The sequence below is a fragment of the Osmerus mordax genome, chromosome 19 (assembly GCF_038355195.1).
Source record: "Osmerus mordax isolate fOsmMor3 chromosome 19, fOsmMor3.pri, whole genome shotgun sequence".
NCBI lineage: Eukaryota > Metazoa > Chordata > Actinopteri > Osmeriformes > Osmeridae > Osmerus > Osmerus mordax.
In genome coordinates this window covers 7,798,278-7,870,366 of record NC_090068.1, presented here as the reverse complement: position 1 = coordinate 7,870,366, position 72,089 = coordinate 7,798,278, and the positions used below count along the sequence as shown (strand labels likewise).

General features: G+C 50.2%; 1 long non-coding RNA gene across 1 annotated transcript in view; it reads left to right on the top strand.

The window, feature by feature from the left end:
* The window catches only part of LOC136963038 (uncharacterized), a 1,837-nt gene extending 1,246 nt beyond the window's left edge, over positions 1-591 (top strand). Inside the window, exon 2 of the long non-coding RNA XR_010878962.1 lies at positions 330-591. This is a non-coding gene — a long non-coding RNA (uncharacterized lncRNA). The remainder of the gene's footprint in view (positions 1-329) is intronic.
* Positions 592-72,089: the final 71,498 nt, after the last annotated feature.

Sequence of the window (72,089 nt, the reverse complement as noted above, 5' to 3'; positions counted from 1 at the left end):
CGACCAGTAAACAAGCCAGCGTGGTAACAAGGATGAGTCCATGCAGGGTTCCTCCCCTGACACGCACGCTAAGACCTCAGCCACCGTGAGGCCTCATTAGAAACACCATTCTGGCATTAGGTTTTTAGACACACACACACAAACACACACTGACAATGTCACCTTTGCCACAGGGACTGAAGACTGACACAGGCATAATTGGGCCAAACAAACCGGTGGTGCACTGGGAATGCCAAGGCTCTGATAGACAGTGTGTGTGTGTGTGTGGTGTGCGTTTGTGTGTGGCTGGCTGGATAAGAAGCTGTGACCCTGTTAATACTGGCCCACAGGGAGAAGAGTAGCTGATGTCACATTGGATCAGTGGATGAGGAGGCTCTGGGAGGAGGGACGAGAGCGTAAACCCCCTGAGACCAGGAGAGTGGGCCTTTCATCACCTCCACCAATCAACAGCCTCCCATCAATCACACATATGTCAATGTAACGCCGGCAGTACAAAGTTCCCATCGGCATCACAGGGCATTTTGAAAGAACCATCATAAAATAGGCTCTGTTTTTGTATGTGGAAATTTATATAATAAAGGATATATTTAACTTATGAACTCTTTTTCACAAAGTTAAAATGTATAAAAAATGTTATAATGACACGTTTTAAATACGAGATTGTAACAGACTGCTACTACTGTTGAAAGCAGAGTGTTCCATCGTCCAAGTAAACTACCTCTAGAAAATAAGGAGAATCCTTTTTTCACCTCCATCCAATCGAATCATTAGGCTTCAAACACATACCACTGTAGGTCCAAAAATCCAGAAAAAAAATTAAGTCCTGTTGTCTGTGCAACCCAGCTCATACTCATGGCTTCTAACGTGAAAACAGCTGCGATTATAGGCTACTTACTTTACGACACCAAAACCAGTTAGCCAAGAGGGCTTGAGAGGGAACTAAAAAAGACTAAAGAATGATGAAACTGTTCCAAGCCTCTGCTCCTGCACGTATCTCAGAGGAGCACAAACATGGCGGCGGGCGGGGGGGTTGGTTGGGTAGAGACCAAGAGTTCTAACTTTGATCTCTGGAGTGCTGCCCATTCAAATGTTTGTGTTTGAGAGGTAGGCCTTTAATTTGGCCCGATGGGTTCCAGGCTCTCTGGGTTTAGCATGGCATGTCGGATATGGAGTGTTTACACACTCTCCCTCCAGCTCGCCTGGTGCTGAAATAAGTGCATTAAGATGGATGGATTTACTTAGTCTCTAACCTCGGGACTTAGGGAACAAACTCTGAACGACCTCTTTGTGAGGTGAGGGGGGGCGGGGGGGGGGGGGGGGGGTGGGGGGGAGAGAGAGAGGGGACCAGGCCAGAAGCTCTGTTTGTCTCCACTAACTGCCCCACCAGATCCAATCTCCTCGACACCACTGAGGCCTGCACCTCTGGGGTCGGGAGATAACACACCTCAATGGAGCTCATTCATTACTGGCTGGTTCCACTGCACAAAGCCCGCCCTATTGGGCTCAGGGATCAGTCCGTGCCATTCGTGATACGCTTGAATTTGTGTTGAAATATTAAAACAACAGCGGAGGACTAATGCCTCAGGACTGACACTGGAGCTTAACGGCTCAGACCCATTCTCGTTAAAACGGAAATTTGGTAACGTTATTGTTGTTAGTACAAGGGAACGACACACTGGTATGTCTTGCTTTCTCTCTTTCCCAGTCTCACACACACACACACACACACACACACACACACACGGGCCATGCCTGCCCATGCATCACTCGGCAGGTTGTGTAAGAGAGGGATGGGGCGGGCCATTATTTGTGGTGGCGTGGTAGTAAATCACCCAGTGCTGCCCTTGATTTGTTAACCTTTGTGTGGCCATGTCAGCAGATGAGACATCGCTGGAGCGCTTCCCTTTCATGGCCGTGAAATACAGCCCCCCCCCCCCCCCCCCCCTCACCCCTCCTTCCCCAGAGGAGGAGGGGGGGGGAGGGGTATCCAGTCTGCACAGGATACTTCCAAGCATCTACAGGGACAGTTAACGCCCCTGGCTGAAGACTTGACGCTCACATAGAGTAACTTCCAACGGGGAGAGGCTAAGATCTGTTTTTCGATTTTCTTCTCGAGCCCCGCCCTCAAGGGAACACAGGCTATAACAGACATATTTGTGTGGAAGCTATGAGAACGGCTACAGGACAGTGTGCGTTTACAAGACAAACTGTAACTAACAAGTCTCCTTCATTATTATGTCTGGAGGAGGCAGTGGCCTCTGTTTGACCTTGTCTCCCCTCCAAGAGGGAACAGGCTGTCATTGGCTGCTGCTATTCTGCCGAATCCACAAAAGGCCAATCAGAGGCAGGTCATCTTTCCACTGTGTAGCAGGTCAAGTTCCACGGGCTCCTCTGGTCTCACCGGACACACAAACCCACACAGACAGTAGAGGTCAAACCAAGGGCGCAGTGAAGCCTTGTGGCTGTAAACCAATGCCAGTAGTGTTGAGAAAGGCTAACCTTTCTGATCCCAGACACTGTGTGGGTCAGAGGATGAACTGAGGCTCCATCCTCGCATAGCATCAATACGTCAGCCGGTTAGGAGTAATGCTCCCACTTCGGAGAGAGAGAGAGAAAGAGCGAGATAGAGAGAGATACACTGTGCATGTGGCGGGGACTTTGCAATAACGGAGCCCCAACTCAGTCAGAGAAAAGGGAGAGGAAGACAGCAAAAATGAGAGCGAGAGCAAGATAGAGAGGGAAAGCTATCAGCTTCCTCCCACACAGAGGTAATACACTTCCAGGCCATTGGGCTGGCTGAAGGACTCTCCACACCAATCCAGGCAGCTCTCCAGCCGTGTTATCAGTCCCAAAGTTCCCTTCTGCTTCTCTCTTTAACTCACTCGCTTCTCACCCCCCCCCCCCCCCCCCCCCCCCCCCCCACCTCGAACACAATGCCATCAGCGCCCGCAAAAACGACACATCGCTCTCTCCCTCGACAAGCGAGGCACTCGAGGCCGGCTCGGCCCGCTGAGGGTCTCACTGTGACGCCGCTGTCAGCGTCGGGAATCAGCTGCAGCAACGCGCCGGCCAGATCGACGTCTGAGGGGAGGGCCATCAGACGGAACGGGGGACCGCGTCTGGACCACGGGCCCGCTTTCCACATCCACGAGCTGATCTAAGGATCCAGTTATCTCTCCTTCCCATTCTGCACCCCGCAGCTCGTTGACTAGCCCGTTATTACTCTTCGCCCCAAATGATGTGAGATTCTATAAAATCTCAATAAAACGACTTGGCAACAATTTGCCAGTCATGTATTTCACGGCCTCTGCTACGCCATGATATTATTTGCATTATTGTTATTATAGAGAACTCAACTGCAACATAAAAGGAGTTTTTGTAGTACTAATGAGGATCTTGCCTATTTTAATGATGCACTGCATTCGTAATGGCATTCCATCCTTTCTGCTTTTCTAGTAATCTGCAATACCCTGTCTCTTCTGCTCAATACTTTGTCTGGTGCACGGCTACAGGCACAGCAATGACTCATAACCTTTATTTACAGATGTGAAAGATTACAAGACCGCTCACCATAAACGGTTCCACATCGCTTTTCAAACGTCATTTAAGCATTACCTTAACATCATTACCGTGGCTCTGCTCAAACAAATGAGCTGTAATACGTTTAGGCTGTCATCTCTAGTGACTTAGAGCCGTTTAGGCCCTGGCTCCGGGACCGCCAAATATCATAAAGGATGGCAGCGGAACAGCGGCGAGGAGAGATTACCCAGGCGAGACTGGGACTTTAATCATTTGATAGATCTATGTGAGTAGGCTTTTCTAGTTACATGGTGCTCTGGTCCTGTTATCAGAGTCTAGGCACCCCTGCTCTTAGACACTTTTCTCCTTCCGTGGACAGCACACACACACCCCTTCAACAACACACACACACACACACACACCTAACAAAGTCTGCAGAGTTAAAGTAAGGATTTAAGACAGCAGAGTCGTGCGCTAGCAGCCACTAGACTGCGTCGAGGCCTCCACAGACAGCATTACGCTCGCCTTCTCGGTCCAATTTCTCCGGGGAAGTAAACGAATGAGGCTAGCAGGCAGGCTGACACCTGCAGGTGGCTTGACAGGTCCCGTAATTAGAGCTAACGTTTAATGATTCTTGTTTAATGAAGGCTGCGCCTAGGCAAATTGAACTCAGACCGAGTGGAGAGAAGAGGGGCAAGGAGCGCACGAGAGAGCGAGAGACTGTGTGAAACTGGTCCAGCCGCCAATTACAAACAACGGGTGTCATTGGCCCTGAGGGTTAGGCGTTAGGGTGAGGCACCAGGAAGGAAATAAATCCACTGTTAAAAAAACACAATAAGACTAGCAACTCAGGATCTGTACGGCTTTTCTTTTTTTTTCCTGTGTGCGAATGGGCCTCAGGCGATAAGTAATCAGTGAGTTGGCTGTAAAGAGAGTACAGTAAGTGGGTCTGGCAGGGTAGTAATTGTAGAGTAGGTGAGGCGGCTGAGAGGCTGAGCGGGGGGCCCCCACTGAGAGACATCAAGTCATCAGATTGAGCGGGGACCACAGGCTGCGCTATGGGGCCCCGCCTGATTTCGACACCCTCAGACAGGCTGCCGTCCCCCAGTCACACATCAGAAAGGTGAATCATGAGGGCCCGACACCTGAAGGTTTCCTCAACCTCGGTGTCCCACGCCTTATCTTCTGTCTGAGGAAAGCTCCGGAAATCACATGATTCGTCCTCAGGATTTCTGACGGAAGATTAGACAAACGGCTGAAACGCCGAGTGCAGTATTACCGAAAACCCATATTTCACAGCTCGTTACTTACTGTGCGGTGACTCGGTGCGTTCACCCAAAACATTTTCTTTGTTCTACTTCTGTGCATATATCTTTCTCTTTCTGCTCTGAAGAACAAGTCACCTTTACCTCAGGTTTATTCCTGCTGCCTGGTATGGCTAACTTGTTAAAAGACAATAGCTACATCGAGACCGGCAGCCTGCCTGTTAGGTTGTTGTTGCTGCTGCTGCCTTTCTTTTGACCTTTGGTGTTCTCGCAGTGATGTCCAGGGCCTCCTAGCCTATGTCCGAAACGTTAAGCCCTATAAGCATTCCATGTGTACCAACAAGAAAGCGTAAACCACCAAACAAACAAGAGAACTCTTGCACCTGCCCTCCGGCAAATATTGACGTTCGTCTCCACACAGTCTAGCCCTCTCCTGGTCCTGCCGGGCCCCTCTCTTGTCCTAAGGCTTGGTTGCATCCTAGCATGGGTTAATCCCCTCCAACAAAACCTCAAGCCTGCTCCTTTTATCTGTCCACTCCCCTCTATAAAAATACCAGCGGCCTTGGTTTTCCCGCACCTGGATTCTTTTACTCGTCTTTTGCGATGGCAATAGGAATTAGCATATGGCAGGAGAGGAGGAGGGGACAGGGGTGTTAAAAGGGAAGAAAAGAGGGGATATTTAAATGGAAATGGGGGCCAAGAGAGAGTGCACAGCCATCCACCCCGGGAGAAAGAAAGCGTATTTGTGAACCGTTTCCCCCAGTCAGGCCTTTCACGGGAGGGGGGTGGGGGTGGGTGGGGGGCAGAGGGCGGTCTCGTGTTGATTTAGCCTGGACAAAGAGGGCCTTAATCCTTTCAAGGAAACCAAATCTGCCCACAGAGAGGTTCCTTCAAAAGGAAGCCTCCCTGTCAAGCATGGCCATTGAGCCCTCGATGGACGCCACAAATCAAGCCCTGGAGGGAATCAAAGGCCAGAATGTGGGAAATGTGTTTGGGGTGCCCCGCGCTAAGGAGGGGGCAGGAAGAAAAGAGCGGGGGGGGGGGGGGGGGGGGGGGGGGGCGGACACAAGGACCTATCTACACCAATCGGGCGTCCTCTCTCCAAGTTCTGTGGAGGGGGTCACCACCTCTGTCTCCAGCCGCCCCCCCCCTTCCCCTGCCCTCCCTCCCACCCCACAAGCAGGGTAAACTCCCTCCATTACAGAGGAATGGCCATTCACTCCAGAGCCCCTCCATTATCTGGGCTCCCCTGGGGACAGAGAAAATGGGGCTGCTTTTAACAGCAAATTAGTGACGTGATAATGAGGTCACATGTGGTGTTGGCACACTAAGGTCATAAACAGATGCCTTTCCTGCTCTGACTTCATCTCCCAGTGCATTGGCACACCCTCCTGCTCAGCTCCTATACAAACCCTCCTGCTCAGCTCCTATACACACAGACAACACACTGGCACCTCGTCACACACACACAGCCAGTTGATAGGTAGTTGTTTTTGTCGTTATATAGCGAGTCATGCTTCAAAGAGATTTCATTGTTTTAATCTTTGCGAGTATTTCCACTAAAAGGTGTAAAATGTCTTGGCGTATAAAACCTGCCAGCAGTTGATCTGAGACAGAGGTCTATATGGGTTTTCTCATTCATCACACTGTATCCAATTCAATCCCATTTAATAGACCACCGGGAATGAATTTTCAGTCACGCACAGACGTGAGCCAACACAGATTGATATTTCACACCTGCGCAGCATTGCAAATGAAGAATGCTTTGATGCAATACATTAATCTCTAGATCTGACGAAACATGTGTGTAGGCGAACATATCTCTCACAGCAGATACACACAGGCATGCAGATCCCAAATCAAGTTGCCAGACATGAAAACATTGCAAAAATAACATTTTGATGACAGCAATTGAAACAGCCCAACATACTGATTTCTTCAATTACAGCTTTAAAAAACTATTTTAAAAGAGCCATACCTTTAACTGCGGCGGTTCTGAAGAATTTCTCTGAGCTGGCATCGGACGCCTGTAAAAAAGGAAGGGGATATTAAATTAATTAGCAAATCTGCTTAAACAGCCGAGCTAGAGTGAAAGCCAAATGCTCAAAAGGGCATTATAAACCGACTGTAGCAACACATTTGCACTTCCTAAAGCAGCCACTTGATGGCAATGTTGGTCCACGCCAGGACACTACATTCCATCTCCTCGCCTTCTCGACAGAACCCACATTAACATTGCTGTGTTATTGTGCAAACGTGCAGTGCTAGCATTTACACAGTATTAGGTAATGAAAGCTATTAGGTGACAATGTGGTGCCAAATGGGGCATTGGCTAAATCGATGCTGATGAAAAGGTGAAAGAACAATTTGTTACAACGTAACAATGGTGCGTGTCCGTTGATCGCGGAAGAGGGATTATACAGCGGGATAGACAACCTGCAGTCTCACGTTATAAACTCCATTTTCAACAGTCTCAGAAAGGTCCATGTACCATTCCACATTCATTTATTGACGTTTTGTTTTAAATATATCTTCCTTATTCGCAGAAAAATTTGCCTATAGTCTAGTCCAAACCCGGGTAGGCCTCAATTAGGCTGAAAACTAAGAGGACGCCCTAGATATGTCAGAAATGGTCACACCTGTCTGCAGGTGGACAGGGGTGTCAAGCCCAACAATAATTGAGGGTATTAGAATTGCGGTTCTCACATGAAATTGTCATCAAATTTCCCAAAGTGAAATGCACCGTAATAGTGATAATCAACATAGAATATGGAACACAATATTTTTTGCTTATGTCTGAACACAACATTGGCTTTCGGAGCAGGTAGCTTACTTCCAAGTCGCCAGAGACATCGGCATCCGAACAATTCAAATCAACGTTTAATGCGGCTGCAAGGTTGAAAATGAGGTAGGTATTCGTGGTTTGGCTGAAAACTAAAAACAAGGGCTTCCAACTGCAGAATATAACTTTTATTTTCTTAATTCGCAAACCTTAGTGTGATTTTGCAACAGACAGTTTCCATGGGGTATAAGAGTCAAACATAAAAACACACTATGCTGTTCCACTGCAAGACATCCAGTACCTTAAAAACCCACTAATGTCGAATACTGTAGTTTTACTTAATTCATACAATAGGGGTATTATTAATGTGCATTTTTACTATGCAACAGCGTATAACCCACTGTCTGCTATGTAAACAACTGCAGGCACAAATCAGTGTTAAAAAAACATGATATAAATGTTCCATCAAATAAATCTACAACATTCCAAATGTTAATTTATAACACACATCGAATATGCATGCATTTTTCCACAATAATGTTATGGTAAGGAAATAGGAAATAGAAACGCGACGCGCATACCTCTGATGTGGCTGAGATGGAGGAAAATAACAAGTCAAGATATCACTTTCGCGGTCTAATAAATATGGCCCCGTTTCACATTCTGCTTGTCAAAAATGTAATCCACAAACAGGCGGCGAATTCAACTCCGTTTAAATTGATGACAGCCATGCGATAAGAAAAGCCTTTCCAAGAAAATTCCAACGAGAGACAAGAAGCGCTCACAAAGCTACCGTCACCGTGCCCTTCGGACAAAGAGAGCCATGTGTTTTGCCAGTGAAGGCATAATCAACACCAAAGTCGCAAATCCCTCTAAGCACGTTTCGTCTCCCGTTCAGAATGGGATATACATATCTTAAAAGATGATCCTATTCATTAAATCCGTGGTCAAGAATAAGCAGGATCCGAAGGACTGTGTCAGGGCGCGCAAGAAGGCTGTTACATTCGAAGGGTCGCCAGATCGATCCAACAAAGCGCACACAAATTTCCTCTGCAGCGCGAGGGAGACAAAAGCAAACGTAGAATCACACGAATTCGAAAGGAGATCCCACTTTATTTACGTTTTTCACTGAAGAACTCGCGTCTTGCGGTAGCTGTTGGTTCCGTCGCTGAAAGGGAGACTCTCATCCGCTCTGAGCATCAGACAAACTCCCATTCATCCAAGATGCCTGAGCGGTACTCGGCTGACGGTCGGGCCCTCCCACTTCCTGATTCTAACCTGACTTGGTTCAACCTCGACCTCCTCTCCTCAAGAACACAAACGCACGTGTGTTTCTGCTTCCAAGGGTCCGAATATGGTTCCAACGACCGCGCGTTCCACAGAACAACCGTGCTTGAGTGTGTTTGCGTTAACGTGAATGGAGCTCTGAGAAAACTGCTTGCACTAGCAGGACTGGAGAACTACAGAGGAAAGAGAGAGAGAGAGAGAGATCGAGCGAGAGGCAAAGGGAGGGAGGGAGGGACAGGGGGAGGGACAGAGACTAGAAGGATATTCTTTCTTTCACTCTCCACTGAGTGAGATGATGTCAGCCACTAATGAATTCCCTTGTAGGGTGCTGCTACCATGAGGTGAAGGAAACAAAACAGCCTTTATGAGTGGCAGGCAGCCCTCAGAGCTCCCAGCCCCAGTCCTTCTGTTGGATCAACTCCCACTTCACTGTCCTGGAGGGAGGTCACACTGTACTATTGAGTCAGCCTCCGGGACAGTAATCCACACTGATGCCCATGCAGTCCAGGGCGCACACACACACTGCAAGCTGCGAATCCCAGTCTACGCTGTCTCTCACTGGCATATGGCACCATGGCCAAGTTCAGAGGGATTTGGGCCATGTTGGAACCGCACTATAAGTGAGTTATAAGAGGATCATGGGGCAGTTTTAGGGAGAACGTGGCCTGTTCCTTTTGAAGTGAGGCCCACTGGCAGGTTTGTGCCGTAGAGAGTCATTGAGCATCTCTCTTCTGATCCATGTCACTAATTCTGGGGCTGCTGGATACCAAACTAAAACAATTCCAAGATCCTCAGCTAATGTTGGACTTTTCTGGTAAAGCGGCTTAATGGTGCGGACCTTGCACACCATAGCTCGGCTAATCAGCATTAACCCCTGTCCGGGAGGTCACCGAATCAACAATGGAGTCACATAGGGAGGATCCCTCCCTCCCTCCCTCCCTCTGGCTGCCTGGCCAGTCCAGCCCCCATAGAGCAGAAAACAGACTTAGCTCATAGCTGGTTGCTAATCCCTCCCTCCCTCCCTCTCCTATACCATGGAGGGAGAGAGAATGGCTGACAGAGCTGGAGACGGCCGTGAAAGAAGAGAGTCCACTGAACATCCATATCTCCCAGCTAACCGCTCCTGTGCAGTCCCCACCTTGAGAACACCCACGCTACACCGAATGCGATTCAAACCGCTTACAGCTGTCGCCGTTCCAGGAAAGATTAAACCTGTCATTTTACTGTTTGAACAGTGTTTACTACTCCGACCCTCTTTATAGCTCTCACGATGCTCGGCAGTTGAAACAGGTTGTCGAGCAAACGATCTACGGGGGTTCTCTCCTCGCGGCTTGACTGATGCTAATCTGTTTATCGGGAGACAGGATCTCTCGATGAGTATCAGCAAGGAAACAGACACACCGGAGTGACACGGCCTCGAGGGGGATAGTCCCAGACCAGCAGCCAGGCCTACAGAACCAGCCTGTTCTCCAGTTCCCAACCCCAGCCTCTAGGACCCAAGGGAGGCTCATTCTTAGGACACAATGGGCCCGAGAGGACGACAGAGCTCTCTCCATTACCTCCGTGTTCAGAAGGGGCCGGGGGCCCCGCCTTGACCGTCACCGGGCAACTGTTGAATAAATGATGAAGCCATGTTGACAAGTATCTGCTTTGAACATGTGGAACATAGACGTGCTTGATGAGCACTGAAAATAAAAGGGATAGGGAGGAGGGATATGAGCTTGTGCTGAAACACGATCGACGGCAACTCCAAATGTCATCAGCCTCTGACTGATGTCTCGTAACGTTTCTTATAATGGGAATGAGAATTGGGTGTGAAAATCATGTCAGTTTAATTGGGCTGCACTTCAAACAGTCGAGTCGCCCCAAAGCTATTCCACAACGACTGTGGTAACAAGAACACAATTATTCAACAGTACACTCCTTAAAATAATGGTTCAATTTGAACATACAGACTTGACGCAAATTCTGTCTGTGAGTTAAACGGGTTACAGGTGTAATCATTGTTGTGAATGCAATACTATATAATTATATCAAGTAGCATAATTAACCCCCTGGATTCACAATTGTATGTGTTGTGGTTGAGTTTTGTTGCCCAAAAAATCGGTGGCGATTGAACGTCAGGTGTTTCCATTGGCCTCAGAGGTATGACATGGTTGGTTGCTAGATGTGTTTTTATACTGCTACCATGGACGGAAATGGCTACACAGCTCCTCGCATGGTTCCATGGAACGGCAGCTCCCAGTACTAAACGATGATTATCAGGTTTGAGAGCAGCCTCAAGTCTGTGATTACGGCTCGCCACCACACAATCAGCGTCCGTATCTCTCTCACTACATATTATTTTTAATTCAAATGAAATGCTGACAGTCATGAAGAAAGAGAGAGAGAGAGAGAGAAAGAGTCTCCGCTGTTGTAGCCAAGAAAATAATATAAAGTGGCACTTTGGTATGGAAAAGCACTTGATGCCTGAGTATGAGAGTTCCTAGATCAAACATCACGTCTGGAGATACGTTATGTATGCCAGTAATTGCTGTCTGTGCCTGTAACGTCTGTCTATAGACCATCAACCCACCTCGCTGACGTTTTGTCATCTTTTATTCCGTTTTTTTGGCCTTGATCCTTCACTTCAAAGTCACCAGAGCGTGTTTTTCTTTTCCTCCGGTTTAATTTTACAGGAACTCTTTCCTAGATTGCAATCACAGGAGACCGGCTCCCTTTCATGAGTCTTCCTGCCATTACGGCAAATCTCCTCTCATTTTTAAATAGTACTGATAAGTGTAACATGAGTGCTGGCGATGTAATATGTTAAAAGCTCTTATTAAATTTGCCCGTTGTGTCTGGGCGCTTTATCCCCCCCAGCCCCTCCCCCAGCCCCAGTTCAGAATTCTGAAGCATCCGCCAAGAATGCCTGGGTGATTCTGTCCACGTTCTCCTTCATGCCTGCCTCGGTGCTGCCTCTCCCTCTACAGACACAGGATGGAGGAGCGCGGGGGAGCTTCCTAGCCTGCCTCGCAGGGACAAAACACCCCACACATAGAACAAGCACCACACGGTCTGTGCCTGTTCCACCCCAGTAATAACCAAATGTAGTCGCTATGCAAAAAGGGAGAAGCTACCCCATGTGCCACCGGGGGGAAGGAGGATGATGAAATCAAACACACCCTACACTCAAATTCCTTCTTTTCAAGATGAGGCGAGGATCCCTTTTACAGTCATTACATTCAACCTTATCTCTCCGAGCCGGAACTGGGCTGCCAGTGACAACTGCCTCTAATCTCCCTCTACCCCCCCCCCCCCCCCACCCCCCTCCCCACGACAAGCAGCCCTGACAGGCCCTTTCTTCCCAATGCCTCAGACACGTAGCCAGACATATATTAATCTGTCACTCAGTGCTGGTATTAATGGGGGGATGACACATGCGCACACACACACACACACACCCGTACAGAATCAGAAAGAGAAAAAAACGACAGGTCTGTGAGTGTTCCCAGTTAGAAGGAGCAGACGAGAAGTCTAAGCGGGGGCCCTGGGGAGAGGTGGAAAACACCATTCACTTGCCTGTGTGTATTACACACAGTCATATACCTGGCAAAGAGACCCAGCGGCTCAGATAAAACATTTGCCCACCACGCTCCGCCTGTCACGCTCGGCGCCCTGCGAACATGAATGCCGGGGAGACAGGCACCTGACTTCCTCCTCACGCGTCTTTCACGCGCACGCCGGAGCGAGGATTTATCACACGAGAGGGATTCGCCGTTTGGGAACGAGATAGGCAGACGCGGGGACGGGAGCGAGCTTCTGTCAGATACGCGCAGGACGGCTGCAGCGCTGGAGCAGGTCTCCTCCCTCCACTGGTGGCTGTTGGACTTCCTGGGGCTTCGAGATGGTCCCCTGCTAGGCATCATGGGAGCCTGAGGGTCTCTCTGCCTCCCTCTGGCTCGAAGCCTGCAGAGCCACTGTTATCTGGTCATCAGGATCCTATCTCTCCCGAATTAACAAACCAGACAGGGCTGTTGGACAACTAGTCAAATGGGCTGACTAAAGTTTGACATTATCTCCATCTGGAAGTCCATAATCAGGGAGTTGACATAGGGTTGGCCAAGTAGTCGTTTGACAGCATGAGTAAACCCATTCTGCTGGCCATTAGTCCAATGTCCCTTCCAGGGACTCCCTTTCCAAAACAAAACGGACAAGAAAATTGGTTTAACCTTCCCTCCTCAAATGCTTCGGTTACGTCCTTAATGCATTTTTTCCCCTCAACCCCCCCCCCCCTCTCCCCCCGAGTCACAGTAGAAATGGGAGCCCCTTTTGTCTAAATTATAGACATGCCAGAGAGAGCGGGACGCCATGCCAGGGGTAATTTCAGGCCAGTCAATCACTTCTCATCCAGGAGACCAACAGAGAGAAGCACTCTACTGCAGTGAACGCACACACACACACCCGTACATACGCACAGCCACACAGTCCCTCTCCCGTGCTGTTAATGTCGTCTCAGTGTGGGGGGGGGCGGGAGAAAAGTCTGTCTGCCTACTGTCATGGCCGACTTGGAACAATACCGTTTATCCGATCTGCATTGTAATCAAGCAATGCTACTTCCAAACGACTGCCGATGCTTGTGATCAAATGGCTTCGTATGACAGACGTCCAAACACTGGGGCTGAGGGTAACTTTGGGGGATGGTGGGTTCTTGGAGGAAGTTCTATCGGAAAACGGCAATAGCTTTCAGCTGCCTTCACCACGACAAGGCACAGGACGGGTCCCCATACTCCAAATATTCCCCCCCCCCCCCCCCCCCCCCCCCCAAAAAAAAAGATCTCTCTCTGAAGTCTCGCAGCGGAAGCCACCCACCAGACGAACCGCAAAAACAGAAACACAGTAAAATGTCAAAGCCCAGCTTTAATTTCTGCCCCCTAATCTGCACACAAGTCTCCATATTCACAGAGGCACAGCAGACATCAGTAACCAGAGAACTACAGAGCAAGCACCCCCCCCCCCCCCCCCCCCCACGAGGCTCGACTTAATTCCAACCAAGAGCCACTACGTTGGCCAGGATTATAATTTTCCCTTTGTTACTTTCCTGTGTGCACCGCACAGGGAGCAAGAGGAGAGAGCCAGAGAAAAAAGGCTGAAACAGAAAAAGGGACAGAGAGAGAGAGAGAGAGAGAGAGAGAGAGAGAGAGAGAGAGAGAGAGAGAGAGAGAGAGAGAGGGAAAGAGTGACACAGAAAAAGAAAAGACACAAAGAAAAAAAAAAGAGAACCAGACAGGGAAGCAGAGGGAGGGAACAGAGAGGAATGGGAAAATGAAAGGGGGGAGGGGGGGAGTGCATAGCTGTGTCTGTGAAGGGGGACTCACGGCAGGAAAGCACTGAGGAAATCACCAGGAAGGGCCGTATTAAAATCTGTCTGACCTGCGATAGACTCCTGCAGGCCTCGAGCGATCTGCCCGGCTGGAGAAATATGGTCTGGGGGATTGGGCCTCCGAAACGCTCCGTCAAGACCATTCTGTCAGGCATGCAGCGAGACAACCTGAACCTCCCTCATTCCCACTCGTCCCCCCCTACCCCACCCTCCCCTCCTCTCCTCTCTCCCTCCTCCCTCCCTCCCTCCACTCAGCCCCGACCACTCCGGGCTCTTTCTCTGCTGAACTGCGCCAGAGTGGGGGCCTGATGATATGCTCTCTGGGGGGACATAAGATGGCCCCAGACTTCAAAAGCCAGCAGACTGACAGACAGCAGGGAGGTCTCTCTCCCTTCCTCCCTTCCTCCCTCCCTCCCTCCCTCCATGTCTCTCTCTCTCTCTCTCTCTCTCTCTCTCTCTCTCTCTCTCTCTCTCAACACGACGGCCCGGGCCCCCGCAGGCCCTAGAGGGGTTTCTAATTGCATTTCACAGGGACTGAACTAAATAAGGGCCTTGTTCTGCCTACAGTAGCCACACTGCAGGGGGGAGGAGGGCAGGGGGTGAAGAGGGGAGGGGAGAGGAGGGGTGAGACCAGGGAGGAGGAGGAGGAGTGGTTTGAGCCACCTCCTGTCCGTGTGACAGAAAGCTTTTGACATGTCAAAATCCACAGAGACAGGGCTAGGATATCCACCCCCACCCCACCCTCAAATTCCCCTTGGTAACGGTAGAACACGGGAGACGGAACCAGCGAAGGAGGGGTGTGTTAAAGACATAAGGAAGACATTTCATCCGCATTGAGAGAAAAAAAAAACAACCTCAGTTCCCCTGTGGAGGAAAGTCCCACTCAGCCTGGCTGTGTGACCTACATGTGGGGCCGGGACTGGGACTGGGGCGGGAAAAGGCCCCGCCCCTCCGCCCCTCCACCCCGTCTGACTTTGGACAAGCAGGGAGCTTCTTTTTTGAAGCCCCGTGCATTTAAATATTTCATGGCCCTCATCTCCAGACCCTCTCATCGGGTATGTGAACTTTCATTAATAGCCCAGCAGAGTGGTTTAGCGTGACGCTAATGCCCCGTCAGTTTCACAGATCTGAAGCCGCTCTTTCGCCATCTCCTGTACCCAGCCTGCCGGCTCTGCATATCTAGGAGGATGATCTCACTAAACGCTGGTAGCAATTAAAACAATTACAGATAAGCTAAGTGTGTCAAAGCCCTGGCGGAGACAACAGCGTGTTTACAATGATTAGCACACAGCGTTATCAGTGGGGATGGTAATCAGCCATGCCTAACACACCCCAAGATCACAGGGCTCTTTATCTGTAGCTATCTAGGGGAGGAGAGGGCGAGGATACGCTCTCAGGGACAGGGACTGGCTTGTCATACGTGGAGCTGTCACCCCGCCTGCAAAAAAAAAAAAAAGGCGTCCAAATCTCTTCGTTTTCCCGTTCGGTTGAATTGGTGGCGTCCTTTCGCGGCAGAGCTGCTGCCGGGGGGGGGGGGGGGGGGGGGGGGGGGGGGGTTCTCTGATGGGATCAAAGCTCCAAAACATCAAAACAAGAGGCCTTATTTCCATGAATCATCATCGTCAGTACGATCAAAAATGGGCTCCTTTAAGCCACTCTCCAGACCCTTGTTCCACAGCCCCAGCCGATCAACCCCCTCGCCCCCCTTCCCCCCTTTCCTCCTGTCTGTCGCCGCTGTCTATTTTGATAGAGGAGCGTGCCGGTACATTTCCACAGGGGCCTGGTGCTGGCATGGCCCCTTTGCCCCCCGGCCCTATCTGTGTCCCGGGCCTGAGACCGTGACAGAAGGGCTGGTTGTCTGACCCTAATAGAGAGGCCTTTTAGTGGGCCTACGTCTGCCCGCCGGACACATTCCAGCTTTCTCTTCCACAAACTCACACTCGCGGCCTGGGCCTAAATGTCCACATTGTGAAGCAGCCCTGCCGGCAGGATGAGAGAGTCACATTCACCATGAGCGAGTGAGAGAGAGAACCCAGGGCACTTACACAGTGTTTTCTATGAGTGAACGGTGTGTGCAAACGTGTGTGCAGACGCCATTCAGTCGGCGGAAGTTTGTTTACTTGTCATTTGTGTAATTGTGTTGAACGAGAGAACTTAATGGCGTGTTTTGCGAGGAGAAGTACGAGGGTAAGTGGACATGGGGAGAAGACTGAGACGTGTGTGGGGGACAAGTGGACGTCTGTGTGAGACGTGTGCCCCGCTTGAGGGGGGGGGGGGGGGGGCGGCCCACGCCGGCTGTGAGAGGTGTGTTAAAGTGTGTGTGTATGCGTGTGTGTGTGTGTGGGGGGGGGGGGGGGGCAGTCAGGTCCCAGTGGGTCTGGGTATAGGGCTGGCGTCGCAGGGAGCCAACCGTCACATCATTTAGCGCTAAGCCCAATCATCAGTGCCTGTCTCAGCCGGGCTTAGCATGCGCAGTGTTTACCAACAGAGGCTTCGACAAGAGGATCTGGGGCTGCTCGCCGCCCATCACAGGCCCAGCCTGTAAGAGGATTTCACACTGGAAACAGGGACAGCCCGCATGGCTCACTCGGAGAGGGACTAGACAGCTGCAGCGGCTCTCGCACAAATGCAAACACACACGCAAACACACACACACACAGCGAAGGATCCAACACACGTTATGGAAACTCCGAAACACACACTCGCTAAAGCCCACAAAACACAAACACACACCTACACACACAAACTCCAAAAAGGATCAAACTCACACACAGACACACAGAAAAAAAAAGCTCACAGGCTTTCTCCCCCAAAGCCCCGCATCAGAGAAACGATCAAATCCTTCCTGGAAACCCAATAAAAAGAGCCAATTGTCCTGCCAGGCAGATTTGCCGGTGGCTAAGACACATGCAGACTGGTCGGCCCTAGGGCCAGCGGGACCAACAATATCGCCGTCATCATATCATGTGGGATGTTGTTGTGCAAACACGAAGCAGGAGTGTAAGGCTCGGCTGAGGCTGCTGGCTGCTCCTAGGGGCTAACGTAACGTTCAGGCCCAACTGAGAAGCAGCTGGAGCCAGGAGAGGATCATGCGTGGGTCAGAGGACTGCATGGCGTTTCATAGTTTCTACCACAGCTAGCGAAGATGGGAACACAAAAACAACAACATATCTAACCTCTTAATAATTCAAGATGGGAGTTGCAATGGCTCTTTCGCAGTTCCCCGAGTCTCTATTGCTAGGATGTGTAGACCCAGTTTACTGGCTGGCACAGCTCCAAACACAAAACACAGACTCTAAAGCACACACACATACCCACACACAAACACACACGCAAAAAAAACCACACAGACACACACACCAAGGTGGAGGATCCTCGATCCCGGGAGCTCCGGGTCCGTGGAGAGAGGTACGGAGGTACACGGAGAGTCTCAGCGAACACAGATTAAGACGCGTCCCAGAGCAGCTTAGAAACAAGGAGAAAGGAGTCTCTGGGGTGTTGCGTTTCCCTGCCTCCCTGCCACGGAGGTAAACAGTTTGTTGTGTGAAAAGCTTTTCATTCCCCACCCCTCTATAAAAGACCTGTGCACAAAGCCACCATCCACAGGGGTGGCAGGGAAATCCAAACAAGCGCTGAGCCGCGGCTAACGGGAGTTAGCGGCGTTAGCGCCGGTTTAATTGAGGGTGTTCACAGACGCATCGGCTGGCATGAGAGGAGGCGACTCATGTCTTTGTGTTCCTCTCTGGCGCGGAGTGATTAGTCTGCTCCGATGACCACATTGTGGCTGTGTGGCGGTGGAGGGCGGTTGGCTGCCCTTCAGGAAGTCTTTTGTGGCGCTGACCAATGGAGGCCGATGCTGCCAACTCCCCCCCCCCCTAATGATATTAGAATAAGGCCTTTCAGTGGTGCTGGGCCGAGTTCTAGCCGCGGCCTGGCTGAGCAGGAGACCGAGAGGGGTAAAACTGACATGACTGTATTTGCTTTCGACAACTAACACAGAGGTTCCACAGAGGCTTAGGGGCACAGCAGCACCTGACACGTTTAATGAGTTCACTCGTGGAAACGTACCATAAACACACAACACGCGCGCACACGCACACACAAAAACACACACAGACTGCTGTTGGGGGTCTTCATGAGGCCCCTTGAGGCGACAGAGGTGTCAAGACAACATATTGGTCTCTCTCCACTTTGCTGTGGTGTGGCTTTGTTCCTCATGCCGACGAGCATCGCATCTGATTTGCGCTGCATATCGCCGATGCATTTTTCAAGAGTTACTTTGAAAACACTGTGTTCCTCGGCATTAAAAAGCAATTTGGCACTCCCAGGATTAAAAGCTCATGTTATATTGAAGGCTACACTTGGCACAAGCATGAAAAATTGAGCAGCCCCTTATATTAACCAGACTGAGATCTGCACACAGCATTTAAAAGACAACATGGATTCTTTTAGCATTACTAATTAATCTGCAGATAAGCTGCAGGGATGCTTCACTCAGGAGTGTACACCTTTACACGCCGAAAAAAGTCTATATTACAAACATTACCTCCAGCTAGAAACGGCTTAAGCCTTTGTGCTGCTACCCAGCTCCGAATGCGATAAGAAACCTTACAATCGCAACGGTCATTCTTTGTAATGTTTACCTGAACGAGTTCTACTATTTTATCAGCCAAACAAACTCTTCAATACACGATTTCAAGGTTGCGACTCCTCCAGTACATTGCAAGACACACCGCCCACTTGCATGAAAAATAAAACCAAAGGGTTCTTCAGCTAACTCCAACATCATGCCCCTCTCCATGCCTCCCTGTACCCCTCCCCGAGTCCTGTCAGTCTTGAGTGTCAGCCCTGCAGGGTGGAGATGAGGGGGGGGTTGCACTACAGTGGAGGGATATCGGTGCCAGGGCACTCTCTCCCTCTGTCTGCTGAAATGTGAACTCATTCTGGGGTGAAGCCATCCGCGAGGGCCTGGTTAAATATGTATAAAGGTTCTGCCTGGACCAGTCCCACTGGGCCGCTGAAAGTGGCAGACTAGAAAACCTGTTTGGGTTGGCTGTGATACCACAACGAGCCCCTTGATGCCTTACCCATCCCCCCCGCCCGGCCTTCAACCTACCTCGCCGGGCCCCCCTGCCCCCCCCCCCCCCCCCCCCCCCCATTTCTGCACCGAACTACGATAGACCACAGACACTGGAGAAGGATCTAGAGAGATCAAATCCCATTTTATTTGGGGGCTTGTACAAGGTGGGGATAGTGGACCATATCCTCATTTAAGCATAACGATGGCCTCTAATGATGGCCGTAATGACACTTTTCGAAAATGGTCATTATTGCTCATTTTTTTAAACTGCCATTACCAGCAGCGTATCGTCGCCCGGACGACCATTAGAACGATAAGCTTTGGGTCAGCGTGCGAGAACTTGACCTACATGCCTCGGTTAGTATCTTAGAATTCACCGGCACGTCTCTCAGCGCTCTTGGACACATACTGAGCATCTGTCTATCCCCCCCCCCCCCCCCGGAAAAAGGACATCAATGGTTGAGTGGCACTGTTCTAGCCATCAATATTTAACATAGCAAACTGGCATTTAACCCGTGGTCCATAGAGCACCAAATCTTCTTCAGAAGCATCGCTGGCAGACACCTCGACCTCTGCCAGGGCACACAGACGCCATCTTGTGAAGTGTCTCTGTTCTAGCCTGCGTTGCTATGTGGAACTTGTGCCTCCATCACATGGTCCAGATCGCCCCGGTACTCCAGCGCAGGCATGATAACGCAATCAAGCGGCTTTGAGGCCCAATGATCCTCCAGAGGCTGCCCTAATGAGGGGAAATGAAACCCTGAGCCTCGGCCTCGGCTCTGGTCTCTGATGACACCATCGTCTCCGAGAGAGAGGGAGAGAGAGAGAGAGAGAGAGAGAGAGAGAGGGAGAGAGATAGAGGGAGGCAGAGGAGGGAAATACCACACTAACAAAGTCCATCCATCATACGCCATAGGGGGCTGGTAGCCAAGGGATGTGGAACAGCATTTTGCCCCATGAGACCTTCCCAAACACTGGTGTGGGGGGTGTGTGTGTGTGTAAGGGGGAGGGGGGGGGTTAGGTTGTTCTGGATGTCTCTACGTGTGCTGAGTGAGGAGGTTCATGCATACAGTGCATCAATACAGACATGAAAGAAACACATTACCCGTCTTAACAATCTTTCCCTTCTTCCTTCCTTCCTCTCTCCCCCTCCCTTCCTCCCTCCCTCCCACCTCTCTTTCTCAGTGTGGGAGGCTGGTCATGTGTTACTCAGGGAGAGATGAAGGTGACTGTGTCTGCCTGCCCGCAGTCCCGGCACCACGGTGACGGATAATAATGAGCTGGATCAGTGCATCCATCATCTATTACCATACCGCACTCCACAGAAGCTCTCTACCCTTCCCCTTCACAACGCCCCAGTCTCACGCACCCCGTCCTCCACCTACCACGACGGCTTCTCAGAGGCGACGCTCGCTTCATCACAGGACGTAAACCCGCGAACCCCCCCCCCCCCCTTTTTTTTTTCTACCGCCGCCTCGCCTCTGCGTCAGGGCCCGTTCTGGAAATAGATCTGTACATTAGCGAGGGCCTCGCGCCGAGCCGGACCCAGACACAGAGCCACGGCGGCTTTGAGCAGCGTGATGTCATCGTGTGTGATGTGCCTCATTAATATTAGCCTTCTGGGTGGCTGGTGGGAGAGATGGCGACGTGTCCGCCATGCTGAGCAGGACTCTGGGGAGGGGGGGCTTTATGGAAATCGGCGCTGCGCTCTCCCCCTCTCTCGCGGCTCTCTGAAGGAGGAATTAAACCACTCTTGATCCAGGTTAGGTACAATATGTTTCCTCGAGAGCCCGCTGGATGGCTGAACCCTGAGAGCAACCATAACAACAACAACAACACACTGACAGGCAGGAGGGCGAGAGAAGCAAACTGCTCCTGCTTCATTGCATCAGTAGGTTAGTGGCTTAGGTGTGGAGGACACAGCGTGTGCAAAAACACACCATACCTGCCAGTAGGGATGTGCGCGTGTGTGACCTGAACACTCCAGGAGAACCACACCTGCAGCAGCTGTAAGGCCTCTCTCTCAGCACTGATTGCTGGCATTGTTGCTGATTCTCCAACACAACAGACCTCCCACTGTCAAACGCTCCGACAAACACTCACCTACACACCGTCTGAACGACACTCGTCGAGATCCTTCCTCTCCTATTTGAATACCTGCCCTGCCCATTCACTACAATGGTCCTCTTATGCCACAGTCAGCTCCGACCACTCCAGTCTCTCCAGCACAACGCAGCTTCAAGCCAGCATAGTTTTTTATGGCTGCCGATCGATGCCAGGGCCCTGTGTCAATCCTAACAAGTGTTTACTTGTGTTTTTTTTCCCTGACACCTGACAAATGAGGATCAGGGGAGGCTAGGTTTGGGGGAGGAAGGGTGAGGGGAGCACGGGCTGCCTCCCACACTAAAGGTCAACTCTAGACACCTGGCAGGGAGCCAGTGTGTGTGTGTGTGTGTGGGCTCCTGTGTTTGGACAGGGGGAAGCTGTGGGAGTCCTCGGTAAAGAGGCGCTGAGAGAGACTGTTGGGATCTAACCAGGTCAAGTCTTTATTCGCTCGTTATGGCTGTTCTTACGCAGCCCAGGACAAGGTGAGCTCTCACACGACCCCTTATTACTACGCAAGAGAGCTTGCCACCAACGCTAGCCGCTAACATATAGAGACATCCTGGAATATTCTCCCCCTGCCAGGCTTTCCAGAAAGGTGAGGGTTCATGCAATGGGCCCATCCGTGCCCCATCGAAACGCACTCCACATCTTCTGCAGTCAGAGCATGTTTAACAGATTACAGTTTACCTCAGATACTTCCCAAAAAACTTTTTTTTTATGAAACTGTGATTTACAGAGATAAAAAATAAAAAAGGCAGGGTGGACAAGCGGCCTGGTCTGCACCTGCCTTTCCATCGTCTGGAAGCCATTACGTTTCCATTTAGAAAGATGACAAATTGATCAGGCTGCAAGAAGCTGAACCCCGCACTTCATTTAAAAGCTTAACACTCCAATCGTTGGCTCTGTCACCTGTGAGTCATGTATGGACACGCAGATGTACTCCAGCACACACGCTCACGGCAAAATATTTGTCTCCAGGTATAAGGTAGCCTGCTGGGCTCATTAAGCCCTAAAACAGGGGAAAGTCAAAAACATGGCAACTCTGCCTGGCAGAGACAAGCACAACAGCACAGAGGAAGTCAGCCTTTTACGCCTTTTGGAACTGAGGTTTGAGAAGCAGGAGGTGTGTGTGTGTGTGTGTGGTGTGTGTGAGGGGGGGTGTTCTTACGCTATTAGGACTTGAAATAACGACGGCGAATTGCCAAGCAGAAATGATTTGATTTGTGCTTTCAGGTCTAATAAGGAGCCTGGAAGTGTACCAAATGACTGCAGAGAGAGAGAGAGGGGGAGAGAGAGAGTAGGTGTGATGGAGCTCTTAATTGCTGTAACTGCACCTAGAGACTTGATGATTTGTGACATCTTATCCCGCGCACTGCGCTTACACTAATAACTGTTAATTAACTGTAGCAAAGATTCTGGGTAAAGAAAGACACACAGACACACACACAAACACACACACACACAAACACACACACACACACAAACACCAGCATCTTGTGTGCTTCCTAGATTAAAGGCAAGAGTTCCCCTGGGGACATGTGTAACTGAGTGAAGATGCTATGGAGGTCAGGAGCCATGTTGCTCGCTAATGTTTATGGGCATACTCGAGCCACATCGCTATCAAATGAGAAAAACGAAGAGGGAAAAAAAAAAACACAACTAAAACTGTTATGGAGCGATTGTTTTCAGTTTGATCTGACTGTAAATCTGTTATCCCTAATTGGTCCACCAAGACAACAACAAAAGTCAACGTTCCATTCGGAGGCAAATTCTAATTTTCCAAGCAGATGTTCACGGATGTCGTCTGTGCCATTTAGGGCCCTCCACATCTGCAATCGGGGCTCTTTAGCACAATGACAGGAAAACGCATGTGCTCAATGCTGTCCTAATTAAACACAAAGTCTTCAGCGGAGGTTGATCGATGTCCCCCCCCCCATGCCCCCACCCCCCTTTTTGTGCAACTTTGCATGCCGAGAAGAAAGCTCAATTCTCCATGGACAACATCCCGGACGCGTACTGTACAGTAGCCTGTAATGAGAGAGTGCGCTGGGGCAGGCCAGATCCATAGTGATGAATGGTGCGATCAATCACTGAGATGCCCGATGAATCTGTGCGCTCAACAGGTCAGGAATACAGGGAGACCTTCACAAGTTGACATGCTCACGATACGAGGCCAATGATGCCTTTGACTCTCCCGCCCGATCGTTAGGTTGAGTCACGTCTGCGCTGGGCTTTCCCGTCGAACCGTAGCGTATAAATAACGAGCGCAACGTCCGAATGTATTCAAACGGTCCTTGAGAGCGCCGATGAAAGTGCGTTCACGTATTTATCCGAAGGGACCTTCAGCAGGATTCTCTGGGATAAGGAAGTACAGCGTGTGCCCGAGGGACGACTTCCTGTTCGCCTCCCTACGTCTCCAGCTGTCATGTTTCATGCCTCCATCACCGCTCTGGCCTGATGGGCCTCTAACATCACCACACACATCAACAACAACAACATCATCAACATCAACAACAACAACATGTCCCAACTGCTGTGACGGTGTTTACCACCGGACTCGGCCCGCCCCCCAGCCCCACACGCTCTCCTCCATTGGCCCAGGAGAACATAAACACAAGTGTCATCAGACGTCCCTCCTCCCTTCTCCTCCTCCTGATGTCACTGGGCCTTGGAGGGGTTTGGACAGTTAGAGACCTAGGGGCACCTTGTGCACACACACACGCGCACGTGTCTCCTGTAATATCCTGTCATTTGTCCGTGACATGCCTCCGACGTGCCCCAACGGCGGGCGAGATGTCCCATTTTTTAATACCGGGGGCAAGCGAGGTTGCACATTCTGACGCTACACATCCACATGTCTCGATTGAGTCCTCTCCAGTCCATTAAGCTTCAGGATACAGCGGGGCCCACGGAGCACGCTCGCCTCGCCGCATGACAGGAAATAAGAGCAAATAGAGCGTCGAGTCGCGCGGGTGAGTGTCTCATTGTCATTCCACGGGGGCTTGAGTGTGCGCCCGTCGCTGCAAGAAGCACCTACGAAGGACAGGGAAGATCGTACCCCTGTCTGCTGACGATAAGGAGGGTGGTTTTGGTTAAGTGGAGGCCTTCCTTTATCCACACAACACTTCAGGGCCCCAAAGCCCAGTTATCAATGTTCTATTTTGCCAGAAAAAACCCCCCCAAACAAAATCAACCATTTCCTCCCGTTTTCACATTGATAACGACGCCCGCTCGGGCCGACGAACAACAAAAGATTTTGCCGGAAAAGGGAAAAAAGCAAGATCTTGCGCTCGGTGGCACTTACGAAGAGTAAAAAAGAGAAGAGTTAAAAAAGGAGACAGCTTGTGACAGGTTTCTGTTTATCGAAACCTTAATCCCTTTACAGCTGGGTTTTTGACAGGATCGCTACTGGAGTGTGATCTGGTGTGTTTGTACACAGTGTCGAACAACTAGCTGGCGCGCGACGCTTTCATTCCTGAGTTTGCACTGACGTTTTGACAGATGATCGGCGCTGGCACGCAGCCTATCTGCCAGCCTCGTTACGCGCGGAGAAGGGAGATTATTCGTTACAAAGCCAATTAAGGAACGCTTAATGAAGACATGCTACATCTATCTGCCTCCTTCTCCTCCTCTGAAGGACTGGCGCGCGAGAGGGGTGTGTCGATTTAGCCGGGAGGGGTTCATCAAAGGCACCTCGGCTAAAAACAAGATATTGAATGAAGAAGAAGATGTCAAAACAAAACTTGGTGTTTGATGGTTGCTGTGCTGTAAGTGCCGTCTAGACCTCTCCGTTGTGTAACCACCATGCATACTGTAGGCCAGGATGATGCAAGACGGCATTCGAAAGTCCTACTTTAGCGACAGTGACATGATGTTGGGGTAAATGACAGCACTGCTTCAGGCAATGGTACTGAGCCTTTGGAGAACTGCATACTTTGGCCGAATGTTTGCAAGCTCGACAGGCAAAGAAAAACTCAACATTTTCTAAAGCAGTTCCTTTAAATATGTGCAATAGCTTCACGCAACATGCATTGTGAGAATTCAGATTGGGTGATATCAAAGCACAGTGCATATGCTGTGCTGGTCTTGACTGTAACTTGTTTGTTACTACAAGTACATGTTTTATATTGTTTTTGAAGTTGACATTGTTTATATCTTAACTTTTTGTGTTTATTATTTGTCATATTACTTCTTTATTTATTAATTAAAGATCTCTATTTGCTCGTCTCTCTGCTGCTCTGGTCTGGGGAGCATAGCGTTAGCCGATCTTTGTGGATGGATCACACAGCCCTTCTTCCCCGGCCCAACCTCTGCTCCTCCCCACAGAGAGAGTCCGCATGACACGTGACCTCCCAGTACGGAGGCCCACCCCCCCTACAGCACACTGCTGACCTCAGAGAGGTCAGGGCACCACAGCTGAAAGAGCTAGAGTGGTCCGGCAAGTTTTACAGGACATCTCCAGTCTGTCCTTTGTGGTGGCAGAAGAGTATTAGCCATGATCAATATGAGACTCCACAGTACGACCGGCCAGTATTTCCTTCAGAGTGCGCTGGTTTTGGGCTGGGATGCGTTGGGTTAAAGACAAGCATGCACTGAGGTAACAGCTACGATTACAGCTGAAGCTACAAGATGACGTAGCACAACGGTTCAAATCCTCACCCCATAGTCTTTTACTAAATTACTAATCTCAGTGAAAACCAAAAAAAAATTACAAACAAGGCTAAAAAGACCCGCATTCCCCACTAACATGCCAAGCCCGCTTAAGCCTGGCAAAACAAGGGCAACATTTTCTAATCTTCAAAAGCCTTCTTTATAAGTGGGTAATGAGAGGGACCACAATGGAAAAACAAACCATTTATCCTCCCCCCCCCCCCACCCCAGCAATCCCCACCCCAACAAGTGAGTGGAAACATATGGTCTCTATGGGGCTGGATCGTACCATCTGGGAAGGGCGGGGGGAGGTGGGTTTGGGGTGTTGAATCAAAGACAAATGCACCGTGGGCCGAAGTCTCCTCGCATGTCCTGACGGAACCCTGCTTAATGGAAACGTTGGGAACATGTTCCCCTCCGTGTCCACGGTTCTCTCCCTACCTTCCCTTGGTGTAATTGCTAATCAAAAGGGAACCGTCAGCAGGGCTCAGGGCACGATCTGGAGCTCTAATGGTTGGCAGCTGGGACAGCCTGACTACACAGAAACAGCTGAAACAGCCCCGCCGCAAATTCTTGCGAAGAAAACTCTCTCCCCGATATTGGGTGGAGGTCACGGATGGTTAGCTTAGCTCAGAAGTGGAATGGTCTCCGAGGACTTCACTGCCCCTCAGGGTCACCCACTATGGGATGACGCCACAGAGATGCAAAATAACCCTGAAAAGGTTTCATTTTGGGACTATGTTTAACATTGAGCTGACAGAGCCTAACATTAAGGTAAGACTAAACAGCCTGTGCTCCTGTTGTTGATACACTGCACGGTGATTCAATCTACTGATTAGCATCGTCGGAACTAAGCTTTGTTTATTAGCCTTTGGCTTGTCTACTTTACTCTCCAACGGACTACAAAGAAGCATTCTTATCATAAGTCGCAGGCTGAGGTTGAGAAGCACAGCACCTGAGGGCTATGTATTCGGCTTCGGGATTTAGAGTCTTACACTAAGCCACCCTCTCCCTCCCTCCCTCGCCTCCCTCCCTCTCTTCCTCTCTCTCTCTCTCTTTCTCTCTCTCTCTCTCCCCCCTCTCCGGATCACTTTCTCCTGGAACGAGCATACAAACAGCAGGTAAATGGCTTTGGAAGCCAATAAAAGTTTACAAGATCAGCTGCGGTGTTTATTAACTTACAAACAATATCCTGCTTGAAATAATTCAGGAGCAGGGTTTATGGTCTATGACTTTGGGGTGGAGAGAGGCAGATGAACACACACAAAGGACACATTTCCTCCGCGCCCCCGAGGTGCAATCATGTATTTTAATGTGGGCTGCAGATAAGGCGGGACGCAGAGCACACTCTTCCCCTGGGAGGCACGGAGGGGAGGGGCCAGGTCATCCCTCCTATCCAATCACATTACTCCAGGGGGGGGGGGGGGGGGGGGGGGGCTGCAGCCTCGCTAATGTATTCCTGAGTGGTCCCGGGGGACGGGGGAGTTGTAGTCATAACGAGCCCTCTCAGGCCCTCCCCCTCCGCCCGGGCTGTGTCCTGCAGGCTGGAGGCCCAGCCTCCCCCCCAGAGAGGCTGGGCCCCACAGGCACACGCTGCAGAGTCATGATGCCATTGTCAGCTGGGCACCTTGGTGGGCTGTTCGCTGGGAGGGCGGGCAGGAAGATTAGGCTGGCACAGCAGCAAGACCCCGATAAGGCTTAATCCGGGGAAGGGTTGGAAGGGGTGGGGGGGGGGGGGGGGGGGTTAGGGGGGTGGAGGTCAGGAAAACACAGCCCTCTACTCATCATTCTTTCCTGGGGTGTGGTGTGGTGTCTCGTCCCCTTGTCTCTCCCTCCCACCCTCTCCCTACTCTGGCCTTGCTCCTGCCTACCACACACTGGGGAGTGGCTGCTGGGCTGTGGTTAAAAGCCGGCTTCAGGAAGTTAGCCCGTCGGCAGGCCAACCAGGGCTACACTAGAGCAAGCAGTAACTGGCTGCAGAGAGCCTGTGAAACACCCAAGAAACAACTTGATTTTCTTAATTAAGCCAGTTTAGAGAGAGAGAGAGAGAGAGAGAGATAGACAAAGATAGATAGAGAGAGAAAGAAAGACAGAGACAAAGAGAGAGCAAAAGGAGTGAGAGAAATCCATTTTCTTTAAAAGTCTCTGGAACAGATGGAACAAAATTAATTGCACCATTAGGCCCCCCCTGATAGACAATACCAGAGTGGTTTTCCTTCAACGCTGCACGCGTGTTACAAAGTACTCTCCGTAAAAAGCCAATTACTGCAACATTTGCCGTAAAATAAAGGTTGATTTAATGGGCAATAAACACAGGTTTGACACTGGTCGTGGCACGGGTCTCTGAAGGCGGCAGTGCTATTTGCTGTTTCCCAGCAGGGTTCCTCTCTTGTACCTGGAGGAGACATCTGTCTCCATCTCCCTCTCGGCAGGACCAGCTCGTGTTCAGAGGTCCACACCACAGGCGGCTCTGACCCTCTTTACTGGCCCAATCCCCCGCGGTCCGGAACGGCAGAAGTTGCACGAAGGTAGAACTTTAACCAGGGAAACGGTATTCAACAACAGTCCCACTTCCTGTGGCACTGAGAGAGTAATCCAGTTTGGTGGCCGAGACAGGAAATCGAGATTTCGCAGAAGGAAACCCAGATAGGAGAGGGAGCTGGGAGGAACTAGGGGAGAGATGGGATCTGCCATGTTTGTATGTGATGCTAACACGTTCACATGAACGATGTGTACAATTCTCTCCCGTCAATTTCCTGTCAACATGTGAAAGACCACTGATAAAGAATTCAACCACTTGACTAACAATAAAGGCTTTAAATCCTTCATCATTTCCCATCCAATGTTTTTGCTTGTTTGCCTTGGGCTTGTAATTAATGTGCTTTCATCTAGAGACTAATTGGTGGTAATGTATCTCACCAGAGATCTGTGTGTGTGTGCGTATACGTGTGTGTGTCTGTGTGTACAGGGTGTGTCTCTGTGCGTGTGTGTGTGTGTGTATGCATGTGTGGATGTCGTAGGGTGTGTGTGTGTGTAGGGTGTGTGTGTGTGTGTGGGGGGGGGGCACCATGGAACAACACTCTGGTCTCCCACAGGCGGACATGTCATCCTGCACGTACCCCTAAGAGGAGGGAGTCACGACAACCATCACCCCTCCACGGACAAAGGGAGTTCAAAGAGCGACAGCCCAACAATGACCCCAAGACCAGACAGCTTGTCCCCACAGCAGGCTGCAGCAACAACCATCCACCATCTTCTCTGACCGTTCGAGGGTATGGAAGATCTTACATGCACTGCAGTGCAGTGGTGTTAGGGGCTGGTTGAGGTGGGGGTGGAGGATGAGGCCATGGGGGATCCAGGAGGGGTTCACTTTCATTTATGTGCCGCCCCCCCTACACACACACACACACACACACACACACACACACACACAGACACTGGAGGTCCCCGGAGAGGACTCTGCATGTCCACGCAGGAAACTTTGATCGCTACAGAATTATGATGATCGATGGAACCCTTTGATTGGAGCTTAGCGCCTGGCGCCCCCATCGCCGGAGAGGACAAACCTACCCCCCTCACCCCCACCTCCCCCCTTCCCCAACTCCCCCCCTACCCCAAACCCTCAATCCTCCAGTCCCCGAAGGCCCTACCCATCAGCCCCGGGTGCCCCCAGACGAGGTTTCCAGAGTGTGATCACAGACAGCCAGGGTCAGGCCTGGGAGATTAAGGGGTGTGGGCCCCCCCGTTGGGCACAAGGGAAGCGGGGCTCCCCAGGCCATTAGCACTGGTCCCTGGGACAAGATGGTGCTTGGGGCCACCCTCTGGGCCTGAGCTCAGCTGGAGCTCTCTACACAGCCCCAGCACTGCGGTGGCCCCCCATTAGACGAGATCAGGTCCCTGTCGGCATCTCACAACACATCGGAGGAACGGAGTACACACATACAAGAGCGCACACACACACACAAACACACACACACGAGCTATAATCGGTTTCTATTGGAGGCAAGGAGCCACACACTAACTCCTGTGTTGTTTAGAGTTGTTGTTGTTTGGTCTACAGTTTCACTTCACTTTGAGAGCAGTGTTTGCAATCAGTGGCCGGCAGCCAAAGCTGAATAAATAGTATTGAATTTTTGCTCTGTGCGTGCGTCATAACTCCCATTTCGAGTTTCCATGAAAAAAGGATGCATACATTCTAAGCTTGAGCTTATTCTGGACTGAGCGGTCCTAATTCTCCCACACAGAATGCCTTGCAATGCGATTGCGATTTCACAGGTAATACCCTTATTACAAACACCAACACTGGTGAGATTACAGATGATGGCTCTCCATTGTGGTGGAGTACAGAGAGTTAGCTCAGAAAAGATTGTTTCCTAAACGGCCTGTGCAAGCCAAGCTGGGGGAAACCATGGGCTAAACAACAAGCCTGCTGCCAAGAATGGACCTGTTATTCAGTGCAAGACATCATTTTTTTCCAAGGCAGAAAATAGCCCCTTCCCTCCTCTCTCTCTCTCTCTCTCTCTCTCCCGCTCCATCCTTCCCATGGCCCGCCGCTCTCTTTTAATGAGTTGCTGGAAATGACAGCTTTAATTGCTGCCTGTGGCCGCAGAGAAGGGCCTGTTAACGGTAGGGAAAGAACAGAGGGGCCATTTGCATCAATCAGCTCTAAATCACTTTTTATGATAATGCAGTGGAGCTAGAGGACAAGTTCCCTGGACACCTCCTGCATGGGGAGGAGGAGGAGGAGGAGGATGGGGGTGTTCATGATGCATGAGGCCACCATGGTCGTCTCCTCCACACACACACGTTGCAGGGAACACACAGACGGCCAGTGGGGCCGGACACACAGGAACCCCCCCCCCCCACACACACACGGCATCAGTCATGCAGCCCCACAAGAGGGCCCGAGCCAAGGACCAATGAAAGACACCACTGTGTGTTTGGCTCTGCGTGGGAGCCCTCATGTTAGGCACCCGCCGTGAACCAGATCCAGCGTGCATATTCTACTTCAAACTGCATAACATCATGTAACTAAATATTAGAGATTTCATTCCTTCAAACCACTCTCGCATGATTACATGAAATAACATGGTACACGACCACACAAACTAGCACATAATGACAGCTATTCTGTCAAAAGTGGTCTCAAGTGAAAGGAAGAGGAGATTGAGAGTGTTCTTGTATTATTCCAATATTCTTTTCTCAGAAGCACTGCGTTGGTTTGAAGTCAAGCAGAAACGACTATGAAAACAATCTGTTTCACACTAAGAAGTCTGTAATGACAGCACTGAGACGGCGACATTTTCAAAGTCAATAGAGTGTTGCCGGATTCAATGCGGTTAGGTTTGCAAACTAGTACACGGAAAGCTCTTTGTGCTGTACATTTAAAAACAAGTGTTTGGAAGATTGTGCACATTTTTGGGAAAGAAGTACATGGACATCCACATTAGTGTAATATATATATATACAATCATTTTTGAAATCCTATATATTACACAGCTTGAATTGATACAAAAACAGGGACATATCCATAATTCAGTTATTAAGCGATTCACAAAGTAAAATTATTATTTTCTTCTACATATACATTTGCATTTGCCGTCTGATTGTGTTTGTTAAATGGAATATTTAGTTGCGTACAGTTATTAATTCTTTAATATCATCGACCAAATTGCATCAGTAGTGGACCCAGCAGGCGAAGACCATCGGGCAAAGAGATATGCTGTTAGCTGATCCTGCTTAGATGACTTCAGAGTACACTGGTGGTAATGAATACTAATAATATACTCTAATAACATTATTCTTTCCTTGACCATACACCACAGACAACCAATGTAATAGTCTTACTTTATTATTGCATAGTCTGATTGATTGTATATTTGTTCTCTTAACGAGTACATCACTAGCACTGTAACGTATGTGCATATTTACTGATTCGTGATGTAAGTTTTTGTCTCTTTAAAAGGGAAAATGAATCATCTCAGAAACTTGGTGCAGTCAAAAGCTAAAGTTTCTGCACCTAGAAGTTATAACGAGTTACAGGAAGGCAGAAAAACTTCCACAAAGCTGAAGGAACTTCAAACTAGACAGGAGAGAGAGGACTTACCTAAAACACGCCAAAAGTTCCAAACTAAAGTGCTTGCCTCTTTTCTGGGAAAAAAGGCATGTAAATGCCAAAGATCCAAAGTACTATAAGAAAGTAAAAAAGCAAACAGACTTTTTTTTTTTCTTCCTCTTTTCAGATGACCTCAAATGATCCTAAATAACAGACTGGAAAGGTCATCGAAGCCCGGCAGTTTGAAATGGCAGTACAAAACATCCCAATTTGACACAAAAGACCCTCTGACAAGCACACAATCCTCGCCAACAAACACAGGCGTGACAATGCTCCTTCGGGCTATTTTGAACGCCTATTTTTCCTCTTGTCTTTCTGAACCCCTTTCCCTCACTCTCTGTCTCTATGTTGCCACCCAGCCCCCTCTCCCTCTCTCCTCCCCCCCCCTCCACAGATGGCTCCCTGTGAGTGGAGGCGAGGAGAGGCGAGGGGAGGTTACTGCTGTTTCCGAGTAATCCCCAGCCACACAGACGGAAAAGCTTGTTATAGCGCTTGCTGATCATCACAAAAAGTCAGCCCAGAGCCAGGGAAAGGTCACCAGGAATTAGGCTGCGCTCAAACTCCAAAGACTTGCCTAATTCCCCCGCTAAGCCCCTTTGAAACCCAACCTGTTCTGGCTGTGCCATGAGCTCAGTCTTGACTGGTACTAAACCCCCTAGCAAAATCTATCTGGAACTCATTTACACTGAGGTACACACACACACACACACACACACACTGACACAGACACAGACACACACTGCCTCGAACAGAACCAGCACAAGCTTTTCCCAATGACTAGACTAGAACAATCGACCAAAGAATCAATGATTTTCAATGGCTGTAAAAGGACTTGGAGCGGCCCAGACGTTGCACAAGAGCTTTAAGGCTGAGCTGCTCTGGATGTGAGGAAGCTTTGAAGCTGTGTCATGGTAATAGACCTGGGTTTGGGGTTCATGCCACAGCTGCTGTTGTTGTCAATTATCCACTTTGAAAAGTAGACCTTGGAGAGAGAAAAAAAAAAAAACTGCTTGAAGGTTAAAGAATTGAGTCAAAGAGGACTTGTGAGATTTAAACAAGAGTTGGTTTTCAAGCCCCCAACTTTAAATACCCTTTAAACTATTTGGCTGTCTATAGACACAGGAGCGTCAGTTAGGAACTGCATTCCACAGGAACTGAGAGGCCTAGACTGTAAGGGGAAAAAACCCAAACTTGAACACCGGTTGCCATGGTTGCCAAAACTTGTAACGATGGCAGCAGTGGTATCTTCTACTCACTAATACTGAACATGAAAACATATCAAGATGTCTTTGTTTTCATATACTTTTGTCTTCCAGTCAAATGGCAACATTAGCACACGTAACCTGGTGTGTATTAGGTGTGTATTCGAATATTGGGTGCATATTAGGTGATTATTAGGTGAGTATATGGTGTGTATTGGGTCGCATATTCAGCGTCTGTTACGATAGTTAGGTGTGTATCATGTATGTAATACGCGAGTAGTCATGCTGTTACACTGTGCTGTTCAGCAAGACACCTAGGGGCTACAACTCACAACAGCCTCACAGTATGCTCTGCATATCATTACCCCCCCCCCCCCCCCCTCTCCTCCCCGGGAAGCAAGCTGCATACTCAAACACCTCGCACGCCTTGTCAGCGTGCACTTAACAAACAAACAGGCGTGTGTGTGCGTGTGTTGATCACTTAATTATGCGGCAGAAGAAGAAGTTGTTCTCATTTGCATCCGCTGCGAGTTCCAACAGAGGAACGTCTGGGCGTTGTGATCATGTGACGTGGCGATGTGGGGGCGTCTGCATGCCCCCGGGCGTCTGTCTGGGTAACGATGAAAACACTTGTTCTCCTGTCCCTCTTGTGGGCTGCAGCCCGCTCTCCCTGCGCCCCGCCACTCTCGATATGAATCACTGAGCTGGAGGGGGGGGTCCGCGGCCCCGGAGACTGAAGGTCTCCCGAGGGCGATGCTGAGACGGGCCCTGTGGAAACACGGCGACTTCGCTCGCATCTCGAAGGCAGGGGCAGTCAGAAGGACGTTTGACTGCGTGCGCTGCTGTCGAAAGCGCTGCCGCGAGCAGGGAGGAATTATGCGTTCACGTGCAGGCGCACACACTATTTTTAATGACGTCAAAAGAGAAACACCCTGAAATGGTAGTGTCTGCTTTGTCACCTACTGTGCAAAGTGTGGTCACAGCTCAATAGGTGAACTTAACTGGAGGTGTCGCTAAACCCGAGGCCCCATCACCACCCTCACGCCGCCCCCTTTTTACACCCACACACACACACACCCACACACACTCTCTTATCTGCTCTGCAAACGACAGTTAAAAACAGTATGCACAGCCGTGAGCTCTGGCCCACTTTGCCACGGCGCAAACGAAGTGACAGGCGTTGCTTAGCTCAGCCGGCGGCTAGCTACTCTCTTCACTATCTCCCCCGGTGCCACGGCACTCCGAGCCTGACACACAGTAGGAGAAGAGGGCGGGGGAGGGGGGGAAGATGTGGCCGAGAAAACGGACGGTTGGAAGAAAGACGGGAGGACAATGGCGGCGGCGTCCGAGACACGAGGGCGACGGGAGGGAAGGAAGAGAAGAGAAACATGTCTGCCATGTCTGCTGAAACAAGGTCAGGGAAACAAACAAAGGCGAAGAGAGACACGAAGGAAGCCTGGCGTGTTTTCACCTTGAGAGGCAGATGTAGCCCCGCCGCGCGTTCCTGCCCGTGTGCCTAGACCGGCCCTGTGCTTAGGCCGAGGGGAGACACGGAGTGCTCGGCCTCTGCGCGACATTACACAGAATGATTCAGGGCAGGTCACAGTGATCCAGACACTAGGTCCTAACAGAGGGTAGAGAGATGTGTTGTAAAGGCACCTGTCACCTGCCCCTTCCTGTCACAAAGCTAATAGCTCCATCAGGGTCCATCCATCCAGAAGACAAGCCCAGGTACGGGGCCAGGCTATTAGCTGACAAGGCTTGGCCCGGCGAAATGTTCTGGATGTGGAAGCCATTATGGCAGTGGAAAATGCCAGGGAAGTGTCAATAGCAGACATCAGGGAGCCTGGAGGTCTGATGGCAATAGCGTATCTCAACGGGCTGAGCTGGCCAAACACAGGGTTAGCTTGCGCTGTTTGTTTTGCCGAGAGAAAAGTTTGCAAACACCTATGCAGATAAGTGTCAGCGAAAGTGTGATTTCAATGTTTTTGCATGTGTTTGTGTCGTATTTACATAATGGGAGCGCTTGCTTGTGTGTGTCAGGAGAGAGAGTGTGTGTGCGTGCGTACACACAGAGGCAAGGAGGTGAGTGGGGAGCGGGGAGAGGATGGGGGGGAAGGCCTGGGCCAGGGCTTTTCTAGAATCCTCCTCATTAACAGCTCATGATGGCTGGCAACGCTGCCGCACCCCCCTGGCCTGCTCTCATTAGCAGCTGGCAGCCAGGGGGGGGTGAGTGGACATTGGCACAAACTCATCTATACCCCGGTTTAAGGAGGTGGGGTAGTTGAGAGAGATGGGGGAGGGGAGAAAGGGGGGTGGGGGGGCCGGAGAGAGAGAGAGAGAGAGAAGGGAGATGGAGCGAGAGATGGGGGGGGGGGGGATAAGAGAAGAAGAAAAAAAAAGCGGGAAAAATTCTCATCTCGGTAGATTTAATTAAAGCTGGAGAGAACAGATGGGGAAGATGGAAGGAAGTCCAACAGGAGACAGCTCATCTGTCTGGGTCTCAGCACACTTCTCTCTCTCTCTCTCTCTCTCTCTCTTTCTCTCTTTCTTTCCATCTCTCCTCCCTCGCTCATTGTCAACTCTCCTTCTTTTTCTAATGAATCCTTGGCTTCTAGAATGTCCCAATTCGAGGCTTCCACTCTGGCCGTGTGACAGACGCCGGAAAACAATTTAACCAGTCAGCTAGCGTTGCTGCTAGGACGGAGAGGGCCCCGTTTGTGCATAATAAAACACCGGGGATGACCAAAACGAGGCCAGATCAGACTAGACCTGACCTAGACAGACCACACCAGGCCTGAACACACCAGGCTGGGCTCTGGTGATCCGTGGAGTGCCGGTCTGTGCTGTGGTGTTGCACTGGAGAATGTAATCCCAATGTTAAAGAAAGGACAACTATTTGTTTAAAACATTGCTGTGCCGCTGGTCTGACCAAGGTCACACTCAGTCACGTTTCAGATCAGAAAAAAACGAGATCTGTCCATCTCTTTTCTGCCTCTGCTCCCTGAAGAACTCGCTTTTCATTCAAATGTAATCATCACCGAAAGGTAATATGACCTTCATGGTATAGCATTTTAAAAGCAGCCAAAGCAAACCATTCAGTTCCTGTATTCTCTACGGTCATCCCTGGGTACACAAGTACATATTCAAGATTTCAAACTATTGTGTCCAGCGACTTCAACTTGAAATGGACAACTTTTGAATTGAATAATTTGTAAATCCTGCCTTGCAGGGCAAGGCAAATTGAACAGGGTCATACATTTAAATACATACAGGATATTTACACAGGAGATTATGTTTTTAAGCAGATATTCAGAAGAGATATCTTGGCAACTACACTTATTAGGACACAAGGCAACCGAGAGAACAGAATCACATATAAAAGTGTTTATGCAACAATGCAAATACTTTTCCACTTTCCGCTCCTTTTAAATTGTTAATTTTTTATGCTTAGCTCAATTCCCTACTACATTAATCTCATTATCCTTTGAACCTTTTCACAAGCAATGCCAAATGCAATTTGTATTCTGAAGCCGGGCAAAATGCTCAAAACTGATTATCCCAATATGAACCGTGGCAATTCGAGATATTGTTGGGTCTGAAAGGGCCATCTCGCTGCTGAAAGGGCTTCCCATATGCCTTATGAGTTTCATGACACAATGTTGCGTCTGCTTTGCAAGGGATAAATTAAGCGTGTGAAAGTCTAAGCAAAGCCCTCATTTTCCAGTTAATCAAATCTCCCCCTAATCAAATTAGCGCACATAATTCCTCTGGATGCGTGGCACAAAAAAGGCATTATCCCCTTCTCTGGAGCTGAAAGGAAGGGAGTCAACGTGGTGCCTCTCGCCTCTGCATGAGCACCCCTGAATGGCAGAGGAGGTCCAGGGTGAGGCAGGGGGGTGAGTGGAAGGGGAGGTGGTGGGGGTGTGTGAGGGGGGAGGCTGCGTACACAGCTCTTCCCAGAGGCCTGACCGAGAGAGGCATGGCCGGGGTAAACTTTGGCAGCGTTTAAGTTCCCAGCTCATTAAAAAGCCTGGCTCAGTGACCACCTCCAGGGAGCGGCGGAGCGTTCGCTAATGAGGTACTTGTTTAATTTTTCTTTCAAAGGGACGGACATCTGTGACAACCCCCACATCCCCTCACCCCTGCCTCCCCTGGCCATCCCTCCACCCCCCCCTCTCCCCCCCTTAGTCTTCCACCTCCATGCCTCTTCTTACAAACCCCACACAAAGCCCATCCATCAACAGGCCCCCGGGCTCCGTCAGGATTGATGAAGTGCCGTTCCATTGAGCAAAAGCAGATAATACATGTGGAGGGGCGCAGAACAATCGCCATCAGCTCTGATCTCTGGAGCCGAGTCAAAGCCCGTCATCGGCGTTCAATAGCGCTCAATCTGAATGGATAAATGTTCACAGTCGACCCCACCGCACTAATTGATTTCCCCTCATGAGATAATCCACTCTCCTCAAAGACCTTCCCCATGACCCCCTATCACCCGCCCCCCCCCATCCCCATACAGACCATGTATGTATAGGGCCCTGGGATGACAACACGAAGGAATAGTCATAGGTTCCATGCACATCCGTGAGCAGAGGCAGTAGTGGCTACAAACAGTGTTGGCTGGGGTCTTCCAAGCAGCCGTCCTCTGGGTTTGAGTTGTAGCTTTCTCAGCCGCACTGACCTTTATCCCAGGCCCCCCACACACACACACACACACACACACACAGCCCCACACCCCAGGCCCCAGAACACCTTGGGAGACATTAAAAGGCATCTCTCTCCAACCGTCAAGTCTGTAATTGGAATTCAAAGCGGCCAGTGCCGCGTCTCTCTTCGTTGGTCACTTCCACTTACTTCATAATGCGCCTCGATTCTTTCATTATGAGAGCTGTCTGACTCATATTTGCACCTTGATGCCCCTCCTAATGTCTCCGGACATGTGTGGAATACCAACACGCTCTCCCCCTCATGGCCTCATTCCTCTCTTGCTCTCTGTCCTTATCCCTCTCTCTGTCCCTCTCTCTCCCTATCTCCCCCCCCCCCCCCCTCCCCCCTTAACCTCCCTCCCTCCCTCCGCTTATCAGGAAGAGAGGACTTAGCATGAGGCGAGGGAGGGATGAAGGGAGGGAGGACAGGGTGGAGAGCTGTCAGGAGATACGGCATGGGAGAGGAGATACGGCGGAGGGGGGGGGGGGGGGGGGGGGGAGTGTGGGGGGGTTCACCGAAAACATTTTGGTTCATTTGTACAATGTAAACAGGCTGTAACAATGTGTCCCAGGGTCAAGGGTCAAACCCATGGATTATGCATCAGCTGGCGCGTGGTTATTGTCCCACTCCGCCTGTCACACAAGGGAGGGGGGGATGGGGGGGGGATGAGGAGGGGGGCGGGCGGGTGGGTGGGTGATGAGGTAGGGCTGCGTGGGCGGGGGTGGGAGAGGCCACCGGGGGGATCTGAACTAAAACAGCAGGCTATTATTAGAATGCCACTAGAGAGCACCATCTGTGTGGTTTAAACGGCGGTGTTGTTAGAAAGCAGAGGAACGCGGCTTCCAAGTTCATTCTGCTCAGACAACACTGATGAAGCGCATATTACACGGCCCTAGCTGTACCCCACCAGTGTTCTGTATTACAATAAAAGTATATTGGATTTTCTCCGATCCATCATCTAAACCTAAATAAAATATTAATGGTTATTGAGACAGCAGCTTTATTGACGAGACAGATAAAACCGACAATATAAATAAAGGTGCCCAAACTATTTAATGATGTCGGGCGAACATCCGTCATGTACAGACGTGAGTTTAAATACTAATATCAACCCTTTCCGTTTGTACATTTCAGTTATGTTTGTAAGAGACAGCAAGACACCGTGTCAGGTAGGCTGGGTTTAGCAGTGTGGGGAAGACCCAAGCGGTTTCCATATTGGCAAAGAAAAACACGAGAAAGGAATTTAAAAGATGAACAATGGTATTTCAATCTAGGGATGATCAAGAATGTGACATGAGTTCATCTTAGAGCTATAATGGATTCCTTGTTTTTTCTTCATCTGTGCTGTCATTGGAGCCAAAGGGCTAATCTCTTAATGTGGGTCAGACTAGATGGCACGGGGGCCAGAACAGTGGGAGGGTTCCAAAAGTCTGCTGGACTTGCTCGTCTTGACCCCTGACCTCGGCTGATTCATCATGAGGTCTGCCCCCCCCGGGTGGGATGGAGGGGTGGGAGAGTGATAAGGAGGCTCTGTGTGTGTGTGTGTGTGTGTGTGTGTTTGAGAGAGAGAGAGAGAGGTGAGGGCCATTCTAGGCGTGTGGGCAGAGTGTTATCTTTCTCTATCTGACAGTTGACTTTGTTTGGCTCTCAAGTGGACCAGCCCCAGGGCCTTGCCCTCGAGCTGAAAGAACATGCTCGTAGGACTACAGGATAAGACAACAGGATAAGAACCGAAAACTCGAGGCGGCTACTGAACGTGTGCCCAAACTTTAAACAAGACAACCCCCCCCCCCCCCCCCTGATACTCCGAAGCTTACCTGTGAGATGTCAAGGATGTGTCGTGGTCGAGTTGGGATAACAACAGAGCTACTGGCGCAAGGTTAGGTGCTTCCCAGCCCCTGGTCTTATTAGCTACATCCCCTTGCTTTCCGGAGGTGCTCCTTCACAGGCTAGCCTTCAGGCGGAGCAGCTTGGAGGCCTACCTCCACCGCCTCCACCCCTCCCCCTGATGGGCTGGGATCTAACCAGGGGGTTTCAGGGGGGAAGCAGGGTGAACTTGCTCCTGGCAACATCTGAAAACTCCCAGTTAGTCATTAGCTAGAGCTTAAGAGGTGGCCTTGAGGACTGAATGCTTAGCGCCTGTTCGTCCACACCCACCCGTGTGTGTGTGTGTGGTTAAATTCTGCCAGATTGTGGGTTGGGTTCGGTCCCCCCCCCCCCCCCCCCCCCCCCCCCCCCCCCCCTCCTATCCCCATGGCCCCAACTAGACCCGCTGTCCTGTAGGCATAGAAACCTAAATCATGCATGGCGCTGCCGGAGGCGAGCGTGTGGCGGACGGGCGCAGCACGCCGCCACGCAGGCCCCAGGAAGCGCCGCCTGTCTGCAGACTTTATTGGACGAGACAAGGCATCACAGCCTCCCTGCAAACACCTCGGAAAACAGATGCCGCGCGCATGAAAACAAAACAAACGCCTGGACCAAGCGAGCCCGAGACAGGCAGGCGTACCGAAGCGGAAGCCTGGCTAAGCTGCTAGCGTCGGAAGCCTTGAGGTAGCCTCCTCGTCGGTAGCCTCTGAAGCCCTGCTCACGGGAACCTCCGCGTCGACACGGGCTCGCGTCTTGTCTTGAGTGACAGGCTGAACAATCAAATCGAGACCATCCCAGCCATCCCCGAGGTCTAATCATGTCATTGGCAAAGTACAGTAATAACCGTAAGGATGAAGACAGTAGCGACCTTTCAGCACAGGCAATGGCTGACACGTCCTCACGAAACAACCAGTCCCTTTCAAAAATGTATTACGAATGTGGTTTACTCTGTTCCTCGACTCTAATCAGGGATATCGAAATGCTTCAAGCCTCTTTTTAAGAAAGGAGAGATCTAACACAAAAACCTCCAAGTTGAGTTCTTATCAGGGACAAAAGGCACGGCCTTGGTTTAAGAAGGGATTGAAGCGACATCGGTTCTCACAAGTCCGTTCCTCTGCAATTTGCAACATATTTGTTACTTTAAACCCATCTGGGATGAGAAATATTAACTATTGAGTCTCCCACGTGTTTGAGTGGGTGAGAGGCAGATTAGTCCAAACCGGTGAGAAACAGGCTAATCTGAGAGATTAGGGTTAGGATTTATGGACGCGTTAGAACAAAACCCACATTGTAAACAAAGCAGAGCAGTAACTGTGGCAGATCCCTAATCCCTTTTTGGCTTACAATGACATTAATGTCATGCATCCACAGCTTAGAGGCAGCACTATAAACAAATATGTCTTTCCTGGGATTCAAATCAATGCAACTGCCACTTTCCAAACCTAGCAGGATTTTACTGAACTGCGCCCAGATTTTCTTTAGCACCAGTTCCCACAATGTTCACAACAAATATCCTACGATATCAATCCAAACTCCATAAATACTTCATGATTGCTTTCAGCTGTTCGATACATGTACAGTGCAGCACGCAATCGGAATGTGTTTATGTGACGCTTCAAGTTCCAAAGTACTGATCTTGCATGGACGCCTGGGTTGTTCTGTCTACGTGTGTGTGTACCACGATTCTGTGTTTAATAACAGTCTCTTCTTCTTCCAGTCTCCTGGGTTACACCGCTGATCCCATAGTAACACATTCACAGAGGGGATCTGGGTGGGCTTTAGGACCACAGCGGGCGGCTGGCAGGCTGAGAGGATGCTAACCTAACAGACAGGGGAGCAGTCTACCATCTGCAGCAGATGTATTATTTAGCTGTGGTGATGCTGACTCGCGCGGCCTTTCTGCAGCTGCTAATGCCAGCAGGACCACTTGTCTTCTGCCTCTGAACCTTTCTGGATCCAGCTGAATATTTAATGGAGCACATGTTCCATTGACTGTAACAGCAGTCATTTGTGTAGAGGTTCAGTGATCAGGGTGTGCATGATGTAGCAGTAGGTCTACCAACAGAAGTGCCCTCAAATTCAGTTGGGTTTGGATTTGAATGTCAAATTCAGTCATTGTTTGCAGAAGCCATGAACTCCAGAGATAAAACCAGATTACTGGCAACGGAAACGGGACTAGGGTGTAAAACAATAGCAATTTGCAAGTCTCTGACAAGAAGTCACACTGGTGACACACTTCCTCATCCGTGAGAGGTGTCTCACCTGAGGAGAAAGGTGGCACCGGGTGACAGGAGGGGGGCGGAGGGAGGGTGCCGGTGGGGGGGGGTGGGGGGAATCGGCAAGTAGACGTGATCGCTTTCCAAAGCTCTCCTGGCAGATGTGCCTGTGTGCGTGTCTTTGATTAACTTCATTAATATACATGGCTGGCTCTGATACCCGGGCAGTGGCATATGGTAAAAAGCAGGAACAGGAAAGGAGTGATTTGCTGTTTGCTCTGGAAAACAAACAAGCCAACAGGTCCTAGCAGATGGTGCCACGCAGCGTGCCGGTGGGAGGCCTCGCGCTGCGACGACGCCGGAGACGGGAAGCTTTCCCGCGGATGAAGAGGAGTTTGACTAGCGCCCTCGGCCTAGCGCACGGTAAACAAATAAAACGTCCTCCTGCCTTTTTCCTGTGTGTTGAGCCTTTCATCCCAGGCTGATCCTCCCTCGCCTGTTTAAGACGCCCCCCCCCACCCAAAAAATATGCTTGTTTGTGGCAAGTCGAAGTGCTATGGGCAGATTCTCTTCAGAAAAGTGCTTGAAGAAGTGTTGGTTGATAATGGCTTGTTTGTGAGTAGCTCTCATTTCGCTCCCTCTGCTCTGCTTACTCCTCATCCCTCATCCACCTTCTCATGTGCTTCACCGAGGTATGTAGGTATCTGCTAGCTAGACAGCACTGCTAATTTAACCGGTGCGTAACTGCATCTCAATCAGTTCCCTCACAATGCATCGTTTGATTTACATCATGTGATTAAAATGTTTCAATTATGCATCTCTGAGTGGATGTGAAGGACAAGGTGATTTATAGAACGCGGGCTGTGTAATTGAGGCAATTCGAATGCAACAATTAATTACCATAACATTAACTGCAACCGCAAACAGAGACGAGCTCTAATTAGAAGCTGAACACACGCAAAGCCCATGTCAAGAAGACAAAGACGCAATGCACCGCGCGACGCATTCGAATTCGACTTAGTTTCACCCATTGTTCACCCCCCCCCCCCCCGTAGGTAGAAGATATGTATAGGTATGCTAAAGAGATCAGGGGTAGAAAGTTATGGAGGGAAGAAAGTGCTTAGTTGGCGGCTTGTTCCCTAGCATTACTCCCCTGGTCAACAGAGCCCGAGGGTTAGACTCGAGGCTCGCTCCGCCCCGCTCGCTCGCCCGACCGCCTCCGCTGCCGGAACATTCCAACGGAACAGTGGCTCCACTGATTGGCGCCGGTGAATTATGTGGAGGGTGTGGAGGCGAGAGCCAGCTGGACTGTGACTTGACGCGGCTGACCGCGGGGCTGTAATCTTAACACATTCAGACGGGGTCCCTCGCCTGACGTGCTGGCGTGCAGGTTAGGAGGAGGGGGGAGGGAGGGAGGGAGGCAAGACTGGCTGTCGTGTTGCGGCACCCACCTTTCAGCGGGATGGGGGACGGGCGGATGGGGGACGAATGAGAGACGATTGTCTTTGAGGACGGGCATTGACAAGTCACCTACATGCCTGGTATCTCATCCGGTTTCTACTGTCATAGAACGGGAAGAGAGGCGTCTATTCCACACACACACACACTAAGCAAACACGTGACCCATAGACAACATGTCAATGGATGCTAAGTGTTTTGCTGGAATCCCAGACACACATCATTGTCTTTGAAGGAGCGGATTCCTCACTGAACTGCTCCTACTGACGTGTCTTAGATGTCTTGCACTTGTAAGGATTTTGGGGATGTTTCTTTCTCTGAGGGTTCAGGTTGGTTATACATGCTCGTCTGTGGGCCTTGTGAAGCCATGTGATATTGCTTGTGATACGGTTTTTCGGTTATTTGATTTGGTTGTCTCAACACTGCTTGTATTCCATCACTTCAAAGCACCAAAACACTGAGAACATTAGTAAAAGGTCAGTTAATGAGTCTGGACGATCTTGGTTTGGAGGATGACAGTCAGACACAATAAAGAGAGCGAGAGAGAGGGAAGAAATAAAATGAAGGTTCTTTTGAAGATGAAGAATCCTCCAAGGACCAGTGGGCTGAACTGATTTCTCATTCTGTTGAAGTTTAGCTGATAATGTCCAAATGTGTACTGTACCATTCCTTCCAGCCACAATAGTCAAAGGAAAGAGAGACCAATTTGTTCCTCCTCAACATTCACCAAATATTCAGCCAGCCCCGGCAGAATTCAGTTTTTATTCATGAGGTTTCTTAATCATATGCATGCTAAACTGCCTTACAAAATCCCACTGTTTTCCCACTGTGTTTATAGTGGATCTTATTAAAACCCAGTGTCAATGGATCATTACAGATGCGCAGGCAGACTAAGGACATGGACAAGCTAATGTTTTGCAAACACATGAAACTGCCCCCCTCTTAGTGATTTTTGACTCTTAGAAGAAGCAGTGTTTTGACTTTCATAAGAGCTGAACTCTTTGAATCCTACACAGGGCTGTACATGACTTCCACTGCAAAGTATGCAAGCGGTATGGTAAAGACTAGACCAGAAACAACAAAACTGTTTGTAGTACCTTCCATGGCGTCCACACCAGGCACCCAAGCCTGTGATTACACTACATTTGCTCATGTCTGGAACCCTGACGGTGGTAATTTCATCATTTGCACTTAAGATTGACTATCATCACCTTGCGCTACACAGCAATTAACATACATGGCTTGCTAATGTTAATGATTAAGACAGTCGCAGGCACTGATTAAAATATTTCCCCTTGATTAGTGAACGGTAAACAACTTGGCGAAGGCCAGGGCTGATGAGCGTGTCACCGCAATCAGCCACTGACAGAACAAGAATGGGAGAGGGAGGGGGGGGAGGGAGGGAGGCAGAGAGAGAGAGAGAGAGAGAGAGGGGGAGGCAGAGAGAGGGGGAGGAAGAGAGGGAGGGGGGAGTGCAGCGATAATAATAATACAAAAAAGAACAGGAGCCTCAAAACTGAAGGTTTGGAGTCCATAATTAGAGAACTGTTCCTTTTCCCCCCCTCTCTCCCTGTCTCTCTCCCTGTCTCTCTCTCCCTCTCTCTCCCTCTCTCCTCCCTTCATCCCGTTACTCCCGAAAGAAAAGAACTCTGACTACTTAATTGGAGGAATCAAATTTAGTCAAGCACCCCGTCGGCTCAAACCTACATCATTAAAGTTGCCAGCTAACAAACATCAAACACGAGGCTGCATTAATGAAGCAGATGTATTAATTTCCCATTTATGAGCAGCTAAGCAACTCACTGGCGCGCCCATCTCTCCCTCTCCCGCTCCCTCTCTGACAGCACTATTAATGATCTTTAATGCCCCACAGGCAGTAATAGGCCCCACTGGGAGAGCTGAAACACTGCGATTTGTATTGAGGATTTAGACATAACGGAGGGAGAGGGGAAATAAAGCGAGAGAGGGAGAGAGGGAGATCGCGGGCCGCTTTGAGGCGCTTGATCAGGCCCAGGCCTCACTGGGGGCAGCCGTCGCTGCGGAATAATAAATGACAGCCTGGCGCTGAAATCAAACCCTCTGCTCAAAAGGGGCCCGAGCGTCTGATTGTCACTAACAATCTAGCGCTTTTTTTCAAACACCTTAGGGAGTAGGAATCAAAAGTAGACAGCATGGAAAGAAAGAAAAAAGGAAAGAAAAAAAAAAACACCAAGTGGAGTCTGTCTGGGAACACCTGACAGTGACTCAGAGAGACAGGGACCACTGGTGGCAGAGAGGCCTGGTCTGGGGAGAGGCTCAGTCCATTGTCATAATCAATGTGACTATGCTGTCATCATGGGTAGGCCGAGGCTGTCTATTCATGTGGATATACAAACTCACCAGCTGATGTTGACTCAGGTCATCATCATTAGTCCTATTAAATGTGCATGAAACTACATACCAGTCCGTTTTTACAAACACAGTGTGCGAATAGTGAAGCCTAAGAGATTGAATGACCGTTTGTTCAGTTATTATATTAGCACAGTGTGTTATTAAAGAGTCGGCCTGGTCTCTTTTAAAAGCAACTCAAATGACATTTAGTTGGACGCTAAATACCCGTGAAATTCTATCTACAACAGGCCTATACAATTTGAATAATAAGTCCATTATTGACAGAGGATAAAGTTTCCTTAAGGACATGAACCTCCGACTACCCTTTCAAATAGGTGGAGAGGGATACTGTACTGTGCATACAAAGACCTCTAAAGCCAAGCACTGTGCTGGCTGAAGCTTGGTTGATATTGTCCTCCAGAGTCAATTTGCAGTTCCAAGTATCCATTACAGAGCTTAGCCCAGATAAATATCTCGCAATAACGTTAACCTACAAATTAGCTTTGCGCCATTCCCCAGACCTGCGGCGGTCTGAAGTCTGCCCTAAAAGCCTCATGTTTGTTTCATCTTAAGCTAAATGAAGGCTCTCGTTGTCTCCCAGGAGACAGACTTCTCAGAGCTTTGCTGCGGAACATGTGTTTGTGATGAGGACAATAAGGCTGCTTTGTGGAGCCAAAACACGCAGAGCGCTCTCTCCATCCCCACGCTACGCCACCGCTCCCTGCCAACTCTCCTTCCACCGACCAAGACCCCGAAGACGCCGGGGATACGTTTGGCATCGTGTCCACGCAGCCAGAGACACGCCTGCCGCGCACGCCGCCCCTTGAAAATACGTCAACTCGCGCTCACTGAAAGTCCACGACGTCATTCCTTTCACGTTTCCGCCGCAAACCGACCGAACGACTTCCGAAACCGAACCTAGCGTCCTTTGGCATTTGTCTGGAAACGATACAACCGTGTCTGCCGGCGGGGCCTGACTGTTAGAACTACACCTCCGGTGCCAACCGAGCCAACGTCAACGGTAGACCGTGGGGGCCTCCTCTCTCTCTCTCTCTCTCTCTCTCTCTGTCTCTCTCTCTCTCTCTCTCTCTCCAGATAGGGGCATCGTCTCCAGATGCTGCCCCAGGGATGGCATCGGGGGGGATTCAACTGCCTGCCAGCGATGTAGAGATAGAGAGGCGAGCCTGCAGCTGGGGTCTGAAGATAGGCCAGGCTGTCAGATAGCCTCAGCAGGCTGCTTGCATAATGAAGTGAGGAGGACAGGGGAGGAGGGAGGGAGGGAGGAGGGAGGGAGGAGGAGGTGGAGGGGGGGGGGGGGGGGGGAAGCGGCGTGCTTTCATTTGTTATCTCGGCAGCCAATACGCTTACTGGCAGTAGTGGCAGTCACCATGGCTTAGAAACACGATGAGGTGCATCATTTAGTAGTGGGCTGACTAATGGCAGAAGCCCAACTGTGTGTGTTGTTGATGTTGTTATATGTGTGGTGGAATGTGTGTGTGGGTGGGACAGACCAACCCCCCCCCCTCCCCCCTCCCCCCTCCCCCCAAATAATCCTCCCTTTGACTTGATCTCCAAATGCAGATGAGATCCACCATATCACACACTCAACAAAAGGGTTCTGGACTCCTAGGATGGGAACCCGTGCTCAGGGGGGGTGATTGATAGCGGGCCAGAGTCCTGTGCTCACGCATTCGTCATCATTGGACTCCGCTTGATCAATGCTCTCTTTATCATGATATGTTTCTAAAGTGACTTATGACCCCCCCCCCCCACCCCTCCCCCCCTCTACCCCCCCACACCTCTCCCCCCCCCCAACACCCAACGATTTCATTAGAGCTGTATTAGGATTGATGGGCCTCCGTGGGGGGATATTAATCAATCTGAAAACACCTTCCAACCTCCCCGCCCCGCCTCCCCGCCCCCCTCGCAACCTCCCCGCAATGGAGCCGTCACGCAGGAGATAACAAAAGGGGGGAGCCGCGCCATTGGTCGCTTTCAGCGATGGGGGAGGGGGGGGGGGGGCAGTCTTTCGGGACCACGAGTCATTTTTGCCTTCAGGGTTTATGACGGAAAGAGCGTTCTCTCTCCTCCCTCTCCTCCTCCTCCTCCTCACCACCACCACCTTTCATCCCCACCACCTCTCCTTCCCTTCCGTACCTCCGTGATTTACAGCCAGGACTCACACGCTTCCTGGGAATTGATTTCCCGGGGACTGCACCCCGCGCCGATCCTTTCTGTGGGGGCCATAACGACCAGGCTGCGGATCATTAGTCTGGACCACTGTTTTCTACTGCTCTGCCGGCTGGGGGCCATACATCTTCTCCCCAGCGGCACGGCCCTCTTTAAATGGCCTGGCCCTATCCTTCCATCCATCCCTCCCTCCCTCCCTCCCACCCCCCCCCCCACCGCAGCTCATGATCCCCATCCATCTTCCAGGACTATGCCACAGCGTTTATTTAAGGGCAAGAGCAGAGAGAGAGACAGAGAGAAAGATGGAAATGGAGAGAGAGAGCGAGAGAGAGAGAGAGAGAGAGAGAGAGAGCGAGAGAGAGAGAGAGAGAGAGAGAGAGGGAGAGAGAGAGAGAGAGCAAGAGAGAGAGAGAAAGAGAGCAAGAGAGAGAGAGAGGGCGGGGGGCGGATGGAGCCATAGACAGCAGTGCAAGATCCTAGGCAGCTGAAGACCCTCCCCCCCTAATACCCCGAGCGGCCCCGCCCCGCCCCCTCAACCATACATGACAGGGGGGACGACACAAACCGTGTGCTCCTCATGAGAGGAAATGACGAAAGACCGCCTCCCCCCCCCATCGCCACGCTGGTGCCAGCTGCTGGTCACAGACGAGAGGGGCTATGATGGAGTGAAAGGCTCTCAGGTCACCATTATCCCCCCACCACCACCACCACCACCCACCCACCCACCACCCCCGGGGAACAATGCGATCTGATTTGTTGCTTTCGTTCCGTGACAATGTGCTGAATCGAGGTTCTGATTGAGCTTCCTGGCCTGTTTCACAATGGCCGCCGCACCGCTTTCCTTCCCGCGCGGCCACCTTTGTCCGCCCTCCCCCCCCCGCGCTCGCTCTATAATCTCCGATTTGAAGCAACAATGGAGCCGCACTCAGGTTCGACTTCTCCCTCTAATGGCTCTCATTCAGCCCGTCCGGTCTTTAGGGCCATAATCAGCGCAGTGATGATCTGCCACATTTGAAACACTAGAGCGGGACAAGTATTTCTGTAATTGTAGAGCTTCGAACAAGCTAAACAAAAGAACGCGGAGTCCTGGCATTAATCAGTGTCGCTGTGCCTTGAAGTTGAAGTCATCGTTACTCACGTCTTGGGGAAATAACAGCTCGGAGTGCCGAAACTATCTCCAGCTGCAGGGGCTGTTTGAAGCTCCGTTCGGTCTGGGGATCTTGTCTACGCTAAGTCTCCCAAGCTCACTGTACCCAGCCTCTCACGAACCCAGGGGCTGAAACCCCAAACCTGCTAAAAAAAAAATCGCTTAACGATATTAAGCCGCATAACTAAAACAAACAGCGGCGTGGAACAACAGTGTTTTGTTTTTTTCTTTCCCGTGGCTGCTCTTTGCTGTGACTTGGCTTGGCAGCGGAAGCTTCCAGATCTGGGGCTCGGGCATGGGTACAGGGCCTAGCGCCTGGCACTGCTTACTGGCAGCCATGATTTACAACAGCGTTTAAGTGAATCTAATAAGGGGAGCGAACGCTTCCCGTTGCTCTGGCACGGCCTGGGCCCGGGCTCTAATTATTCACATATTTTGGCAAAAAAGCCAAGCCGGCGCTCCTCTCCAAAAACAGAATAACGAGACACGGAGCTCTTAATCACAGCAGATCAGTTCAAATAAATGAAACGAGAATCAAAAGGCGCTCTCTGCCGAGGCTGCTGGCACTCGCGTCCAAATGAGCTGACAGCCGGCCAGATCTGGGAGATTTACCCAGGGGAGAGGGGGGGAGAGAGAGTTTCCACCATGAGGGGAGTGTGTGTGTGTGTGTGTGTGTGCAGTGTGTGTACTCATTTCTTGAAACTCAAGCATTCGGAGAGACACACACACACACACTTTTTTTGGCAAAGTAAAACCATGTTAATGGAGCCACACCATTTCCTCAGCGTTTTAATCAGGCCCTCCTCTAGACTTCCTCTCCCACTGTCACCTCTGAGGGTTGCTGGGTTCTGAGGCAGGATGAAGCAGGAGCTACCACAGCACATCGTCTGAACCCAATCACTCACTCCACTTCCTGCTTCCAATCCACGCTCTGCCGATATGAAACGCATTCTGCGTGCCCTCCCCGCTTTCTGGGACAATGCTCGTACAAACGATGCTGTCAGTTAACAAGATGGAGAAACATTCTGTTAATTTTTTCCCCCTCTCCCTCCCCCTCTCTGTCTCTCTTTCTCTCTCGCTCTCTCTCTCTCTGCCCTCCCTCCAAGATTCTTGATGTGGAAAGAAGAAGGCTGGATCACAGCTTGCCTGGGGGGGGGGGGGGGAGCCTGACACCAGACAGCCTGCTGCTGACATGATGAGCCTCGAGACTGCCGATGAAATCTTGTGATGTCACTTACGTACACCCCCCCCCCCCCGCCACCCTCCCCCAACCCACCCCCCACAACGCCTCCCCTCTTCCCCGACAGCTTTGACACCCTGTGTGGGGAGAGGTGCGTGGTGGTGATGGGCTGTGCGTGCGTGCGCGCGGATGTGCGCGTGACAAGGAGAAACGGAGGCGCGGCGCGGCCGACCGGCGCGGCTCCTCTGTTTTCCTTTTAATGTTCCCTCTTTTATCAGCGGCCGGGGCTGTCAGCGGTAATCACGCTCGTAGTGAAGAGCCGTAGAGACGATAAGACCGGGGCTGTCAGCGCCACATCCACCAACACAGACATATGCTGTTTCCTCCCCGCTCGCCGCCACCCCCCCCCCCCCACCCTCTCCACTCTTCTGTATCTGGCTCTCCGTATGACGGCGCGGTCCCCAGAGAAGGAGAAGGAGAGAGGGAGAACGATGGGTATCTCAAAGAAGTAGATGGAGGCGGTATTATCGCTACGCCCCTGTCTGCCGTGTGGGTATTAGGGATCTGTGGGCCTCAATAGGTACCAGAGGTAGCGGCTCATCTGGAGAACAGCCATTCTGTTCCACTGTGGGCTCCAAGCCATGGGTCGCAGATTCAGATTGCGCCTAGATAGAGTATCGGGCATTTAGTCCCAAGCAGAATGATATCCATTGAAGTTGCCTTTTAAGACGGATATGGATGGCAAACGCATATGACTGAGGCCTTTTACTTTCAATACATTAATAACTAAAAGAGGAATAACTGAAGTGAATTACTGAATAAATCAATCCGCTTTTGACGATCGTGCAACGATTTTCTTGTACGTACACTGCGAGTTTGAAAATGAAAACGCCGCCACATCAGTCACACACACACACGCGTCAGTCACACGACATCTGTCCCACGGAAAACAAACGGAAAAAATAATAACGAGAGCCACCCACAGTAGCCTGGCGTTCAGTTACCAATTATCCTCCCCTTCTGAGCGTTAAAACAGTCGCTATTGTTTACTGTTAACACACCTAATTGAATAGCAATGCCGAGGGCACACCTGTTCCCTGTGGCCTGGTTCTCCGGCTCAAATAAATGAGGTGTTTTTCCTCTCCAGCCTCCTACCAGGGAGGCCTGCCCTAGCGACGGCCATTAAAATAAAGTGACCTGACCTGTGGCAGGGTTAACCAGCTAATGTCCTCTCTGCTGCCGCTCTCTCAGCATGAATAATGCAGATCAGGATCCTAAACAAGCACACAAATGAATCCATAAATCACCCCGGTCAGGGCCATCTTATTAGCCCCCGTCCTCCTACTCTCTCTCTCCCCCTCTCTCTCTCACTTTCACTTTCACTCCCTCTCTCTCTCTCCCCCCCCCCCCCACACACACACTCTCTCTCTTTCTCTGATTCATTCCTGTCAGGTTAATGGTGTGGGAGCTACCTTGTATAAACATGCAGTTGACTGCTAAGTCCAGCTGGTTCAATAGCAGGAAGTAGAATAGGGTTAGGAATAATAACACAGAGTCTGCAATAGGACTTGCAATACTGTACGTTTTGAGTGTTGTCTATTAGTCCTCATGTTTTTCCTAACTAGTATGCTAACACACACTGTGTGACTTTTCAAGCCATATCTAATAACATACCTCTGACTACATAAATGTATACAGGGCAGTGTTATTTTTTCAAAATACAGGTAAAAGCCCTTCTAATTAAGTTGATATTATCTGTCGTAACTATGGATGGGTATCAAGAACCGGTTCTTGTTTAGAACCGGTTCCCAGTGAATCGATTCCTTGGAATCGTTAGCAACATTCCGTAACGATTCTGTTAACGATTCTCTGTGCCGCTGCGCATGCGCAAACTTTTATAGTTTACTCAGACAGACTGCAGCAATCATGGCAACTAGGAAGAAGCGTTCTAAAGTTTGGTTGTATTTCACATGACAAAATGACAACAACGCCACTTGTAACGCGTGTAAAAAGTATATTTTGTCGAAGGGAGGAAATACTACAAATATGAAGAAGCATTTGAACACACAGCATGGAATGAAGTTACTGGTCACTACGTCATGTGTTCGATGCATGCAGCAGCGCAGCTAACGTTCGCGCTTCATCTCTAACTATCTAAGGTAGAGCTAAACTGCTCAAAAGTGATCACAACCACTTGTTACTGTGTGAAGCAATTTGCCTTTATTGTGTAGTCGATCTAGTTATTTTCTGTCCCGTCTTTTGAAGCATACATTTAAGCTCCGGCATTCGTCTCTCATTAGTATAGATCTTATTGATCATTTCACGTTATCGGGGCGGCGTGTGTTATCAGCAAACTTTTGCGTGTCCCATTATTAAACTGAGCATATTGATTTTTAATCCATTATTAAACTTAGCATTTTAATTGTTTAACCTTTTAATAGTCCTGTTAAATGTGCCTGAAAATGCCTAAACAACATACCCAAAGTACATTGAAAGCTGTTGTTGAACCATTTGGAGTACATGCATGTAAATGGTCTCTTTTGAAAGGTGACACTGAAGTTATTTCCCCTGTTGTTAGGACCCCTGTAAGTCCTACTGGTGTCTGACTAGATTTTGTTTTGAAAACAGAGGCCTGAAGAGGCCTAGAGGTGGTAGGTATTAGCTCATTTCAGAGCCAGTCAAAGACAGTTTGATAAATTCGTTTAGAACGAGTGTGTGTGTGGGGGGGTGCAAGACGCACAAACCTAGTTGGCTGTAGAGGTGAGAATCGATAAGAGAATCGATAAAGAATCGAATCGATAAGCAAGAATTGATAAGGAGTCGGAATCGTTCAAATGTTATCAATACGCATCCCCAGTCGTAACATGACATTCTTGAATTGTTAGCATTGTTGTTTGTTCCATGGTGGTATATCACGGGAAGCATTACGATAGATTTATTTTTAATTTTTCCCTTTTTGCCTGGGCTCTAAGTGTTTTTTAAATTGACTAATTTAACTGTTGCCACGCTAATGTTCATGGTTACTATGATCATCCTTGAGCAGCCAGCCCACAATAAGTGAAAATATAACCACAGTATGTGGCAGACCGCTTGGAAAATGAAAACAGAAAACAAGTAATCTTGGTCAATTAAATATAATCAGAAATATGAAATCAACAACAGCTGTTTAATTTCCAGATGCTCCTAATAAAAACAGCAGTTAAAAAACATCCACACACACACACACACACACACCCACACACACACACACACCCACACACCCACACACCCACACACACACACACACACACACACACACACACACACACACACACACACACACACACACACACACACACACACACACACACACACACACACACACAGCTACTGTAAGTGAAAAGGTTGAAAAAATTAGGTAACCAAGTGACTAACCAACTTAATAACTAAATATCTTGTATTCAAAGGCTGCCTCAGTGGTACAGTACATTTATATGAGTTTGTATGAAGGCTATTAATTCCCTTAAAATTGCTATACTGTAGAGGGAGAGGTATTGCTTATATTCCAGGGACAGCTATGGTGTCTCTACAAATCACCCCACCACCACACACCTCCCCCTTGCTACCCTATTCCTGAAAGTCGATTTCACCCCAATTACCTCTCTTCACATTCCCCCTTTACACAACTCTCTCTGCACCTTCTCAGGGTCTCAGGGGTGGGACTCTCCCCCTCCCCCCCTCCCCCCCAACCCAACAAATAAGGGCACGTTCCTTAAGGTGGGCCGCAGCGCCACACAGAGAGAGAGAGAGAGAGAGAGACAGAGCGAGAGAGAGAGCGAGAGAGAGAGAGAAAGAGAGCGAGAGACAGAGCGAGAGAGAGAGAGAGAGTGGGCGGGTGGCGGGTGGACGCGTGTGTGTCGGAGGGGAAGATGGCAAGGACGGCGCGCACTCACACAAAAGACGACAACCCCCGTTCTGTTCATTTGTCAGTGCTAGCGTGCGCTCTTCGTACTCCATCAAACAAAGCTGCTGCTAGCGAGCGGAGTCATTTCCCTCTCTCCCAATTACAAATTAGTCCATTAGTGTGTCTGCACTGAGCCCTCTGCCGCCTCCCAGTAATGGCTTGTGAGATTTCCATCATAATCGTAATGGCTCCCGGAGCAGCCATGAGTGCAGATGGAAGGTCGCTCATAGGTAATGAGCTATCTCACCACCAAAGGGCACATCTTCGGCTTTGTTATTTACTGAGTGTGTGCGCGCGCATGTTTGTGTGTGTGTGTGCGTGTGCAAAGGCGGAGCGGCGTCGGGGCGGGGCCAGCGAGAGAGGAGGACAGAAGAGACACATGAGAAAATGAGGGATAAATAGTGTGCACGGCGTTTTGATAGACATCACGAAATTGCTGTCTGGGTTGAAATCGCAGATAGTAAATCACATAACACCGGCGAAATGCATGCGGGGAATAAGCCAAGCTGAAAATGCCATCTTCACATTAGGCTGTTCGCTGACATTCTTCTTCCTCCTCCTCCTCTCGTTTCATGGCAAGCCAAACTAAAATATCATTAGCGAGGTTGCTGCCAGCGTGAGTCACCTCTACTTGCCATTCCAGACACTTCACATTCCCTTCCCCGGCCTCTGAACGAAGCGGCTTCCGCATCTGCATCTTCCACCAATTATTTTCCCCCGGCTTCTCATAACAATCTTAAGGCTGGGTGTTCCATCGCTAGCTACGGCCCCAGCTCCATAGCCAGGGGCGAGTGTGACTGGGCCCAATCTGGGCTGACGTGCCACTCTCCCTGCCCCATGCCTAATTGACCGAAGAGCGATGTGTTGTTGTGAAACGGATCGCATCAACCTGGTATCCTGACATTTTCACGCATCGGTTCCAATCTCATAAAGACCCGTGTGCTCCTGGTGGCTTGGTGTTTGTCTGAGGAGGCTGTGACATGGTCAATCTGGAGCATGACCACAAGTGTAGTTTGGATATCATTATCTGTCGGCCTTTCAGGATGGCAACATTAGGTCAACGTGTCATTTACTAGTGTACTCAATTATAGGAAAAACTCATGCATTGCCTGTGCCTGTTGCACTACATCTTCATAAGAGGTAGGCCAAGTGGAATCCCATGCAGGTGTCCCCTGGTGCATTTGGATTCATGTCCTTCTTCAACCATCTAATACTCTCAACTCGGTGCTTCGCAAACCAATGATAAAGCTTTTAGAGGCAGGATCTAAAGCAAATAGATTTCTCCAGAAGTGGTCCTTGAAGGCCCAATGCATACAACGTAGCTTGAATTATTAATGATTGTTCAGACTGATCAATGTGCACACTTCTGGGATACGACTGCCCCCCCCGTCCCCCCCGTCCAGCAAATCAAAGACTGCCCAAATCAAAGGATCAAACGGAATACAGCAGTTATCGCTAACGTTGCAGTTTTTGCGATACGCCATTGGGCCACGGTGACGGGTAACTAGTGAGACTACTAAGAGAAATATGCAGAAGGGTCAGTCTTGACTTTTACACACTGCGGTTCAATCGGCTCCCGAGAGAGTGTGGCGTGTCCCCCCCGCCTTTCATTTGAAATCATTTGGAGGCAAACTGGCATCGGGGTGATTCATTCCTCATTATATTGCTTTTTAAGGAACTGTCAGCCGAGCTCATAGATTCATTCATCTCCATGAGCTTCCTCAGATCCACTTAGACTGTGTGTAATCTGGGCGAGACCTCTTATCTCTTCATTTGCACAAGCGGGGGACCATCAATTCCTGTCCGCTATCTAGGGCGAGAGGAATTAGAGCTTAGGTGCTTAGACATGTCCGGAGAGAACCGCCCTGACAGGAAATGGATAACACAGTGAGACACCATGCAGGTGCTGCATTAGCGGCCTATTGTCACATTGCTGGATGAAAATACGTTCTTTTTTCTTCTTAATAGCTTACATTTAGAGCAACAAAGATAGCGACAGAGCGGCAATTTTCAATCACAATTCATTGATGCAGCGCTGCTGTGAAGTAGAGAGTCGAGCCTGTTAAAGGCAGTTAGCATGGTGTCTAGCTCGACACAGTGGCCTCGTAAAGCCAGACAATGGCTGGGCTTAATAAGATCCAAAATGGATCCCGGGGGGCGCTAGTGGCCCATCAAGCTGGGGAATTTCATTTAATTTCCCTGGGGCCGCCTGTGTCTTGTACACATAATTAGAGCCCAACATGCCATGCTTGTGTGTTTTGTCAATAAATCCCTCGGGAGCAATCAGGACAGGGCTTGGACATGCCTCCGTGACCTGGCCCGGCTCGTGACAAGCACAGCCACCTAATTACGCCTCCTCTAACAAGCGTCGCGGCGAGGACTGCAACAGGCCTGAGCTACCGAGCACCCCCCCCCAAGTCCACAGAGCCACTCCCTGTCGTCGTTAGGATCATTTGTGCCCGCCGCCGTGCATGCTGGGACGCTATTGTTCTGACAGGCCCGTTGTCAGATCCTCGTGTTTAAGATATTCTTGTGTGGTGACCCGGGTCTTCCCCAGGGAGCCTCTACCAGCCATGTGGCACGCATAGGAGACCTATTATAAAACACGCCATTTACAGTGAAGCACAATAGAGAGAGCTTCCGCGATCTGCAGTTGGGCAATGGAGGCAATATCTGCATCAACAAAGGCAATGGTGACTGCGCCGCCGCGGAAAGCTTTAAGGAACCGTACGATATGCAGTGCATGATAAAGGAATCTCATTCTTCCTTTTTTTTTTTATCTCCGCAATCTGATTTTTTCACAAAGCCCAACGCTAGCCCACAGCTCATTCCAACTGCTCTCACTGTGATAATGGCACTAAAAAACACATTATAGAGCTAGCCAAGGCTTTACCCCCTCAGCAGAGCGAGCATGTGGAGCGGGAAAAAGGCGGGCTGCAAAAAGGAATAGAGTCATTTTGTGTAGGTGAGGCGGGGAACGGGAAGAAAAACACTGTCAATTCTAAAACGAGCGCCTCCAGAAATCGCCGGGCTCGACAAAAAAGGGCAATGAGGGGTTAGAGGGTTTGTGTGCGACTGACTGGCCAGTCGCTGGGGGGGACTATTGCGTAGGTGAGCAAGGCCGTGACTGACATCCGCTGTGCGCTCTGAGAAAGTTTAACCTTGGTGTGTCTGAGAACTCACTCTCAACAGGGAGGAGGGAGGGGGAGAGGGCGAGAGACAGAAGAACTAGGCATGAGGAAAGACTGCTGCATGACAACAATAGCTTCTTTTTTCTCTCCATAAAGCACCTGTTTCCAGAGACTGTGGTTTGAACCCAAGGTCTGAGTACATGCATTATTAAAGACAGGTAACTGACAATGCTCCCTCATAAATATATATGAGGCCAGACACCTGAGGAGGGCATGGCTCAAGCTTTATCCACCTCGAATATAGATCTGCCTGACATGCCATGGAACATTCTAGACCCTGAAGTAGGTTCCTGCTGAAGTGAACCCGGTTCCACCTGACTAATACAGGTAAATACCAGCAGCACAGTTGGGTAATATTAGTGACATCCGACTGAATGATGGCCACAGCCACGGCCATGTCCCAGACATCTCCGTTGCCTTGTACTGGCCAATATCTCACAGCTAATAAAACCACCATGTTGTCCGTAGCCTTGTTTCAGAAAGCTGTTACTGTGACACTGTATAATTTTTATTGAGTGTGCTGTAGAGCTGTGGAGAATATAAGCTACAGTCCTTCGTGTTCGTTTTTACATTCATGGTTTTGTTTCCACGGCAAAGCCCCCCCCCCCCATGAATGCCGTGATATATGTACACAATTTGCCAGCGACATTTTTCTTTTCCAGGTCAGAACAGATGGAAATGGCTTTCCTTTCCCAGGGAATATTTCATTCAAACTGTGTATTTGTGGGTTTTGTTGCTGATTGAATTATTTGCCATTGCCTACGTTCTCCCTTTTTTGTTCAGCATTGAAACATTGCCTCGGAAATATTATTCAGTGCAGTGCGTTTTTTCCTTCACTCAATTTAAGGACTTGGCAGCCTTGTCCTATTCAAACATGTGTTATTACCTTTTATCATGAGCATACATGAATGGTGAGGTCAAGGACCCTAGACACAAAAAAAAACAGGGCTTTGTATAATATCCTATAGCCAGATTCAAGACAACCCTCTCACAGCAACAGTCTGTTTGACACCAAAACTATTAAGTTCAGGGCTAACAGTGGCAAGTGGATAATTCAATTGTACTAGCAAAAAAAAACAGCCAATGCCCTTTTTGGATGTTAAAACAATAGAACTTCCATGAGCCATTTTGCTGTGGAGATGTGTCAAGAAGCTTTGCGGCGTTCTTGTAAAAACTGATGAATCAGCTCAAGTATGATAACAAATCAACGACAACAATCTCTCACGATATTTGTTCCCTCTCCTTTCCCCCGTGAAGACAGATGTGTCTACGGCTGGAAAGTAGGCCTCTGCTCGCAGGTTCACAAATGCACAAATGGAGTCAGTTGGCTGAGCGGTGAGGGAATCGGGCTAGTAATCCGAAGGTTGCCAGTTCGATTCCTGGTCATGCCAACTGACGTTGTGTCCTTGGGCAAGGCACTTCACCCTACTTGCCTCGGGGGGAATGTCCCCGTACTTACTGTAAGTCGCTCTGGATAAGAGCGTCTGCTAAATGACTAAATGTAAATGCAGCTTGAAGAGTATGTATACTACAGGGCAAAACCCAAGGAAGACTGATGCAATACTGGAAGGGAATACTGAGAGCCTCTGACTCTAATGGATATCTTGCTGTCACATATAAGTTAACACACACAAAGCAGAGTGCAGGCACAGGAGGATATAGGAGTTGGTGGCAGTGGTGTGTGTGTCTGTCTTCTGCCAAGGGGACATGGAGGGGGATGATCCTGGAGCTCAACTGTAGCTGTCACCACTAACCCCCCCCAGCCCTCCCCCGGATGTTCAGTCTACCCAGGGCTGGAGGACTGGGAGGCTGGTGAACAAAGCCCATCAGGGACCAGCCAGCCCACTAGGACAAGCTGAGGCAGAGTAGAGGCAGCCACCTAAACCTCCCTGTAGAGATGGGCCTATCACCCCTAAACCCTGCCTCCCTCCCTCCCCAGACCTCCCAGCCCCCACCACATGCCCTTGGGGGCTCCGCTCGTGGTCCAGGGGGCTTGTCAGCTCCACTCCTTTGAGTTGATTTACCAGCTCTGGAACAAGACAGCCGGGCTAGGCTCCTACAGGAAGTGCTTTGGGGGAGCACTGGATGCTGAGTGGACATTAATGACAGCTTGATCGTTGTCCACATCGAAACCCTTCCATGTTAGCGTGGGGAGATGTGTGGTGACAGAATGAGGATGTGCCTGCTGGGGAGGGGGGGGGGGGGGGCACGGAGGGTAGCTAAATGGGTCTCAGTGGTGAAAGGGGAGGAGGAAGTGAGGGTGTAGAGTGTGTGTGTGTAGGGGGGTGGTCACTACCCAGGGGGAAGCTGCTGACACTTGGCTTCCACAGGAGAGACCATAGCTCCAGGTTAAAAACAACTACCGCACCATGACATAGATCCGTACCGACAAACATATTTACATCCGCTAACACTATTTCATGGTCGAGCACACAATCTATTGCTATTGCTTTGTAAATACCAAAAAAACAGGGGGTAACCCTTGCCTGTGTAATGTAAATTGCTGGCATCTCAATAGGAAAATAGATGGGAGTGAAAATAATCAACTGTCTGACATTTAGCCCCATGTCATCATTTCCCCTCAGAAAAAAAGGTGTGAAATGCGCCCGTCACTTGCGCCGGTTCCATTTAATTATCGGCATGTCAGTGTGAGGAGGGAGACGAGGCTCCGTGGAGCACGGTGACCTTCTCTCCCCCTGGCCGCAAGCTCTGTTCGGTCATTACTCTACAGCAGGGAGGAGCCGGGCAGGCGGGCGTTCGAGAGGGGGGGGCTCCAGTGGGAGCGAGTGAGGTTAGAAGAGGAGGAGTTTGTGTCTGTGTGTGTGTGTTCAGCTTGTACAAGGAGTAATTATGACCTGGCCATCCGTCAGCCAGCGTCCATCTATCCATCCCCCCCCTCCCTCCCTCCCTCCACCCCCCCAGCCCCACCCCCTCCCTCCCTCCCTCCACCCCCCAGCCCCTCCTGCCCTCCACCCCCCAGCCCCACCCCAGCCCTCTGCCAGGTCTGGGGTCTCCACATTAATTTCTCATCTGAGGCGCGCTAATGAGCTCCGCCTGCTCCGCCACCTTTGGGACCTCACTGATTACCAGACAGGGGGGTGACCATTTGTCAATGGCAAGAGGTGGCATTTACAGCTCTGACCTTGCTGGAGAAGAGGAAGAGGAGGAGGAGATCTCACCTGGCTGAGGGGAAACCAATATTAAATCTGCATCACCCAAAACACTGTGGTGAAGCAATGTTCAGCTTTAAAAAGGCGCTTTCATTCACCACCGTGTCTCGATTCAAGTCAATTCTGTTTAATTAAATTCAAATGTTTTATGCCGTGATCCCAGGTAGCTCCAGTTACAATTACAGAAAAGGTCAAAATGACAGAATAGTCTAAGAAAAATCCAGAGTGAGTGAATGGAGGAGAGTTAAGAACTTATGGAAGGGGGGGGGGGGGGGGGGGGGGGAGGACAAAACAGTGGGGAAGCAGGCTTGCTGCTCAATGTTCTCGATGTGTTGTCGACATTTTTCTTATACGCCGTCTTCGGAGAAAATTGCTCGCAGTGACAAATGTCAAGGCACAAGCACTTTTATTTCTCACATCTGTAGTAACTCCTTTCATTTGCCCCTGTTACAGGAAGTACATGGTGGGCTTTCTCAGTCACCCTGCCTCGCCAGCTCTTTGTGCGTGTGTGTGTGTGTGTTGTATACGTACAGTATGTGTGTGCTCGTGTGTGGATGCGTGTAAGAAAGCAAGACGGCTCGCCGCGATCCGCCATTGGGGGTGAGCCTGTGTGTGTGTGTATGTCTCGGAGGGAGCAGGGATTTGGCGGTTGTGGGACAGAGGGGACCCGTGTAGGTCTGTGACACTGGCTAACCTTGGCGGGGGCTGCTGGGACTCTGGGGGTATCCATCACTGTGGCAGCCCAGAGCCCCAGTCCGGGGGAAAAGCCACAGAAGTTGCCGGGGGAGGAAAAAAGGCTAGTAAAAATTTAATGCACTCGGCAGAGCGGTCATGTCATACTTGGTTATGGAAAATAATCCCAGATGCCTGCAGTGCTAAAATGGAGCTGTAATGTGCTCGCCTCCTAACCCGGGCTGACAGCGATGATGTACGACTACCATTACCGGAAAATATCACTTCAACTAACCCATGATCCGGCTCCGCTAAGGGTCATATTATCCATGAGGAACAAATTACACTCCCCCAAAGTAAATACAAATTTCCTACACGGACCGGCTACAAAGCGGGAGGGGGCGGGGGAGGGGGCGGGGACGTAGGCCGGCGATACGTTACCTATGACAACGCTCCGCGGAGTGACAAGGATGATAAAGTACATGACAAATCATTGGCTGACAGGGTACTCTAGTGCAATCAGCCTCGGCCTTGGCCTGGCGAGTACCCACTCACGCCTGTAAACAGCACTCTCTTCCATTGGAGGGGGGGGGGGGGGGGGAGAGACAAAACACATCATCTTTTAACGCTGACAAGTCGCTCCCTCGTTTTTATTACTCATCCTTCTCTCCCACAGTGGGGGGGGAGGGGGGGGGTTGAGCGAAGAGATAAAACATTTTTTATGTACAGCGCAGCGTGGAGTGATTGAGCAACGCGACTCTTCTCCTGTAATTGCCTGAGGGCAAACACAGCAAAACAATAATAAAAAAAATAAGAAGAAACCGCAAATATATTACCAGTTCACATCTTTATTTTATGTCAAGGACAAACAGGTTCTCCCGGCTGCACTAAAGCACCCACTTAGAGTCCTCGCCTCCAATAAGAGCCAAGTACAGCAAATTACACCACTTTCCCATGCCAGGCCATTAATAAGACGCAAAACGTTTTCAAAATGGCATTTACTGCTTGTGCCTGCTGATAGATGGTGAACAAATACACACTTAGGAAGGTGTGGCTTAAGTAAAGAGGCTCAGGGGTGAGAGGCACAAGTGCTGGGAAAAAAAGTTGAACGCAAAGGTCTTGTGGATTTGTTTCCCTTCATGGCAGGGACTCCTCTTCATAAAAGGCCTAAGTATTTCTGTCTGTGAGCTGCATCTGAAGCATCGAAAAGCACTTGAGAATGACCACGTTTTTCTTGCAAAAATACATTTGACTGACAGGTTTTAAAAGGTGCCACTTACCGGGAAAATCACTTACACATTAGCTAGGTACCTCGGAACAGAAAGTCTGCTCTCGACGATGTCACCAAGACCCCCACGATGAGATTACGGCACATTCATTTCCATCAAATAGTTTCAAAGATTACTACCTTCAGGAATGTTTTTTTTTTCTCCTCTATCCAAAAGGGCATGAGTAAGTCATGAAGAAAACCTTCAAAAATGACACATGTGCCGCCCACCTTCTGCACAAGAGGCTCTCTCTCTGCAATTCCTCTTAAATCACTGAAAGATGCGATGCAGGTTCCTGTGCACATAAGCATGTGTGCGTTCGCTTTTCCCCCAAAATCCGCGGCCATTTCACATTCACTTTAGACTCATCGGTCCCCATAAACGGCCTCAGATGGCGAAAAGCCTGTTGGCGTTAACGGGGCTGTGAAACGGGGGAATGTTATTGGCTCTTTGGCGGAGGGACATCAAAGGCACCTTTCGACTGTGGAATGTCTCCCTCTCCTCTCTCCCCCTGGCAGTGACACCGGCGCGATAATCTCCGTCAAGCTGCTCCAAATGAGCAGGCCGCTCCTACCTGTTAGCCCTAATAAAAAGACCCATCTGATCCGTCCAGGGTCCCTAGCCGCCAGAGGGGGGAGAGGAAGTGGACAATCGCCGGCTGACAAGCTACTTTACAACCGGGGCCAGGATTTGGACGTCCGGGGGGCCAGCCAAATGCTTTGAGAGGAGTTTCGGACTCCCGCGCTTGGTTTTTGCACATTGTAACCCAACCGATTCATCAACCACTCGGGAGTCCCTGGAACCAGGGCGCAGGGCCCAGGCCCGGAGCCAGGGCGCAGGGCCCAGGCCCGGAGCCAGGGCGCAGGGCCCAGGCCCGGAACCAGGGCGCAGGGCCCAGGCCCGGAGCCAGGGGGACCCGGCCAGCGCCGTCTGGTGAACAGAGAGCCGACCGGAGAGCTCCACAACGTGCTGGGTTAGCGCCCGCAATACGAGGGCCCATCAAACTCATGCTTCCCACGTTAACGCCATCTCCCTTTACCGTTTGTGGCTTGTAGGGCGAGTCATCGGGGTGATGTGCATCACCAGACCCACTGGTCCGACTGAACTCTGCCTGGGCTCGGCATGTCGCAGGCTGGCCGCCAGATGAAAGAGGGGGAGGCATCGGCGTCGGTGATGAGGCTTCAGCAGCGATGTTAACAGCAGCCGATACCGAGCTAATAATAGCAGAGGGCCTGGCTTCTCTCTGTCACCTCACGCCCTGTTATCGTGTCACGTTGGAGAGGTCCCATCCAGCAGGTCACTTTGTACACAGTACCGTGGAGAACATTTGTGTCACTGCAGCTGTCAAGTGTTGGACGTCCAGCGCACGCACACACACACACACACACCGAGAGGGAAATAGCTGGATCTTATCAGCGTCCCATCGGCTTCCACGGACACGGCGGAGGCCTTCTACACCGGAACCTGATTTCTCCGGGGGGAACACTTTTTTCCATTTCCCCCGTTTTGGAAGGAAACGAAATAAGCCGCCGTTTGGTCCTCATCTGAATACATTTGACCCGTTTAAAACGACTCCAGACCCCTCTCCTCAGTCTTCCTTGGTGGCGTTCTAAAGTAGAACACATCGCCCGCAGAATGCTAATGACTCCCGGGGTGGGTGTAGCGAGGCGTCTGGCAGGGACAGATAGAGACTGAGGTGATTGTGGGGGCGGGCGGGGCGGGGCGGGGGGGGCTACCTGGGCTAAGTGTGAGCTCCAATTACACCCCAACACCGAAGGGAACAGGGAAGTCAGCCATCACAGGCCCCCCGCCACTACCCCCATATTTACTAATTCCCTCCTCTGTTATTTGAACACACGATTAATCATGGCCAGAGAGGTGCAAGTGGGCTACTTTCTTCAACGCTGTGATGCAAGGGTGGATGAGAGCAGGGGGGGTTTACAGGCTAGAATGCCCCCCCTCCACCCTGAAAACAAAACAAATAGCTACCAGGACCAAGGTCATTTGAATCATAAACACTGACTAATGACACAATATACTGAACAGCACAACATCAGACAAGCAAATTGCATTGTCATCGTACGGTGTCTGGATTTCCAGATACAATTTAACTGGTCTTGGAAAAATATAACTGCTCACTGGATCTGTGTATACTATGCTGTATGAAAGGACGAGGCATTAGAATGGCCTATGGAATATTTTGCAGTACACCACAGTATTGACTGCATAGGGAAAAAACTTGAAATCAAAGATCGAGAAACGCATGCTTCATGAGTCTTTAAACTACGCCGCCATATATGTAAGCTCTACTTTACATTAGTACAACAGTAACATTTACAATCCTCATAATAGAATTAGGTGATAGTTAGTCAATGATACGTGGGACTGTAGTCTCGGGACTATAGCATGCTGTATGCATTCTGTGATCTCATTTTAAGCTCACAGCGCTTTAGGAATAAGGCGCCAATCATTTTCTTTAAGGACAAATCCTCTCAAGTGGAGCAGCTTCATTTCCGTGCAATCTCAAGCTTAAACCCCAGAACAGTTCAATTTCGATTTTGCACATCATTAAGTCATTCATAATTAATGTGCAGCTAATTAAGGCTTTCTCACAGTTATTAACTGGATGTTTCATTCTAATTAAATAGAAATTCACACTCTAAAAGCAAGTCTAATATTTGATTCTCCTTGAAGCTACACTGATAAAAGATACATGGAAATGAATGGCTGTGACGGTGTGTACTATTGTGTGTTTGGAAACGTGACGGGCTCTTACCTTGTCCTCCTGGTCAGTCTCACTGTCACACTGCAAGAGAGGAGAGACACGCGGTCAGAATAACAAGTCGGCCACGGGCTTAATCTCCAAATCAGTCATCCATCTTGTAATTTGGTTTCATTCAAATGCATGAGGTCGTCTGAAGCTAATATACCTGCGAGCAGTACACATATCTACAGCATCAGCTCTGAAATGGAGAACTGAGTAAAGATTAGTATTTGTATCGTACCCAATGTCATTAGATGCGTCTATTACGCTGTTTAGCTCGGGCATGGCCCTGAATACGGACGGTCCGCGGGCTCTCGGGCAGCAAGCACGTGAAATCGAATTAGCATTTCAAAATTCAAATGCCGAAATGTGAAAATGCAAAGAGAATCGCAATGATTATGTCGGTATGTTTCCCTCATATTTCGGATAAAACCGGCTGAGAAGCGGGACGGCGGGACGAGAGGAAAAGGAAGAGGATGTGCTAGGAGGGGAGAGGGGAGGGGGGAAAAAAACGGATAAAAAAGAGGATTTGAGTTTCTCTTCCCAATTTCAATTTCAAGGTCCACTTAATTCTTTATCAACTAATTAGTGCGATGCTGGGTGACCGGCGGCCCTCGAAGCCGTGCATATGGCCAAGGAGTGGGGAGGCACTGGAGTCGGTAATGAAGAAGGCACTGGGGGGGGGAGAGCGTGTGGAGCTGTTGATGTGTATGTGGTGTGTGTGTGCGTGTCGATTAAAGCAGAGGGGGGGGGGTTAGCTCTGTGCCAGCATGGCGGGAGTGATTGACAGCGCTGGGAGCCGGGCCACGGAACGGCCCCTACCTAAGCCTGCTCCCCCCCCCCCCCCCCTCCTTCCCTCTCTGTCGAGGTGGTGGGAGCCCCGCGGAGCTCAGAGGTAGCAGGCTGGGCTGCTCGCTCCTCTATTCCCCGGGGCCGCCCCGGCCGGCGGGGGCCTGCGAGCTCAGCAGGAGCACTGGCATCCAATTTACAGGCCCTGTCCCACACGGCCCCAGGGGCGGCCCCCAGGCACTCTGCCACGATGGTCAACTCAGCAGCTCATAAATTATGCAGAGGCAATAAACGCAGCGCGCAAAACACTCCTCTATCGCTGCTCTGCTCTCTCTCGCTCCCTCTCTCTCTTTCTGTTGCTCTCTCTCGCTCTCTCTCTCAATGTGCTGCTACCCCTCCCTCCCTCCTCCCAGCCATCCATCCACCCACCCACCCCCCCCCCTCCCCCTAGTTTTAATACAGTGCACAAAGAGCCAGAAGCCAAATATAGACTGTCAGTTGCAGGAAATAAATAGGGTTAATAGTTAACTGATTACAGTGACAATGCATGCGTTACAAATGGCGCCCGTCGCCCGTACATGAATGTGTTTGTTGTAGCGTGTGAATAAAGTGCTTGGCCTGCACCGGGCGGCCTCCCTCCCTCTGAGGCTGTGCAGACGGCGGCAGGAGATGATGTGCTTGCGTGTTCCTGTCAGTGCTCTATCCTGGCGTTTAAGCCTTCAGACTGTGACAGAGTGAAGGGGAACCAGGACTCATTAGCCGCCCTCCCTCTCTGGCCCCGGGCACGCCAAGGCGGGCACGCCAAGGCGGGCATGCAGGCACACCACTTAAAATAATGGGGACACATCTTTTTTTTTTTTTTCCCCGACTGTGTTGTGATCCATAAAAAATAAAAACACCTCCAGTCTTCAACCCAAACGCCCCCCACACCACACCACACCCTCCCCCCCCACGACCCCCCCTCTCCACCCCCCCTCCCCCTCCCCTGCCTGTGTACCCGATTGCTTTGATTGCCGAGATAGATGCGGGGCTGGAATGGCTTGCCTTGCTTGTGGAGCAAATGGAACACGCTAATAGAACTCATCGTATTACCCGATGCAAAAGTGCCATAGCTCATTACTTTAAGATAAAAGGATATCATTGTAGACGGCGAGCAGAATTGACTTTCGGCGGCGCGACTTGATGATGATTTAATCAACTGCTCTCTTTCACTTCCCATCCCGGCGCCTGTCGCTTTCGCAGGTGCCGCTAAACGAGACACTCGCACAGCTAGTGGGGCGAGAGGAAAAGACAAGAAATTGCTGTCATTACTTTTTCTTCTTCTTCCCTCTCTCCCCGAGAATAGAGGTATGTAAATTTCTCGGCGGCACAAAAGGGCGAGGAAAAAAAAAAGAGAGAACTTAATAAAATGGAAATACCTTTATAATGAGCAAAGTAAAAAAACCAGAGATCAAGCCTGACAGGCAAGGGCAGGCAATTTGTACGTCCTTAAAGCACGCGCGGCGACGCTCCCTCGCACTCACTTCCCCGCGCGGCTAGAGGCGGGGAAATAATCGCAAAACGCCCGCAAACACAAAAACATCTCCGTCGTGAAAACAAGTGGGAGCTGTCACTCACTGATAAGGGATCATGCTTGCACTAATGTGCAGGCCTGCTCCAGCCAGAGAGACGCAATCACCCGCACATCTAGAAGGTTATTTTCTCTTTGCTGGCCCCCGTCTCGAAATACAAAGGTAGCGCCGTGGGGAAATAGGCATCGGTATTGGATTGTGGGGGTGAGCCAGCCGAACGTGGCCCGCTGAGAATGCAGACAGAGAGGTTCAGTGTTCCAGACTGCCACGGACTGGTTTTTAACATAAGATATAGCCTATAAACAATATGATATGATTCATTTGGAGCTTTTAATGAGGTGAGAGCAGTCAGTATTCACCTCGCTGCCTTTCAGGCGCTCATACTGCAATTGCTGAGTGAATGTGAGAATGGTCCTTCTCTGTCCAAAATAATATAACTTTCTTACATGTTTTATGTTAAAAAAAAAGAAGAAAATGACAAAAAAAAACTGGGAAAAAAAAACGACAACAGTGGTGCCAATTTAGTGCCTGAAGGCCTGCTCTCTCTGACAGGCCGAGGCAGGCAGAGAGGCTAAGGGTTTATTTAGTCCAGTCATGTACAATAAGGAAAGCATTAGTCCTGGGAGAAGGCTGACAGAGGAAAGTGATACCCCGGCCAGGCCCTCTGCTATTTACACAGGCCCGCCATTCTACTGTACACCCAGACCTCAGTGTTTAGGTTAAGTAACAGAGGAATGTCAAACATTAGCCTCAGCGCTAAGAGCTGTTGATGTTGGCTTGTATCCGGAGCACTTCTGATTGCCCTGCTGCCACTACCGCTGCAAGTCTTTCCCCTCCTCCTCTCTCTCTCCCCCCCCCCCTCCCTCTTTTTTCAGCCGAGTGCACTTACACAGTTCTCTACAATGTGTCCCAAGCATCCAGGCTTTTGTTTATATATCGGCCTCAAAGTAGGAGAAAATGATTCCTGTCCCAAACCCTCTCCAGCTGAGAGCAATATCAGTCGTGCTAGAGGGGGAGACAAGGTGGCATGCCCTGAATGGTAAACGATTCAGCTACGCTATCGCCTCGGAGTAGCAGGGTCCATGTTTAGGCCTAGCAAACTCTCAACACAACACACACACACGCACGCACTCACACCATATAAACTATTGTCGGAAAGAGGTAAAGAGGTAACACGCCACACAGGCATGTAAGACGAGCGCGCCATGTTCCCTCAACGCAGGAACACGGGCCACAGTTTTGGAGCTTTACCCGTTCCACAAGCCCATGCTGAGTCCAATCACCGCAAAACATTTATTCATTCAGAAGCATTAGTTGGGGGAGTTGTTCTAGGACAATTTCATCGACAAGGACAGATCTTCTAATGCCAGAATGCGTTTCTGTGATCCAACTCTTCTCTAGAATTTCCACCTCTTGAACACGGACGCACGCTTGCTGTGGCCATGTGTGATCCCACCCTCAGGTTACGCTGGTCAGCATCCATGACCCTTGAATTAATTACAGCTGATATGGGCTTCATTAAAGGGGCCAGTCAAGCTGGGAAGTGAGGGGCCTTTATCTGTGCGGGCCAGATTCCCTGCAGGTTGGCTGAAGGGGTTAAAGCATGGAGGAGGTGGAGGGCGGAGGAGGGGGGGGGGGGGGGGTGGCTGCTGGTGCCAGCCAGCCCTGCCAGCCTGCATGCCTGGAAGGGAGAGGGACAGCATGAAGGATGGCAGCTCTTGCCAGGGTCAGCTCTGACGGTGCCAATTTGATGTGCCGCCGTCAAGGGCTCTTTGCTTTTTTTTCTTTTCTTCCTCCCCCTCCCTCCCCCATCCCACTTCCCCCTCTCTCTCTCTCTATACCCCGCTCGCTCGCTCTCTCTCTCTCTCCTTCTCTCCTCCCTCGGAAAGCTGTGCGTCCTGATGGTTTTCTGATGCAAACAGTCGCATCGCAAAATGGTTTTTTTCCCCTCCCGCTGCCTGCTCTTCCATCTGCTGCTGGGGGCCTGTGCGCCGCCGGCCGCCTGCCTGTCACAGCGTGCCTGGAAATTAGCTGGGGAGGAGGCGCTCGCTTGTGCTAATTACATTTTAATCATTGGAAATGTGTTGGCAAATCAAGCCTTGATTGCCATCTTGGAGCCCACCGCTCCTCCCCGCAGAGAGGAAGGGGGCCTGCCATGGCGCTGGCGGCTGAGCCCTCCCCCCCCCCTCCCCCCGTTCCCTCCTCCCTCCGTGCCTCTTCATCCCCCTTCCACCCTCCCCCCACGCCACCCTCGCGCAATATGGCGGCGGGCCGCGTCTACCGCTGGGCCCTGGGCTGTGCAGCGTTATTCACGGGGTATGGTGGGGTACGGAGGGGGTGGGGATGGGGGGGTACAGGGCTCTGTGCCATGTTCATTCTCACCTCCCCTCCCACGGCCCACGCCAGGCCCGGCCTGCTGCCGCTTCCACCCAGAGGGGGCGGCACCAACACACACACACAGTCGGCCTGACAGGCCCGGAGCCTTGGCCTCCACTACAGAGGCCGAGGGAGGAGAGGAGGAACAGAGAGGAAGTGAGGGGAAAGAAAGGGCCAGTTTTGCTTGTACGGTTGCCAGCAGGACAGAGTTATCCATCTCACAGATGTCAAGTTGAGATGGTCTCCAGCTGGATGGGTAGGACCAGACACAGCGAAGGGCCTATGAATGTAAAATGGCCCCTGCCTAGGTACCTCTGGTACTACCATAGATCTCTGGGAAAAAAAAGCTGGTCGGCTGTCTGGAACACAGAGGGTATTAAATGTGGCATCAAAGGTAATCTACACCTGACAGGAACCCCCTCGTCTTAAAGCCCCTTTAACTAAATTGGAGTTAACTGGGCTTACATTACGACTTAGCTGCTACGCTAACTGATAGCCTAATTGATAGACAAACACACAAAGGCTGATTGTTCCAAGAGGGGATCACAGTGGAATTAACCTCAAACAAAACCCTCAGCTCATCTTACCTCTGTTCTCAACCAAGACGATCAAATCACATTTTCAGAAAGAAATTCTGAAAAGACAGTTTCCCTTAAAACACCGTCGGACAACAAGGGGGAAATTCGACATGACAAGTCTGACTCGGACAGGTCATTAAAGGCAAGCAGAGGTCTGTGTGGCGATGACATCTAACATCTAATTTCCCCAGCATCTGCTTGATGTCGAGCTGTCATATAAAGTACGGTGGGGGAGAAGGGGAAAAAAAGGACTCCCCCCCCCCAAAAAAAAAAAAATAACCCAGTGTAGCTCTAGGGCATCTGCAGTGACATAAGGCTAACGTCTCATCCAGCAGCCAAGTGTGTCCCGTCAGGGAGGAGCGCTCTGCTGTCTGGCCCAATATAACCAGGGCCTGCTCCACACAGCCATACCCAGCCAACTGCAGCAGGCCAACATCTGAAGGCAATTTCCTTTCAAATGTAAAAACTTTATCCAGACAACATTAATTTTGACGGCGGACGCTGGATTCCAGTTGTTGAGACGGAGAGCAGAGGAGGGAGGAAGAGCAAAAAGAAAAAATGATTTTTTTTTTGGGGGGGTGAAAAACTCCATAAAATAATAAGAGCTTTATAGCCCTATGACCTCTGGTTTCAATACTCCAGAGTGCATTCTTTTTTATGTTTTATTTCTTTGGATGCTGCCCAGACTTCTTGAAAGAACATTTGAGAGCGAAATAGAGAACTTTCTTGTGCTGCATTCATTTTATGATTATTTCCATATTGCACCATCTCAGAAGGCTTACATTAGAACAACACCAATAACGTTGAATTAGAGAGGCAGATCGTCGCGTGTGTAAAGGGAATCCAATTTCGACATGTGAGCTCACGGTTCGAAAAAAAGGGGGTGCTTGAAAGACTGAAACTCCTCCAAGGAGAAAGTACTCGTACAGTACTCACACAACACACCCAATACCGGGAGATGAACCACCTTGCATGTCTTGCCTGCGGTAAAAAATTATGCATCCAGAGGGCATTGAAGGTGTGTGTGTGCGCCTTGGTGGGCTGATGTTTATCTTTAAAACAACTCGTCAGTTGAGATGCTCTCCCCGACAGATGTGGGCAACAGAGCTCTGAAGTGGCGCCGGGGCACAGATGGTGCCGTGGGGCAAGGCTCTCAGCTGATCTGTCTGGGGCCAGGGGGGGGGGGGGGGGGAGCAGGAGGAGGAGGGTGGGCGGGGGGGGGGGGGGTGGGGGGGGGGGTGGAGCAAGAGGAGGAGGGCTGCTGT